At 42.3% G+C, this 69113-nt stretch overlaps 1 protein-coding gene across 4 annotated transcripts; it reads left to right on the top strand.

Moving 5' to 3' along the window:
* Positions 1 to 3712: 3712 nt before the first annotated feature.
* Positions 3713 to 50439, top strand: LOC124990799 (TRPM8 channel-associated factor 1). 4 transcript variants are annotated; one of them, XM_047561196.1, is made up of 10 exons: positions 24300 to 24424; positions 26414 to 26495; positions 30553 to 31186; positions 41413 to 42407; positions 42676 to 42773; positions 43839 to 44052; positions 44350 to 44589; positions 45383 to 45720; positions 47058 to 47308; positions 50060 to 50439. In XM_047561196.1, the coding sequence occupies exons 3-10, from the start codon at positions 30567 to 30569 to the stop codon at positions 50067 to 50069; spliced, it is 2766 nt and encodes a 921-aa protein (XP_047417152.1). In that variant the 5' UTR covers positions 24300 to 24424; positions 26414 to 26495; positions 30553 to 30566; the 3' UTR covers positions 50070 to 50439. The 4 variants fall into 4 exon arrangements, with proteins under 4 accessions (XP_047417151.1, XP_047417153.1, XP_047417150.1 ...); XM_047561195.1 differs by lacking the exons at positions 24300 to 24424; positions 26414 to 26495 and adding an exon at positions 3713 to 3855; XM_047561197.1 differs by lacking the exon at positions 26414 to 26495 and having other exon boundaries at positions 24267 to 24424; positions 47058 to 47334.
* Positions 50440 to 69113: the final 18674 nt, after the last annotated feature.

Consider the following 69113-nt stretch of genomic DNA (forward strand, 5'->3'; position numbering starts at 1 on the left):
ATTACCCTATGTACATGTATGATCACACAAACATGTGACTCTACTTTGTGTATGACCAGAGAAATGAAAAGTCGTACCCCATATGTATACAATGAATCAAAACATAATTTTAAGAAATGGAACAAGGGCCTGCATCCACATGGACGACGGTCTCGGGCTCCCTTCAGAAGAGTCTGTGTGTGTCAGACTCTACATGACCTCCTAACATCACACTGCCTACGCCCCTCATTCACAGTACCCTCTGACCTTTGTAGCACTGGATTCATGATCACGTCCTAAGAGTTCCACTGTACATATTCCCTTGGGTGGACAAAGGGGAATTCCTGTGGTGTGGCAACTTGAATTGGAAAAATAAATGCAGAGTCACAAGCACACCTGATGAACCTTCGGAAACTCCCCGAAAATCAAGTTAAGGATGGGGCATCATGGGGCTCTTGAGCCATTAACATAAAGGTCCCCCTTAATAGGGGCTCACTAGCTTCGATTCTAGGTGGCACAAGAAAAGCAGGTGCTTAGCTGGAGCTCACCAAACATTGTGAATATCAAGACTGTCTCCTGTTGGCAGACTCTGAAGGTCCTTCCTCTCTCACCTCACTATCTCAGCTCCTTTAGAAACCTATTCAGAAGTTCATGGTTTTACTAAGACATAACTTCTTCAGGATGCTTGGCAGGAGGAGCTACATAATTTGTGAGCCTGGTGCCAAATGACCACAGCTGGTGGCCACACACCTATGAAGTTGCTCTCTGCATTGACAAAGTCACTGAAGCAAGGAATGATAAGTCTTAGCCACCTGAGAGGTGGGGAGAGGATGCCAAATGAGCAGCACTGAAAAATTCAGATACATGGCTGAAAAAACTGTCTTGCCCTATTTTGGAGAGTGGGTCCTAGTTTATATTTCCAACACTATAGACAAGACTGCGAACTACCAGTTGCATGCAAATGAAAAGAGATTTGCAGGCCACATAGGCCAAGGCCACACAGGCCAAGTCAACAAGGGCAGGTTCTATTCAGTACCAACTCTCTCTTCTCACCCGTCCTAGCTTCCAATCTAGCCAAGAGGAAGGCATCTGACCGACCTCTGAGTCTCCCTCTCTCCCTCCCCGCCCCTTCCGCCTTCATGGCCTTCATGGCGTGGTAGCATTCCAAGAAGCGCATGTATCTCAGGGCACCGAACCCAGAGCTCCCCATCCCAATCTAACAGGCAGTGACGGGGATCAGAGGGTCAGCTGCAGCTCCTGTACCTCTCTTACTCTTTCCCTTCTGGTGCCTGGGTCCTCTCATTCTCCCGAGAGTCCAATTTCCCTCACCACTACTCTGCCAGCCTCTCCGGCGGGGCAGTGTGCTTGCCTCTCAGAGGTTTTTAGAAGTGAACGAGCTGGCTGCCCACACAAAAGGGGTTTCTGACCACCCTGGTGAGAGGCTCGACCGGTGGCTGGAGTGTGTGTGCAGCTGAACAGGGTGTTGCAGGGGCCTGCGAAGGCAGAAGGTGTTTGGGGACTGTGGGCTGCTTCCAAAGGACCAGAGTTCCTTGCAGCTGAGCTCTCTCTTCCTCCTTCTCTGCCAAGACAGCTGCATTTCTCTCTTGCCTTACCCCTCCTCCTCTCAGATGCTGACAGCCAGCAGGACACATGCCTGAGTGTTCCCCTCCCTTCCCAGACACTCACACGCAGAGCACACCATTTTAAGCTGGTGTTGTTTTTGCTATGCAGTTGGTCACAGAATTTGAGAACTAAAACAACTCTTCCGATCCGCTGTATCAAGAAAGGACCACGGAAATGCAGGCAGTAGAAAGGGTTGGCACAGGTTCAGATGCAACATGACCTTGAAATTCAGGTGCCAGTGCTCTTTCAAAGCAAAATCCTTGCCATCATTAGACAGTCCTCGGGCACCTCCAGTGTGTGTGTGTGTGTGTGTGTGTGTGTGTGTGTGTGTGTGTCGCCGCCCCCCGCCCAACCCCCTCCGCTCCTCTGACGTCACCCACATGCTCTCTTCAGATTGGCTCTGCGCCTGGGAGCAGAGGAGGGGAGAGGGGAGGCCATGCCAGACTCCAAGCTTAGTCGTGACAGCCCCGGAGAGTTAGGGGCGCCCTTTCTCACACATGATCGTTTGTGTTAACAATCCTGAAAAGCGGTGGACTTTTCCGGAGCTAGTAAGTGGCGGTAAGGGGATAAGGCAAGTTTTCTGTTGATAGGGTGTTCTACCCACTGTGCTTTTTTAATTATCTGGGGGACAAAGATGAAAAACACAGAAGAGAGAAGATGAACTGAATGACCCAAGGGAGATGAGCATTAAAAGGGAAGCAGGAATCCAAGCCTGAACGGGATGAATTCGCACCCTCAGTAGGGAGAGGAAGGGTTCGCTGTTGCTGGGGAGAGGGCCAGCAGCTGAGGTGAAGGGACCCCCAAGGCAGGCTCGCTTTGTAGACCGAAGTCACTGGCAGTTGTGTAGTGCAAAGACTCATGGAAAGGATCCTGAAGGATCCATGCATCTCTGTGGTCACAGTGGACATTGACGTCGTTGGCCACCGGTCAGGTACTGCTTTAAGGGCTTTACCTGCATTAACTTATTTAATCCTCATCATGATCCTATGGGGTAGAGATGGTCACCAGTCCCACTGTCACAGATGAGAACAGAGCGAGAAACCAATCAACCCTCTGTGGTAGACACAAAAATGGCCCTGAAAAGGATCAGGTATTAACCCCCAGAACTTGGGAATGTGCAATGTACCTGGCAAAGGAGAGTTGAGTTCACAGATAGAATTAAGATGCCTAAGTGACTGACTGTGGGATGGGAGATTATCCTGGATCATCTGGAGAGGCTCAGTGTAATCACAAGTTTCCTGCTAAGTAACAGAGGGCATCTGAGACTCAGAAGAGGTGTGATCATGGAAGCCAAAGTCCAAGTGATGAGACTGTTGCCAGAGAATTGAAGGCAGAAAGACTCTTGGAAGATGGAGTGGTTGAAGAAAATGAACTCTTCTCCAGAGCCTCCTAAAAGGAATATAGCTCTGCCCACACCTCAGTAATAACCCAGGGAGACCTGTGCTCCATTTCTGACTTACTGCACTATAGGATAATAAATTTATGTTGTATTAAAGTCACTAAACGTGTGATAATTTACTGTAGTAGCCACAGAAACGTGTCTTCTCCCCAGCTTGTAAGTAGGGGAGGGGAAGCTTGGAGTCCGGGGTTTTGTTTTTGTTTCCTTTTAATCTGTTGCACCTTATTAACACCTGACTACTTTGCTAAACATATAAAACAAGGACTGTGCTATTTTAGAACAAACCAGTGGTTGTGAACAGGGAGTCAAAAACTAACTTCTTCACGCTTAGCCCTACCCCTTACGTAAGCACTCGGGGAATATTTTCTTATATGAACGGAGTCGTACTCTTCATTTTACTGCAACTTGAAATTTTAAACTAAAAATCTCTAGCATCCATATATTTAAATCGTAGTAAAAATAGTTGCATATTATTTTATATAAAAATTATCACGGGTTATCGGTTCATAAATAGTCTTAGTGCTCCCAGGGCAGGCGCCTGGGTCTCCAATCCCCACTTTGGGGCCGCATCTTGGGGTAGAAACTGACACAAAGCGGGTCCTCCACAGGGTCTGGGGGTGGGGTTGGGGTGGGCAGCGGGCCTCGCTCCGCCCACCCCGGTGGAGACCAATCAGCTCCCGAGGACGCCCCCCTCCTCCCTCCGCCTTTCAAGCCTGCGACATTCCACGTCCCGCTGCTCTCGTCCACCCTTCCCAACAGAGGAGCTCCTTCCCTTTCGGAACAACCGCTGCCTCCTCCCTGCTGGTCCTTTCTGCCCGAACCCGCTCTGCAGGGACTAAATAGCGGGGCAAAGGGTGAGTGGGGGCAGCGTGGGGTGTGGACCAGGCGAGGCCTGCGGTGATGAAGGCCGCAGCCCGAGGGCGGTGCACCCTTTCGGGGAGAGGGATTGAGGCAGAGGTGTGCATTGGTGTGGGGGCTCCGCGCGTGCCCCAGGGTGGCAGGGATGTCCCACAGAGGGATCCTTCCTTCCTTTCTGTGCCTACTCGGAGTTTTCTCAGAGCTCAAGACCTGTTTCGTGCTAGCCCCATTGTTATTCCCTTCTGCTTGCCAGGAGGCGAAGGACCCCCCCTATTTTCGAGTTATTTGGTTTGTGATCCGCCAGGAGCGATGGAGATTTGTTCAAAGGGCCCTTGGAAGTGATGCTGTCTCGCGCGCGGGAGACGCGATCTTGAATTCCTTTGGGTTAGCTTGTCTCTGCTTAACCCCCAAGGTTAAAGTCCTTTTCTCCCCAGTGCTGCGGGGGCCCCCCGGGCTCTGGGTGTGTTTGTGTTGGGGGAGGGAGGTGAGGGGTGGGTGGTGGCCAGCGTGGGTGCAGGGACTGCGGAAAATGTTAGTCTGGAATGCATTTGGCCTGAAGCAGCAAGTGCTGGATCCTACAGTTCCTAGAAAAACAGCTCCCAGCTGACCACGGAGTTGGCCCGACCTGCAAAGGAGGGAGAAGGCCTTAAGCACAGTATAGGGGGGAAATCGTTGCCAACTGGATAATCATGGAAACTTTCCTGGAAGAAGTAGAACTCTAACTAGACATAAAGAACAGAATGTCTCTGCCTAGCTGACCAGCCCACCATCTGTCCCTCCTTTCATCCTCCAAACTGTTTATTTGTACATCAATTGCTTTTCAATGGTTTGCTTTCGTCTTTTCTTAACTTTGCCTTATAAAATATGTTTGGGCAAAAAGAATACACCACATCTAAAAGCGGTCTGAAGGGTAACAAATGAATCCTGACAATCTTCTAGGCCAAGAGATAGGAGGGCAATGCAGTACATTAGATGCCATATTGGGGGGTTGGGGGAGCTGTCCCCTCCCCCTTCCTTCCCTAAGACATGGCATCTGTCGTGATTTTCGTTTTAACCATTCCCTTGCATTCTTTATAGTTCTGCCACATTTGCGTGTGGGTACCAGAAGCATATACATGTTGGTTTCCCCCACGTTTAGCAGTCATATTAAGGAATATTATCCTGTACATATTCTGAAGTCTGTAAGACTCACCCTTGTTGATGCTTCTTTCATTTCCATTGTTTATGGTTTAATGTGCTCTAATTTGTCCATTCTCCTGCTGGTGGACATTTGGGTTGTTTCTAGTTTGGGAGGCGTGTTAGCTATCTGTAACTAGGTGGCAAATTACCGGACACCAAGCAGTTTAAAGCCAAAAACCCCAAACCAAACCAAACAAACCCTATTATCTCCCTGTTACCTCATGAACTGCGTGGGCTGGAAATCCAGGGTGACTGAGTTGGGAGTCTCTGACTCAAGGTCTCTCACTGGCTGCAGTCAAGGATTCAAGGTGTTGGCCGGGGCCACAGCCCTCTCAAGGATAGGAGTGGGCCTGGGGACCTCCTTCTAGCTGACTCACTGGACTGCAGCAAGGCTTTTGGCCTGACTGACTCTGGCTGTACACATCAGTTCTTTGTCACATGGGCTTCTGTGTAAAGGCTAGCCACTTTGCCGTAAGTAAAGGGGGCTTCCAGACAGAAGAACAAAAAAAAAGATTCTTTTTGTCATTTAACCTCAAAAACAGCATACATAATTTTTGCCATTTTCTATCCATTAGACCTAAATCACTAACTAGGTCCAGCCCACACTCAAAGGGAGGGGATTTGCAAGGGCTGGAAACCTGGAGGCGGGACTGCCAGGGCCATTTCTAAAAGTGCCTATTACAGGGTATACTGACAAATAATATGTCTTCTAACATCCGGGTACACGTTGCAGGAGCTTCTCTAGAGTACACACCTCGGAGGGGAATGGCTGGATTACTACATTTGTGTACATTCAACCTCATCAGGTCATTTCAAAGCTGTTTCGAAAGTGCTGAACCAGTTCACACTCCCTTGAGCTGCTCCACATGCTTGTCTTAACTTGGTCTTGTCAAATTTCACGTTCACCCAATCCGACAGGGAGGGAATAGCATTCCACCCTGATTTCAGTTAGCATTTCCCCATAACTAATGAGACTGGCTATCTTTTTATATGTTGATCAGGTATTGTGCTTTCTGTCAGTGAAATTCCAGTCCCTGTCCTGGATTCCTTTTCATATTGGGATGTGTGTCTTTTTTTTTGGAGTGCTTTCATTATATAATCTGCACACTAATCAATCCTCTGTCGCTATCTATGCTGCAAATTCCTGCTTTCAGTTTGCCTCTGAGGTTTTCTTTCTCTGTATCTCTGTCTCTCTCAATGAAAATGTTTTGAATTTTTATTTCAAGATACCAGTACTCTCTTTGATAATTTATTTTGTTGAAAAATTACTGCTTCTTCAAGATGATAAATTAGTTTTACTATATTTACTTCTAATGGTTTCCATTGGCTTTTATTTGTATTGCAATCAGCAATTAGTCTTAATACACATGGAAACTGATTTTTATGGTTTTTATTTTGTATGGATAATCAATTGTCCCAGCACTGATGCTCCCCATTAATCAAGTTTTCCATATATGCATGGATTTGTTTTAAGTTCTTTACTCTTATTATCTAACTCTGGAACAATACTAAATAATTTTTAAATACTATAGTGTTATAATGAGTCCTGAAATTTTATAGGAAAAGCTCCCCCATCTGTTTATTCTCCTTCTTTAACAGTGTTTTAACTATCCTTGGACCTTTGACCTGCCATATAAATATTTAAATAAACTTGTCATCTTCTCCAAAACAAAAAAGCAAGCAAACAAGCAAGGCTGTTGGAATTCTGATTGATACCGCATTAACTCCGACTTGTTCTTGTTTTGTGCTGCTGTGTTTGAATACCTGAGACTGGGTAACTTATAAGGAATAGAAATTTTTGGCTTAGTTCTAGAGAATGAAAGGTCTAAGATCCAGGGATCTGCCTGGCAAGGGCCTTATTGTCTCATCATCCCATAGTGGAAGGGAAAAGAAAGGGTGACAGAGTAAAAGGTTTCCGAACACCTTCCTTTATAATAAACCAACTCTCACAATAATGGCATTAATTCATTCATTACAATTTCATGGCCCAGTTATCTTTCATTAGGTCCTGATTCTCAACACTTCAGCATTGGTAATTAAATTTCCAACACATGATTTTGGGGTAATGTATTCAAACATCCTGGTACATGAGGCTGTTTATTTAGGTTATCTTTAATATTTTGTGCTATTGTTCCTTGTATTTCTTTTGCTTATTTTTTGTTAAATTTATTTCTAAGTACATTGTATCTTTTACTGCTATCATAAATGTTTTTTTAATTGTTTTCAGTTAAATTCTGTAGCTTATTATTGTTGGCATATACAAATCCAGTTGCCTTCTATATGCTACTATTTGTCAATTAAATTTGATAGAATGAATTCATCTAAATTTACCTGTAGATTCTTTCAGATTGGCTAATTAGTCAATCATATCATCTGAAAATAATGACAATTTTATTTCTACCTTTCTAATTGTTATATCTTTAATTTCTTTTCCTTGTCTTATTGCATTGGCTAGGACTTCCAGAATAATGTTGAATAAAAGAAGGAAAGGACATCTCGTTTTGTCTTTAAAATAATAAAGAGAAACATTTTACTATGTCAACTTTAAACGTTTCATTGTTTTGTAAATAATGTCTTTCCCACAATAAGGAAGTTTATTCTTTTGATGAGCACTTATTTATAAGTGGATGATTCATCAAATGCTTCTTCTGTAGCTATTGAAATTATCATATAATTCTTTCTTTTAAATATATTAATGTAGTAAAGCATAAAGTTTAGGTTATAATATTAAATTCATTTTGTAATTCTAAAATAAAACCTGAGAAAGATATCAATTCTATTTGTATATATATATATATATATACATATATATATATAGGAAATATATCTCATATATATATACATATATATAAACTTTATGTGTGGATATAGCTATAAAGACAAATATTATAGATTTGCATCTACTAATGTGAATTGATATTGGTTTACAGTTATCCCTTTCTACACTATCCTTGTCTGGTTTTGGTATTATCATAAAATAATATGGATTTTTTTCTTTTTGTTACTTTATGGAAGAATTTGTGTAAGATTAGAATTATCTGGTCCTTGAATACTTCTTTGAATCATCAGCAAACTGTACTGGATTTGGAATTTAGAACTTGCTGGTTTAATTTCTAGTTCAGTTATTTAGGTTTTCTTATGGAGTCAGTTTTCATAAATTATATATGTGCATGTATACTCAAACTATATGAATATATGTATTCAAAATTAATGCAATAAATTGTTCATATCTTTTCATCTATTGTTACAAACCCTTTCATTACTAATATTTGTATATTTCCTTTCTCTTTTGTTTTGATTTTGCTGGAATGTGAACTATTTTGTTAGCTCTTCACACACACAAACACACACACACACTAAGAAACACACTCCCTTTCTATCTTTATGCCTTTTTACTCACTAGTTTTTACTTATATTATTACTTCCTCCTGCTTTCTTTGTATTTTTCTATTTATTTATTTAAGTTTTTAAAATTTTATTTAGTTGTACATGACAGTAGAATGCATTTATACATTTTGATAGATCATACATAGATAGTGTGTAATAATGGCTCATTTTCTGATTATACATATTGCAGGATCACATTGCTCATGCAGTCATACATGTACAAGAGGTAATAATGTCTATTTTACTCTACTATCATTGATGTCTTAAATTATATGCTTAGCTCATTAATTCAGAGCTTTTCTTCTTCTTCTTCTTCTTTTTTTTTTTTTTTTTGTAGTTCTGGGGATAGCTTTTCTTCTTATATAAGCTTTTAAATCTGTTTGTCATTGCATTTTTAGCTATATCTCACAAATTTTAATTTTTTTAAACTGAAATTGAACCGAGGAGTGCTCAACCAACTGAGCACTCCTTTTTTAAATTTTGAAATAGAGTCTTGCTAAGTTGCTCAGGGCCTTGCTAAATTGTTGAGGCTGACTTTGAATTTGCAGTCCTCCTGCCTCAGCCTCCCCAGTTGCTGGGATCACAAGCAAGCATACCACATCCAGCTTGATATATTTTTGATTTTGAAATTGTGTTTATAATTAGTATTGTAGTGTCTTGTTTGAGTCATGAATTTATTAGAAATGTGTATTTTAATTTCCAAATTGTCACGAGATTTCTTGTATTCAGAGAATTATGATACCAATTCCTTCGAATTTATTGAAGCTGACCTTTTTGCTTGGTTTTCTTCATTTGCTTGAAAAGAATGTGTATTCTCCAGTTATGTTGTGTTCAATGTGTACCTTTAGAATAAGTGTGTTAGTTATGAACCTAATCTTACATATCCTCACCAAAATTTTATCTGCTTGAATTGTCACTTACAGAAATCATTAAGTTTTTCAAATATGATGATATTTATATCTTATGATATTTGATGATATCTTATTGTAGAGCTATATCTTTTTATTTATATATTGATGTTATTTTATTAATGAATTGTGGTATGTTTAATATGTTACCAAAATGTAAGGATCCTACATTAGGAGTACCTAGTAATGCTTTTTGTTTTATAATCTTAATTTATATTTATACAAACATAAAACCAAGTCTTGATTGTCATTTATATCATTTTTCTGTCTTTCATTCTTTGACATTAAATCATTTCAAATCTTTGCTTTAAATATATATGTAGTAATTTAATTTTAAATTAAATTAAATTAAAATCCTGGATTTAAATATATATACTTATCTATATATTTATAAATAAACATATAATAAATTTGTAACAAATAAATATTTAGTATTCATCTGATAGTTTATAACTTACTGAACAATTTAGTTCATTTATATTTATTGTAATTAATGATACAACTCTATTTCTCACGTTATTCTTTGCTTTTCATTTTCCTTTCCATTTTTGTCTAATTCTTCTCCCCCTTTTCTTTTTCATTTTTTGTTTCCCCATCCTTTTCTTATTATTATTGAAAAATTAGAGGTTTTAAATTTAATGTTTTAGGAGTGTTCTAGTTTTATTACACATTTGACACATTTAAAACATTCTTAGCTAGATTTAATTTTAAGTTAAATAGCACTGGTTATCAGTACATCTCACATGTTTACTATTATTATTATTGAATAAAATCAGTATTCAGATTATCAATAGACTTGTTTAGAGAATTTGCTTTTAATAAAATATTTAAGTACAACTTACATAAAGTTCACTATGTGCACATGTGGTGAGGTCAGGATATCAAATGTTTTCAGGACCTCAGAAGACTCCTTTCCCTATCCCAGTCAATTTTCATTCTCAAAGATAATTCATTGTTCAGAACTCATCAAATATCGGTCTCATCTTGACCTTCACAAATTTGTGTCATACAAAAGTATTCTCTGTGCTCAATTTGATTCATGTAACATCAGGTCTATGAGAATCATCTATTCAGTAGCATATACCATTACTTTATTCTTTTTCTTTACTCAGTAGTAATGTTGTATAAGTACATCATAAACATTTGTCCATTCCTTTGTTGGTGGACATTATTTTTTCCTTTTTTTTTTTTTTTTTGTTTTGGTTATTTAAAAGAAAGCAGATTCAAATATATGTTTTAGTAGGTAAAAACACTCATTTCTTCCCTTTATATTGAACATACATCTGACCAACCTGAATAGATCATTGCAGCTTTGCAAAATGACTATCACAGTTTACCCTCCCATCAGAAATATATGTTAGTTCTAGCAGCTCTAGATCTTTGCTACATTCCATGTTGTCATCACAACTGCTTTTAGCCATACAGAGTGTCTCTAGGTATCTTGTGGTGTTACTGTGTGTGGCTCTGATGACTAATTACATTAAGCATCTTTTCGTTTTGTATTGGCCATTTGAATATCATCTTTTCTGAAAAAGATGCTTGTTCATTCTTCTTATCCGTTTGAGGTAGGCTTTTTCTAATTCATTTTGTGAGATCATTTAATTATATTCTGGATATACATATGCATTATCTGTTGTATTATGAGTTGCACATATCCTCTTCTGATCTGTGGCTTGCCTTTTCACCTGAAAATGATGTCTTCTAATAAAAAGAACTTTTTAAATGTACTTCATTTTAATAATATCTAATTTTTATAGTCAAAACACTTACAGACAGCAATTGAGTTCTATTTAACAAAATTTTTCCTCCCCCTTCATCACAAAAAATTACCCTATGCTTAACTCTTTCATTGTTTTCATTGAGACTTAGAATTCATCTCATATTATTGTGTGTGTGCGTGTGTGTGTGTGTGTGTGTGTGTGTGTGTGTAGGGTATGGCATGAGATATGGGTCAGGGTTCATTTTTTCCACGTAGATGTGTAATCAGTAAAGAATTATGTGTTGGGCTGGGGCTGTAGCTCAGTTGTAGAGTGCTTGCCTAGCATGTGTGAGGCACTGGGTTTGATCCTCAGCACCACATACAAATAAATACATGAAATAAAGACATCATGTCCAACTAAAAATATTTTTAAAAAAAGAACTATGCATTGAACTATGCATTGAAAATACACCATTGATTACGTTACTTTCTTGTAAAACAGGCAGGTGAACACATGTGAGTATGTTTTGGACTCTTCTTTTTATATATCATTGAATTTGAATTTTTATTTGCTAATATGTTGATTAGCGTTTTTGAATCTATGTTATTGAGTGGCATTAGACTCCTATATTTTGTTCTTGAAATGCAGTTACCAGATTTGGTATCAAAGTTATGCTGAGAATTTTTTTTTCTCAAATTATTTTTAATAGTATTACATTTTTCTAAGTGTTCAGGAAAACTTACCACAGAAACCCTTCTAGATCTAAAGTTCTTTTGGGGAAATTTTTTTTTATTTTTGATGTGATTACCTGAATGGATGAAATTATATTTTTTATTTCTTCTTGTGTCATTCTCGATAAATTATGATTTGAAGTCATTTGAAAATTTACCTAGATTCTGTCAGATTTATAATTATTCATATGACTTTGTTATTTTTTATTTTTTTACTATTGTTTTAGTTGTCAACAGCCTTTTTTATTTATTTGTTTGTTTGTTTGTTTATCTATTTATATGTGGTGCTGAGAATTGAGCCCAGGGCCTCAGGCATGCCAGGCAAGCACTGTGCCATTGAGCCACAACCCCAACCCTCACTTTGTTGTTTTAATGTGATTTTTGGACTGTAATAGTGTGACCTGTTTTTTTTTGATCATCTCAATGTATTTTCTTATCCCTTCACTCCTTATTGATCAATCTTACTTTGGCTAATTAAAATCAACTTTTAGTGTTTTGTGAATTTCTCCACCTTTTTTCAATTTGGTTCCTGCCGTGTTTATTATACCCTGCCATCTACCTCCTTTCGCTTTTGTTTTTTTTCCTAATACCTTAAGATACAAGTGTAGATATTTTACTTTCAGCCTTTCCTCTTTTACTAATATATGCATTTAAAGGTATAATTTCTCTATAGCAGTTTATTTTGCTGCCTTCCACAAATTTTGGTACATTGCATTTTAATGATTATAGAGTTAAAAACATTTCCTAATTTCCATTATGATTTCTTCTCTAAGGGTTAAATTAAATTCTTTAATTTCAAAACATGGAAATTTTCTAATTAATTTATTATTACTAATTTCAACTTTAATCCCCATTATTATCAAAGAATATAATAATACATAATATATTCTGTATGCTGAGTTTTTGAGAATTGCTTTATGCCAATATAAAGGGTTTTATTTTTCTGAAAATGTTTTAACATGCACTTAAAATTGTGTATATTCTCACTTGTTGGGAATATATTTGTGCCATATGAGTTAATAAGGTCAAATTTGTTATTTATGATATTCAAATCATGTCTCTCCATAATGATTTTTATGCACTTGTTTTATCCGATTACAAAAAAGATGCACTTAAATCTTCACCTGTTGATTTGGGGCCAGTGACAAGGCCATAGGTAATGGCAGAGAGCACGTGGCAGAAAGAACTGCTTCCCCCAGAACCAGGACAGGAAAGGGTCCCACCATCCTCTGCAAGGGCACAGCCCAGTGACCACAAGACCTTCCCACTGGGCCCCACCTCTTAGTGTCCATAGCCTCCTAACAGCCCGCTCTGAGGAATGAGCATTTAACAAATGCACCTTTCAGTGACATCTAAGATCCAGACTGAAGGAACTTACTCATTCATTTACTTTTTTTTTTAATTACTAAGTATTTTATTCTCTTTGATATTATCATAAATGGGATGTTTTCATAACTTCTTTTTCAGCTTGGCCATTGTTAGTGTATAGAAATTCAATTGATTTTGGGTGCTGGCTTTATAAACAGCTATTTTCTTAAATCCATTACCTATCTCTAACACTATCTTTTGTATGTAAAATCCATAGGGTTTGGACTGGGGCTGTAGCTTAGTGGTAGATCATTTGCCTCCCACGTGCAGAGCACTAGGTTCCATCCTCAATACCACATAAAAATAAATAGATGAAGATATTGTGTCCATCTACAACTAAAAAATACTTTTAAAAAATCCATAGTGTTTTCTACATACTAAGGTCACATCTGCAAACAGATAATTTTAATATTTCACTTTCAGTTCAAGTGCCTTGTGTGTTTCTTCATTGCCAAATTGCTCTGGCTAGAATTTCCAGTACTATGTTGAATAGAGATGACAAAAGCAGGCATCCTTTCCTTGTTCCTGATCTTGGGGGGAAAGTTTTCAACTTTGCACCACTGTGTATAGTGTTACCTGTGGTTTTGTAGTACCTTAACTTTAATATGTTGAGGTACTTTGCTTCTATTCCTAGTTCATTGAGTGTTTTTATTACAAAAGAATATTGATTTTTGTCAAATACTTTGCCTACATCAATTGAGATATGAAATTGAAATAAACCTAATAAACCTAATAAGCTGAATTAGTAACCAAAAATCTCCCAGTAAAGAGAGACCCTGGACTGGAAGCTTCATGGATGAATTCTAACAAACATTACGGAATAACCAACAGCAATCTTTCTCAAATAATTGAAGAGGAGGGAACTCTTCCTAACTCTTCTATAAGACCAGTGTTATTGTGATATCAAAGCCTACTGTAAGAAAAGAAGACTAATTTATCTTCTGAAAATTGACTCAAAAATCTTCAACAAAATACTAGTAAACTGAACTCAGCTGCACGTTAGAAGAATCATACACCATGATCAAATGGAATTTATTCCTGGAATGCAAGGATGGTTCACTATATGAAAGCTGATTGATGTAATAAATCAAATTAAATAGTAAAGAAAAAAAAAGACCATTCATTTACTTTTCAAAAGAGTATTGATTAGTTTTTTGGGTCAAGCTGCCATAACAGAAGTGCCATAGACTGGGTGTCTTAAACAATGGACCTTCATTTCTTGCAGTTCTGGAGGGTGGGAGTTCTAAAATACAGATGCCAGCAATCTTGTGTGGTGAGGTCTGACTTCCTGGCTCACAGACAGCCCCCTTCTCACTGTGTCTTCACATGGCCATGCGAAGGAGCTTTAGTCTCTTTTCTTATGAGGACACTGCTCCAATCATGGGTGCTCCATAGTCATGACCTCATCTTAATGTAACCACCTCACAAAGGTTTCTACTTAGTACCCTTCTCTCAGAGGTTAGGGTTTCAACATAGGAATTTTGGAAGGATGCAAATATGCAGTCCATAACAATTGGGCTAAAGTCTTCCAAGTTGTACATTGTTTTCTCTTTGTTCCATCTGTTATTTTCTTTTTCTTGCTTTCTTTTGAATCAAACACTTTTTGAATTTTCCCTCCTATATTATTGTTGAATTATTAAATTTTCATTACTTTTAATAATTACTATATATATTCAAATCTGTCTTGCTGACTCATTACAGTCAACCTTAATTATTTTTACCTATTCTAAAACAATTCAAAACATTAAAATGTTTTATCTCTATTAACCCTCATCTCATATGTTTTATATCCCACAAGACATTATCTTGGTTGACTTAAACAGTCAATATTCACTTACATTTACACATTTACTCTTTCCAGTATTCTCTATTTCTTTCTAGAGCACTGTGCCCCTATGTGGAGTAATTTTCCTAAATCCTGAAAAATGCCTTTCTTTAGTTCTTACACTGTATTTGCTAGTCACAAGTTCCCTCAGTTTTGTGTATCTTAATTTGTTTTTACTTCGTCTTTATTTTTCAGTGATATTTTGTTGTGCATAGATTTCTTGGTTGAAAGTTTTTGTTTTTAAATCCATCATATTCTTGCTTTCATCAATCCTTGTGAAAAGTCAGCTGTGTTTTGTTTCTTTGAATGGAGAACATCTTTTATCTTTGACTGTTATTCAGGTCTTCTCCATAAATTCAGTTTTCAGCAATTTGACTGTGAGGTGCTTGAGCATAGATTTCTTCATATTGGTTCTGTTTGAAGAATGTTTTTTCAGTGTGTGGTTTTTCATCCCTTTTTGGCAATGTTCAGTCATTCATTGTTAACATATTTCTTCTGTTTCATTTCCACTTTGCCTTTAGGATTCTGATTATGCATTGTCATAATGTCATTTCTCATAACTATGTTCGCTCTACTTTTTTTTTATCTTCTAGCCATCATATTTTCTTCCCTCTTGTGTTATTTTCATACACTTTTTAATGATCTGTCATGTCTGAAATTTTTTTTCTTTGAGCTCCAGTTGGTTTGGTCATCTTGAACCAATAAGAGTCATACTTGCTGTTTGACTTCAGTTACTCTGTAGTATGACTATTTTACCTGTGAATGGGGAAACAGAGCTCCAAACCTCAGTTCTTGTGTCTTGATGAAAGAAAATTTAAAATCAGATGTGAAAATCCAAGCAAGAGAATTTTATTGTACCTGAAAGTAAGGCTTAAGCACGGAACATGAGCTGAGTAGGGAGGTTGTCTCCCAGCAGAAAATGACAGAGGAAACATGAGGCTACTTACAAATCTATTATTGCGTGATGTTTGCCAGGAAAACTGAGGTACACCCTCTTCAGTCTTCACCAATCAGATGTTTAACTCCGCCTTCACATCATGTGGGGGAGTTTTTGACCTTAGTTTGTCCTTTCTGGAACTTTCATGATGAACATCGTATTGGAGGGAGGGGCATCATCTACAAGGCAATTCTAGGTTAATCTGGGTGCTGGGGGTCAATGATGGGGCAAACTTTATCTTAGTTACACCTGTGCTAGGAAAGAAGTTTCCTTTAAGTACACTGAGAAACATAAGGCCATAAATCCTAACTATACAGTGATTCCAGTAGACTCTCTCAGAAGTTATCCCCATTGATCTTTCCTTCTTGGCATAGTTCTTAATTGGCTCTCTTTGTTTCTACCTGTTTATTCTCAGGGTTAGTACACCTGTTGTTTTCCTGCAAGTTAATTAATTATTCATTAAAAGCAATTTAAATAAACCCCATGACCCTGCTATGTTATTGGTTTGCATTCCACTGCCCATTACTGATTCAAAATAAAGAGAATATCAAAAGGCAAAAACCACAGAGAACGTGGAGCTCATGTCCTTTATTTTCTGTCCCTCTAGGATTGTATCTCCTCAAGTCCTCTTCCAAGAACTTCAGCTGTTTACTTATCAGAGTCTTCAGTTGCTTTCTATATTTTTACTAGCTATTGTTACTGTTGTTCCAAAGAGATTCTGTCAATACCACAACTGGAAGTCTCAGTATATTGTCTTATATCTCAGATAATTTTCCTTTTTCTTTTTTTTTTCTTAAATTTTATTGTCTTAGTTATACATACAGTGAAGTTCATTTATGGAATATATCTTATTCTAATTAGGACCCCATCTTGGGGTTGGTCATGATGGTGGGATTCACTTAGTTATTTTCATATGTGTACATAGAAAAATTATGTTAGATTTATTCTATTGTCTTTTCTATTCCTATCCCCCTCCCTTCCTTTCATTTCCCTTTGTCTAATCTACTGAACTTCTCTTTTTTCCTTCCCCACTTTTGTGGTTTAGCTTCCACATATCATTGAAAATATTCAAACGTCTTTGGTTTTGGGGGATTGTCTTGTTTCACTTAGCACAATAGTCTCCAGATCCATTCATTTACAGGCAAATGTCATAAAGTCATTCTTCTTTCTGGCTGAGTATATTCCATTGTGTATATATACCACAATTTCTTTATTCACTCATCTGTTGATGGGCATCTAAGTTGGTTTCATAGTTCAGCTATTGTGAATTGTGCTGCTCTAAACATTGATGTGGCTGTGTCACTGTAGTATTATGATTTTAAATCCTTGGAAGATATGCTGAGGAGTGGGATAACTGGATCAAATGGTGGTTCTACTCGTAGTTTTTTGAGGAATCTCCATACTGCTTTCCAGAAAGGTTGTGCCAATTTGCAGTCCTACCAATAAGGTACAAGCATTCCCTTTTCCCCACAGCCTTGCCAACTTTTATTGTTACTTGGATTCTTGATATTTGCACTCTGACTGAAGTGAGATGGAATCTTATTGTAGTTTTAATTTGCATTCTGCTAGTTGCTAGAGATGTTGAACTTTTTTTTATACTTTGTTGATCATTTGTATTTCTTCTTTTGAGAAGGGTCTGTTCAGTCCCTTTGCCCATTTATTAATTGAGCTATTTGGTTTTTCTGGGTGTTTTGTTTTGTTTTATTTCTGTGTGTGTGTTAAACTTTCTGAGTTATTTGTATATCCTGGAAATTAACTCCCTATCAGGTGCAGGTGGCAAAGATTTTCTTCCATTCTGTAGGCCCTTTCTTCAGACTAATGATTGTTTTTTTTTTTTTTTTTTTTGCTGTGAGGATGCTTTTTACTTCGATGCCATCTCATGTATTGATGTTTATTTCTTTTGCTTTTAGAGTCTTGTTCAGGAAGTCAGTTCCTGCGCCCAAGTGTTGGACCTACCTTTCCTTCTAGTAGGTGCAGGGTTTCTGGTCTAATTCCTAGGTCTTTGATCCACTAAGAATTGCGTTTTATGCAGAGTAATAGGGGTTAACTTTCATTGTATTACATATGGATTTCCAATTTTCCCAGCTCTGTTCATTGAAGAGGCCATCTTTTCTCCAGTGTTCGTTTTTGGTGCCTTTGTCTAGTATGTGGTAATTGTATTTATGTGGGTTTGTGTGAGTGTCTTCTGTTCCATTGATTTTCTTGCCTACTTGTTTCCTTTTTCTTATGTGCATCCTTTATCTGGGAGTGGTGCACACCTGTAATCCCAGCTACTCTGGAAGCTGAGACAGAACTGTAAATTCCAGACTAGCCTGGGCAATTTAGCAAGACCCTTTTTCAACATAAAAATAAAAAAGGCTGGGTATGTAACTCAGTGGTAGAATATCCCTGGGTTCAATCCCCAGTACCCACCCCTCGAAAAAAAATTCTTTAGAATTTTTTTCAATGTGGGTCTTTTGATAATTCTCAGTATTTGTCAGCTTGGAAAATGACATTTCTTAAGAGAGTAATTGAATATCATTTGCAGGACATAGAATTCTATATTGTTTCTTTCCTCACTGTATGTTGAAAATATTTTCTTGCAGTCTTTTTTCTTTTCCTGCTCAGAAACAGGAGTTTAAAATCAGTTATTTATGTAATCTGTTCTCTTTCCCCTTGGAATACTTCTATTTCATTTTTCCCCTTTAATATCCTCTGTCCCTCAGTTTGCTGTGATAAACCTAAATGAGTATTTTTCTTTGTATTTTACTTGTTTGAATTCATTAAGTTTCCTGGGTCAGAGGACTGGAGTCTTTTAGCATCTCTGGAAAATATGTAACAATTATTTTTTCTGATAGTAACTCACATGTAACTTTTCTATTATATCCATTTCTATTATATCCACTAGATCACATCTAGTGTGTGTCAGATCTTCTTACTGTACACTCCATATCTTCTATCCTTATTCACATTTTCCATATTTTTTTATAGATTTTGCCTGAATTGTGAATAATTTCCTCTGTCATAGATCCAGTTCAACAATTTTTCTTCAGTTTTATTTAATCTTCTATTTAATCTCTTAAGTGAATTTTTATTTTAACTATTCTCTTTCAGCTATTATATTTTTCATTTCTAGATCTGTTTGCTGAATTTTTAACATTGTATGGCTATTTTATATTTTATGTCTATTAATTCTAATTCTGCCAGAGTCTGATCTCCCTGTGTGTTATGGTTGTCATTCATGGTACATGGTTATGTGATTTTCGTGCTCTTTTTGTGTGGAAATTTTTTTTCTATACAAATTCTTTGTAAGTGCATTGAAGTTAAGTTTTCCAGAAAAGATCTGCATTTGCTTCTACCAACCAGAAACACTACCATAAGGGGACCACTTCAAATTATATTATTTGTGTGGTGCTTTTCAACTCATAGAAGCAGCAGGAACTCAGATTGCAAATATACGTGGGTAACCAAGTTGCAATTAGTTACTGATTCTCAGGGATTTTACCCCCTTCACTCTCCAGCAGAGTTAAAACGGGCAGGTTGCATTGATTTCTTCTGTGTTGGGCAATTGTTTTTCTTATTTACGGTTACCCTGAAAGAGTACCCCTGTGGGATCTGAGCTTTGCGCAGGGGTGATCTTTTAAATTAAACCATTTATGTGGCATTTGTTTCAATATCAGAGACTGGAAACCTCATGGAGTCACTCCCCATACATTCTTGGGGTTATGCAGAAGCATCATGATGAAAACCAGCTCTTGTGCTTGCTTTGGGGTTTCCTAGTTTTCATTTGTTTTTGGCTTTGCAAATTCCTTGTTTATCATCTCATTATGCATTTATAATATTTTCTATAGGCTGCTTCATCAGTAGTTTGATTCAGGGTATCTAATCAACTAAATTGCTAGAACTTAAATACAATTTGACATTATTAACATATGACATTTGCATGGAAACAGATATCAGCATATCATAAATGTATAGCTTTGTGAAATTTTACAAATTTTTGCAAATTGGACCAATGTTTAAATTCATTGAGAAAACACCAACAATAACCAAAAAACTCCCCTTGGACCAGTCACTAGTTTGCCCAAGGGTAAATATTATTGTGAGTTTTAATTTCAAAGGTTAGTTTTATCTGTTTTTTAGAATTTAGGTAAATATCATCCTTCAGTATATAATCTTCTGTTTCTGGTTTCTTTCCCTCTCTAGCATGTTGGTGAGATTCATGCATCTTGTATATAATGGAATTTGTTCATTCTTATTGCTGTATAGTATTTCATATAAGTATATCAGAATTTATCTAAACATTCTACTGCTGATTCTACCCAGATGATAGAGATCAGGGTAGAGGAACCAAGAACAGCAATATTTAGGTGGCTTCCAGTTGTATACTGTTTGGATTTTACTGTTCTGAAGATTCTAGTACATATCCTTTAACTAATATTTCCATTGAGTAGAGACCTAAGAGTGGTATCACTAAATAGACTTTAATTTCAAAATATACTTGTAACATTTTAAAAAGGCAAAATGTCTAAGGAAAAAAAAATTGCAGAACCATTCCTCAATGTAACAAGTTGAACTAATTCTTTTAAAGAACTAGATAATGTTTCATACTGTGAATTTTTCATGAATTGTTCATGCACTTGTTGCTGAGTACTTACAGAACTTAATATCTCAAAAGCTATTTCAGTGCTTTCAGGATTTCATGGCAGACTACCTTAAGTCTACTCAGAGCAGAAAACTAGAAGAAAACCAAACTGAAGGAGAATATAGAAATCAAAAAGGATATGGGGCTTATAGATTGAGCTAATTATGTGGCATTTGATCAGAGAGAGTAGGTAGACCCTGCTTACATTTTGAGGAGCATTAAGAGATATAGAAAGAAAAGAGCATAAAGGAGAGGAGAATATTTGCAACACAGGAAACTGGTGATTCGATCAGTTTTTTTATGCCAAACTTTTGAGAAATGTTCCTAGGGACTTACTTTCTCCCCCACATTTGCCTTTCTTGTCCATTTGTCTAGTGGGCATTATAGAGCACCTGCTTAGGATCCAGTGAAATGGGGAATTGAAAGAATAAAGCAGAGTGCAGGGCCCGTGCATCCTCTAGCTTGGGGAATTGTAATGAAACCCTTAAGCACTACAGGATGTGTTCTCTCCCCTTTACCCCTGAATCCACCCCTCTCCTGGAAGGTACACTGTGGAAGCTGTTTTGCAGCAAGGGAACAGATCTTCATCACAGTTCTCTGCTACAGCCAGTGTGGTCTGGAGACACCTTCTCCTTAGGTGCTTAGCAAATAGGGACAAGGGCAAACAGAGGGATGGAAGCTGGGGAATGCCAAGGGGCCATACAGGTGTCCTCCAGGCCTTGGGGACCAGCCACAAAGAGGCACAGGTGGCTTTCCCCAGGTCATATTCTTGAGCTCGCCAAGCTAGACTCAGATGAGTTCAAGACAGGACCTAGTCAGGCATAAAGCCAGGCCCTGGCTCCAAGGTCAAATATGAAATCCCACCATTGGTTGAAATGGGTCAGAACTAGGACCTAAGTCCAGGAAACTCCCACATAGGGAGAAATCATATTCAGAGAGAAGCCGACCAACTATTTAAGGACTTTTATCTAGTTTTTTAGTTGATTATTTACTTTATTACAAAATAATACGTGTAACTGTTGAAATGCTAATGAGGTGTGTGATGAAAAAATACTTTGAACTAAATCATCTAAAAGGAATACTTATAGAAATACCTATAAATAATCCATTTATTATCTGAAGTAACTGATTCTAATACTTTGAAATATAATTTAAAATATTAGAATTAATATAATCTAGCATTAAATCTATATAATTTCCATATTTATACAAGTATATAAAGTAATTTTAAAAATGTACAAAAACGCATACTCTTACTTTGTTACTTAATATATAAATATGTAACATTTTATATATAATATAGAAACATAATGGGGAAGAGCACACACCTAACATGCATATATATATATAATATATACATATATACACACATACATATATAAGTGCATATGTATGTATAACACATGTGTATATATATGAATATATACATATATATATATATATATGTATATATTCATATATAAAATTAACCTTTCCTTGGGGAGTTGTGTATTATTTTGCATACAGGTCTCTTTTCACCGGTTTTTGTTTTTTGTTGTTTGGGATTTTGGGTAACAAATTTCCCCGCTGCCCTCCTAGGGCGGCGCCAGAGTCTCCGCAGGGGGTTTGGGATCGCATCTTGAGCGGAGACACACAAAGCAGGACCCTCTTGTCCAAGGGTTGCCGGCCAAGCCCCGCCCCCAGCGAGCGGCTGCCAATCAGCTCTCGGACGGCCCCCTCCTCGCCCCTTCTGCACTGCAGCCCACCTCCCGCCGACAGGCCTCCCACCAGTCTCTCCACCACTAATTTCCAAATCCCCAGGCCGGCTGCCCCGGCTCCTGGACCCATCCCCGACGGAGGACGCCGTCCCTCCTCTCAAATAGCCGGTGTGGAAACTGACGGACGGGCAACAGTGAGTCTTGTCCCAAGATGGTTTCTGGAACTGGAGCTGGCCTGAGCGCACCCGCCGAATCAGGGCTGGCTCTGCACGCAGGTCACCGGGCCCAGGTGGGAGAGAGGCTCCCTGCCGAGTCCACCCGCGGAACTGTGAGGGTGGGCGGGCTCTAGGCCAGGGACCCTGGGGCCCAGGAGGCAGATGTCTTCCAAAGAGGCTTCTTGAGTTCCTCCTCTTTTCTACCACTCTGGCTCTTATTTATTCCGTGCTGGATTTCTTTCCTGCTGGAACCTAACCTCTAAGAGACTAATACATCTGTCCCCTTTTTGGACATCTTTTTCATTTTAAAACTACATTCAGAAAATAATATATAAGATGCCAGCCTTTTGTCACCTTTGCTTCAGCACATTACCCTCCCCTCCCTTCCTAAAATAAGCAATTAAAACCCGTTTTCTGCGCCAGGTCTTCGGCGCCCATCCTCGGAGGTAAATTAGCTTGTATCTTTCCAGTGTACATTTTTGTCCTTTGTTATTTTATGTAATATCTGCACCATTAATCTCAATTTAGTATCTCTTTCGTGAAACTCATTGCGAAGTTTTAACCTGCTCCACTATTAGTCCTGACATTTAGGATCCAGAAGGGACTTAGCATGTCCACAGCCCTTCTCATTTAGCTGAGAAACCTGAAGCCTGGAGAAGCCTGAGGCCGAGGTGGGCTTTAATGGGCAGGATCCTGAATCCAGGTTGCCACTCCTTTCAGACCCTCTACCCAAACCCTGCCACTGAACCCAGCTACCCACATGGCCTCTAATTGATATCCTTAGGAATCCGTTTAGAGAAGGGGCATTGAAGAGAAATAGGGAAAGGAAGTATGAACCAAAACCAGTTAGGATAAAAAGCTATGCATCTCCTACAACATGAAATATTGAATCTTAGGACGGCTTGGATATTTATTTTATTTAACAGGCATCATACAGCCTTGCTGTAGGCCAGGCCTGGTCTATGAACAAATAACCTACTGAATTTAAGCCCTAAATCAAATCTGTAATACAGTATTAGTTTACCCCCATTTTACAGAGAATCAAACTGAGGCACAATGGAATTAGGTAAATTGTTCAGTCATGCAGCTGGTAACCCTGATTTTTGAATCCAGTCCATCTTGTGACAGTCTAGGTTTCTAACCATTATACTACCCCACATTCCACTTGCGAGAGCTGACACCTATCACAGAGGTTAAGTTACCGCACAAAGCTGGGATAAGCAATTCAAAGAAGGAAGAGCAACTGTCCACTGATTTATCAGAGAGGAAAGACCTGTACATTAATACGTCTTAGCCACCCATAGTTTGACAAACGGATTTTGACGATAGGTATTTTCGATGGGTTACAAAAGTAACGCATGTAACAATGCAATCAATGCAAAGTTATACAAAGAGTTGCCTCTCCTATTTCTCAGGTTAACCGTTATTAACAGGTAGACCTGTATCCTTCCCCACCATAATACGAATATATACATGGCTTTCTTTTTACCCTCATAAAAACGTAAACGTGTTTAACAATTTGTAGTTGTATTTCTCCTTGTCCGATACTGACGGTGCATCCCCAACACTAGAGATTTAAGCTCTTCATAAGAATTGTAGTCCACAGAACGTAGGCCCCATCATTTGTCCAGCCTTTTCCTGATAAATAGACATAAACTAGAGAAGTTTATGTCTTTAATAAAAACCTCCTCGCTCCTAGGAGGGAACCGCTAGGCGTCCCTCATCTGCCGCAGTGCCGAGCCGCCAGGCCAGGCGACACAAAGAAGCGCTGTCCCCTGCCAAGCGCCGCCCCCTGGGGCTCCCCCTCCAGCCCGGGAGGAAGTGGGGAGGAGGAGACTCGTCGGGAGCCTCTCCTCCCTCCCGCCCCGCTCTCCTCCTGGCTCGGGCTCCCGGCTCCCGGATCGGACGCGCGGTCAGTGCTCCGCAGGGAAGCCCCCTCCCCGCCAGGCCCTGCCCCCTCCCAGCCGCTCGGGTGGAAATTGCAGGGTGACCTGGTGAGTGGGCCCATCGGACAGCCTCGCGGGACGGGGAAGGGCTAGGTCGGTGGCCTCCGCCCGGCTGATGGAGGCGGCCGCGGCCGCAAGACCAGGGGCCGCGCTGGGGTAGCTGGCTGGCCTGCAGTGGCGGTCGCGCGGGGGCCTGGCTGTGCCCGGCCGGGACGGAGGCCCCGGCGCCGTGGGTCTCTTTCCCTAGGCGGCTCTCGCTGCTCTCGGGCTCTGCACCCGTGCCGCAGTGCCCCTCTCCGGGGTCTGACACTGCTGTTCGTGCGTGCCCGCTTTGTGCGGGCGACTTCCAGACGGCCTGGCACCTAGGGGGGCGCTACCGGATGAGGATCCGGAGCCCGGGGCGGAGGCAGGGCTTGCTCAGGACCTCACAGGTGGCTGGTGCCCAGCATCCCTTCTGCCCTACTGCCCTTTGACCTTTGCAAACGGGGTCTCTGGGGCCGAGATCCTGCCCCCACTTGAAATGTCCTCTGGAGAGTGGTGTCCGGGAGGGTGGGGCAGAGGACTGGGCGGTGGAGAGCGTCCCCCTCCTGCGCAGGCCTCGGTGCCCAGCCTGGAGGATTCTCTGCCCACCCACCGCAGAGGTTTTCGGCCGCTCCCCTCCTCCCGCTGGCCGCCCCCCGCCCCCGCCCCAGTCCCCCTCTGCTCCACTTCTGACGTCACCCACATGCTCTGTGCAGCCTGGCTCTGGGCCTGGGAGCTAAGGAGGGGAGAGGGGAGCCGGCAGCTGACTCCAAGCCTAGTACTGACAGTCTCCGGGAGATCGGAGGACCTTTCGCACACATTGTTCATTTGAAAGAAATCGTGTGAGGCAAGCAGACCAGGACCTAGGAGAAGACAGCACCTGCAGAGAGAGACAGAGACCCGCGAGAGGGGAGGGCGAGAGCGCAGGAGCGCGCATGCGAGGCGCGGGGAGGGAGGAGAGAGAGAAAGGGGGCTTCTCACTGGGGGCAAGGGCTCCTCGATTATGTCCCTCTCCTGAAGTCCCCCAGTGGAAGCGAGCAAATCTGAGTGAGAGAAAAACAGAGCCCCAGGGGGACTCGGGAATTGATAAAGACTGTGATAAGGGAAATGGAAAAAGCAAAGTTTTGAACCTTTACGACTATGGTAATGGGGGAGGATTGACTGGGGGAGGCCTACTAGAGAAGTTTCCAAGATATTAGCAAAAGTCTGGGGGCTTTTGTGTGTTTTTGCTTTTTATTTATTTTATTTTTTTATTTTTACAGACAGCATTTTGATTTTACGCAAATGGGGTACAACTTTTCGTTTCTGTGGTTGTACACGATGTAGATTCACACCGTTCGTGTAATCATACATGTACACAGGGTAATGATGCTCTCAGTCCACCATCTTTCACACCCCCGCTCCCTCCCCCCTCTCATTTCCCTCTACCTAATGTAAAGTTCCTCCATTTTACGTAGCATGGTAAGTATATGCGAATTTACCTAATTTTTTAAAGTTTTAATTATTATTTGAATTTCTCTATCTCTCCATGAGCATTAGCATATTGTTTTATATGCATGAATTAAACAAAATTTTACGTTAAAGTTAAATAAGATTTAGCGCAGATTGTCTAGAATGGAATGCCAAATAAATGACTGGTTAGCTCTGATTCTGGTTAAGTAGAAGTTCATGACATTGAAAAAGATATAAGGCTTATGAGGATTAAGAATCTAAGGCTCATGGAAGAAAATGGTATGAAGAAGATAAAAATCAAGGATCAACATAAAGGATCAAATGTGTGTGCTATTAATGAGTTTTGAAGTTCAAGCTGTTTGCTGAAGAAGTGGTCCTGCCATTGTCCTCACCTTCAAATCCATGGTTCAGTCACCCATCCACAGAACACCTATTCATTCTCCTGGAGAATTCAAAGAACAAAGTGTATTTTATGACCTCAGACACTTACTGTAAATCTCAGAATCTGAAATCAGCTGTAGAAAAGGGTGTGACCCCATCTCCCCTTCCTTACATCTCTCACAGGAAGATCCTGTTAGCATCCCGTGGGATACTTTATGGAAGGAGTAGAAGCTCTGCTCTCGCCCTGAGTTACAGGTTTGCCTGGGTATGTTTTGCTTTGGAGGCGACTTCAGTTGTAGCAAGCTAGAAGAGGCCAAAATGGACCCAGAGGAGAGAAAGCAGAAGCTAGGTCATTCCCTTAGGGAATTCACCAAGTGTGAAGAACAAACAGGAATTCAGGCTCAAAGACAGAGTATTTGGTTCAAAAACCGAATGTTTTATTCACTGATACCTGGTTAAAGTAAGAACAGAACTGGCTACAGAGTTCAAAGAACCCTCAGAGCAGAGGAAACCAGAGATATGGGTGAGCAGATGGATAACCAGACAGGAGGTGAAAGAAGACTTTTAGGGCCAGTGAGACAGGGTCAGTTGATCAATCTACCCAATCTTTTACATACTTAGTCATTTAATATATGTTTACTTGCTCGGTTGTTCTTATATTACCTCAGTGTACTTTTTAATTGTAATAATAATACGTACAGTGTTTCAAAAAGTCCAAGCTTGTGTAAAGATGAAAAAACGATTCACTTCTTCCTTGTCAAGGTTAGCATGTTGAAATGTGGCCTCCATAAATTTTCTCTGACACTTAACAAATGCTCCTATATTTCTGGTTCTTCATTTTTCTATTTACATTTGTGGTTTTGTGTGGCAGTAGCATCCTTGTGGATTTATCTTCAATGCTCTCAGTTTCTGTAAAACTTTCTGGAAGAGGAATCTCCAGAAAGAACAGGTTCACCTTTGAATACAAGTTGCCATTGTCAGTTGCTTTCAAGATTGCAGATGTTCGTGGAAATTGCTCAGATAGTGATATTGTCCCCAGAGCCCTTCCACCATTACACAGCCCTTGTCATCTTCACCTCCTTTCCTCTGTCTCCTCCTCTCTCTCCTAGTTCTTTTATTTATTTGTTTTTTGAAAATCTCATGATAATATGCATTATATTGGTCATTGCCTGATTAGCAACATTGAGCATTTCTTCTTAGAATTGCTCATTTAAATTTTCTCCTCTATGCACACGTTCACTTAGAAGGGTAGTGTTTCTGTAGATAGAAAGATGTAGAAGAGGGAAGGGAAAAGGATAGAGAATGGAAAGAGAATCTGAAATGGAAGCAGGCCCTGTCCAGGGGCACCAGACAGGCTGGAAGCTGCAGGGAGCAGGGAACAGTAGATAAAGCTGGAAAACTTAAGGAGTTGCCAGCCACAGCGGCCTCCCAGACCAGGAGGAGGGAGTCAGATTTTCTCCTGTGGACACCAACGAAGGTCTGGGTTTTTTTTTTTTTTTTTTTTTTTTTTCCCCTTTAGGTCAATGATATGATTAGAGAGGTTTTAAGTAAAAGTAGGAACAGATCCTAGTGAAGTAGAAGCTGAATTGGTTTCATCCAGACATGAATTGATGAAGCCTGAACTAGGCTAATGGTGGCATGATTAGAAAGGCCGGTGATAGGATTGCGTCCAGTTAGATATGAGGACAGGAAGAAGGGACATTCTGTGACTCTGTGGTTTACTCTCCTGGTCATTTGTGGACCCAAGAGGGGCAGAGAAGGAGAAAACTTCTTATTAACCCTGTGTTGGCTCGTCGTATTTTCCCAGTAGCTCTCTGAGATAGGAAGGTAGTTGATGCTTGTGTTTAAGGGCTAGAAGCATCAACCTTCTGCATTGTACTTTAGAAGAGCCATTTTTGAGAGGAAATAATAAATGTAAGACTTCTTTAGTGTTAGAGACCAGTGATAAATGACTTGTGTGCATTTGGTCTGGAACTTGAACTTACGAGTCACCTTGAGATGAAGGCCTTTTTATTCATGGCTGTGGAAGGCACATGCCCAGGCCAAGGACTTGTCAAGGGCCCATCAAGATGCTTGAGAAATGAACATAAGAATCGTTGCACTAATGTTAGCATTAGTCTTAATACTAACTGAAAAATAGGAAAACTATAAAGTCAGAATCAATAAATACTCAATTCATTGTTCATAAAAACTAACATTAGTTTAGATTTATTTTTTTCACTTTGCAAAAATCCCCTATTGTGATTCATATACTTAAATGATCTACTCTTAACCAAATAGTCCAAGTCTATACATAAATTTGTAAGTGCTTATACAATTATGGGAAAGGGTGTTTAACGTGTGTCTTTCCTTTAATCCTCGGGGAAACTTCATGTGATCGATGGGGTGATTCCTACATAACAGATACAGAACTGTGTCTGAGAGGCGTTGCTGGAGTCTCGTAGTCAGCAATCCTGAAACATAGATCCAGACAGCCTTCACTCCTGAGCTTGTCATTGTTTTGCATGACCTCGAGGGCTGGTGTTATGGTTTAAATGCGTCCTTCTTGTCTTCTAAATTGCCAGTGCAGCTGTGCTGAGAGGCAGGGCCTTCAAGAGGTGATTAGGTCATGCGGCTCTGTCCTCAGGAGTCGATCAATGCCATTATCAAGGTGGTGGATTATCAAGTCACAGGAGTGGGTCCCTGATAAAACCATGACCTCGATCCCCTCCCTCACTCTTTTTCACATGTGTTCTCTGCCTTCCGCCTTCCAACATGGGATGACACAGAATAAAGGTCCTTTCCAGGTGTGGGCACCTCAGTCTTGCACCACCCAACCTCTATAATTCTAAGAAATACATCTTTGTTCTTCATAAATTTTCAGCCTCAGGTATTCTGTTATAGTAGCCCAAAATGGACCAAGAAGGGGGCATATTCTCCGCATAAGAAACATAAAAAGAGAAGTAAGGGCCAAAGATGATGGTGGTAATAATAATAATAATAATAATAATTAAAATTAAAATTAAAAAAAAACTTAAGAACTCACATATACCAAGAGGAAATAAGGAAAGGAGAAAAAGTAAGTGGTCTCAGGGCTTGAAGATTAAAAAAAAAAAAAAGGCTACTTGGGCCACATTTAAGGTAGTGAGAGCCTCATGAATAGGAAGAGCAGCTACGTGTGCTGCCACCGTGTTCAGTGAGGACCAGAAGCCCCAGGTGTCCTGATTATGGAGGCGTCTGGTTTTGGAGGACAGTTTCAGTCCAGTGCATGCAGCAGAGGTCAGACTTTGGATCATCCTAGAGGCAGAGCTCATAGTGAAGAAGCGGAGGACACTGAGTTCACATCCACAGACATACTTCCATCCCTCAGCTGTGTCCCAGTACAAGTTAAAATCGGCCATCGTTTCAGAACGTGTTGTTCCTGGCTGTCTGGGACTTCCACCGAAGCCACAAAGGGCTTCTGCTTCCCTCTGATGCAGCCTGAGACTTTGCCCAAAGAACAACTTTCTCTAAGAGCCCAGAAGGTTCATACTTCAGTTGTAACTTGACTGAGCTGAGAGTAATAAAATCAGGGTGGGGGCCAAGAAAGTGGAAGGGGCATCCAGGGACAGCATGTGGCACCAGAGTAGTGTCCCCAGAGACTGCCATATCAAATGACCACAAATAATCTGGCTTAAAGTAACAGGACTTTATTCACTCACACTTACAAGTTCAGAATGCAGGGGACAGCGTGTGGGTTCCTTCTGGAGGTTCAGAGGCAGAATCTATCATGCCGCTCTTTTAGCATCTGGGTTTTGCGGGCTTGGTATTCCTTGTCTTATAGACACGTCACTGTACCCTCTGCCTCCGTCTTCTCATAGCATCTTCCCCTGTTAGTCTGCATCAGTCTGTGTCCAAATTGCCTCTGTATAATATCAGTCAAATCAGACAATCCCCACCCAAATCCAGTATGACGTCATCTCAATGTGATTCCATTTGCAGAAAGCCTTTTTCCAGATAAGTCACATTCATGGGTACTAAGGACTAGGACCTCAAAATACCTCGTTGAGGAACACAATTCCACCTTCATTCCCTACCTCCCGCTCTCTGTTGTTCCCTTCCGTGGTGGAAAAGCCTCGGACTCTCCAACTCTGATTCTTAAGGCTCTAAAGAGGACAGGGTGCAGTGGGGTCCCCTGGACGGCAGACACTAAGAGCTTGAGTCGTTGGGTGGTATCGGACTCATCCTCATAGTTGGGAGAGTTGCCCCAGTTAGTAGAAGAGTGAACACTCTGCTTGTGCTCCATTTCTTTTGCTGGTTTACCCATTCTTCACCAAGCTGAGCCTTTGCTTTCTTCTCTGCAGAAACCCATAGCACCATGGCGACTCCCTCTGCTGCCTTTGAGGCCCTTATGAATGGAGTCACGAGCTGGGATCTCCCAGAAGATGCCATCCCGTGTGAACTGCTGCTTATTGGAGAGGCCTCGTTTCCCGTGATGGTGAATGACATGGGCCAGGTCCTCATTGCTGCCTCCTCTTACGGTCGAGGCCGCCTGGTGGTTCTATCCCACGAGGACTACTTGGTGGAAGCCCAGCTCACTCCCTTTCTCCTCAATGCTGTGGGGTGGCTTTGTTCCTCCCCTGGGGCTCCCATTGGTGTGCACCCATCCCTGGCACCTTTGGTCAAAATCCTCGAGGGCTCTGGAGTAGAGGCAAAAATTGAGCCAGAGGTGAATGACTCCCTGGGAGTTTACTGCGTCGATGCCTACAACGAAACCTTGACTGAGAAGCTGGTCCAGTTTATGAAACGAGGAGGGGGCTTGCTCATCGGAGGCCAAGCCTGGGATTGGGCCAACCAGGGCGATGATGAAAGGGTCCTGTTCACATTCCCTGGGAACCTGGTGACCAGCGTGGCCGGTGTGTACTTCACCGACAACAAAGGGGACACAAGTTTCTTTAAAGTCTCCAAGAAGATGCCCAAGATCCCGGTCTTAGTTAGGTGAGTACCTTACCCCCGTACGGAGTTAGCCTCAGTTTAAGAAGCAGACATGGTTCCTATCTTCAGGTTGCTTCCAGCCCAACAGAAGAAAATGTGTCACTTAGATGTGGATCCACCACATCTCCACGTCCACCACCAACAGCTCAGTTTTTTAAATATTCCTTCTCATGAGAGAGACAAGGTCCTCAATGCTCCAGACCACTTAGATGTTTGATGGGAGAAACTCTGTATTGGCTGTTATATCCCCCAGTGTCCAGCTTAGTAAATTTATGGAGGACTCCAGGGACTGGCAAGCTTAACCCAGGAAGGCTCATGAGAGAAGGCGTACATCAGAAGGATGGAAATGGGAAGTCAAATGTGCTTAGGGTGGAAACAGGAAGTGGGGATTCAGAAGTTAAGACAGCAAAAAATGATGGTACCATATGCTAAGCCTTGAATTTAGGAGAGGAATTTTACCTCTGGGGGCACCAGGTAATTGCAGGTGAGGGTGCAGAGGCAGCTGCACTGGAAGTTCTTGAGAACACTGCCTGGCCTGTTTTGCTCACAGATGGTACTAAACATCTTACAGATTCGTTGGTGCTCACACACATTTGTTGGATGTAAAATTAGGTGAATGAATGAGAATGATCAAAAGCTGCAGTCATCCCAGGTGTAGAAAAAGTACACTGGGCAACACCTATAGTCTACTAAAATTCTCAGCATCCTCAGAACAAAGCACGTGGATATTTTTTACAATAGTCTTTTTTAACTTCCAGTTAACAAGGAAATTTGAGAGTTTTAAAAATCAAGCATCTTCTTGAAATTGTCTCAAAGATAAACATAAGTATGATTCCCTAAGTAATTTGAAAACAATATCTAAGCAGGTATTAATGAGTCTATTAAGAATCTGCACACCCTTGGAGGGCATTGCTAGTTAGAAGTTAGATATTTAGAGAACAAATTAGTAAAACCAAAAGTTGTTAGTTGAAAACAATCAGTAAAAGTGATTAAACTCTAGATTGTCTTAACATGACAAAGAGAAAAAACAAATTATGAATTTCAGGAATGGAGAGTAGAACATTAATAAAGCTTGTGCAGACATTAAAAGGATAATAAGGATTTACTACAACTTTATGCCAATAAATTTGACAACTAAGATGAAATGGACAGATTTCCTGACAGACACAAATTACCAAAATTGGCACAAGAGAAAACATAAAATGCACAAGTTGAATTGTAAATATCCCAACACTAAATGTAGTGTGGCATCCTAGACTGGATTCTAGAAGGCATTAGTGGAAAAACAGGTGAAATTTATACAAACTCTGGAGTTTAGTTAGTAGTATTTGACCAGCTTTAGCTTCTTAGTTTTAACAGCATACCATGGTCACAAAATAGGAACATTAGGGAAAACTGTGTCAAAGGTATATAGAAACACTCTTGTACAATATTTGCAATTTTTCAGTTTTTTTAAATTTCAAAAGAAGAATTTTATTTAAAATGAGAAACAATATGAAGAAAACTTCAGGCCCTGATAGCTTTACAAGTTATTTTATCAAATATTCAAGAAACAAATAATAGCAATCCTACATACAATTCTTCAAAAAAAAAAAATAGAAGAGGAAGAAAATTTTCCAAACTTGATTTATAAACTAGCATTTCTATGATACTGAAACCAGAGAAAAAAATTTTAAGAAAAAGAAAAACACTTTAGAACAATATCCCCCTTGAACATGGATGCGAGTTCTTAGTAATACCATAGATAGAATATAACAGTATATGAAAAGGATAATACATCATAACCAAGTACATACATGGCTGGTTTAATATTCAAACATAAAATTAATTTACCATATCAATAGGAAAAATGAGAAAAAACTTTTCAGTAGATGTATCAAAAATTGACAAAATTTAATATAGAATCATAACAAAATTTCAACAAACTAGGAAAAAAAGGCACTTCCATCTGTTAAGAGGCCTCTAGGTAAAGGCATTCTTAATGGTGAAATACTACATTCTTTCCCCCTAGAAATGGAAAAAAGCAAGGAAAAATACCTGCTCTTAACCCTAATATTCAGCATTGCACTAAAAGTAGTAGCCAGTGCAATAAGGCAAGAAAAAGAAGGTATAGAGATTGGACAATAAGAAATAAGTGTGTTTGTGTGTGTGTGTGTGTGTGTGTGTGTGTTTTGTTTATTTCACACTGCAATAGTTCCCCCTTATCTATGAGGCTTACATACCAAGATTCCTAGTGGATTCCTAAAACCAGATAGTTCTGAATTGTACTTATACTATGCTTTTTCCTATACATACCTTTAATTTATAGGCACAGTAAGAGAATAACAATTAATAAAATAAGGCAATTATACAATACATAGGAAAAAATTAATGTGAATGATGTATCTCTCACATTATCTTATTGTAATGTATTCATCTTTCTTCTTGTGATGATGTGGGATAATACAATGCCTATGCGATGAGATGAAGTGTAGTGAGGGACAAAGGCACTGGTACGTAGTATTACTATGTAAGTGTCATTTGAACACAAGCACAGAGGTACAGCAGCCGTCAATCTGATAGCCAAGATGGCTACTAAGAGACCAATGGTGGGTGTAGCAGAAATACACTGGACAAAGATGATTCATAACCCACCAAGGAGCAGGATGGTTTGAGATTTTATTGTGCGATTCCAAATGGTGCACAACTTAACTAGAGTTTTCCATTTAATATTTCTGGACTGCAGTTAACTCCAGGTAATTGGAACTGCCAAAAGTGAAACCATGGACGGGGTGGGGGATACTGTAGATTTCCTAGAATGCAGAGTGAAGAGAAGAGAAAAATTTCTCCTGTGCTGTTAGAGAACAAATTCCAGCAGTGCCACACACCTGTAATCCCAGCAATTCAGGAGCCTCAGGCAGGAAGATGACAAGTTTGAGACCAGCCTGAGCAACTTAGACCCTGATCAAAATGAAAAAATTAAAAATGTCTGGGGGTGTAACTCAGTGTTAGTGACCCTGGGTTCTCTTTACAGTACTGCCAAAGGGGAGAAAAAAAGGAAAGGAAAGGAAAAAAAAAAAAATTAAAAGGAGATGCAAAGCAAAAACTATTTTAGGCATTTGCTTTGTAAATGAAGAAAAAAAGATGATCTATACTACCTAATTTCAAAACGTCTATCAAGTTGAAGTAATCAAAACACTGTGGTATTGGCATAAGAATAAGAAACAGGCTGGATGGTTCAGAGATAAACTCTCAAATTTATGATCTTTTTTTTTTTTTGATGAAGTAAAAGTGTACTTGGATGAAGTAACCAAGGTAATTCAATGAGGAAAGGATAGTCTTTTTCAACTTATTTTTCTGAAAAAACTGGATAGTGTTATGGGTGACAAAATGAATTCTGACCATTCATTACCCCTTCTCCATACAAAACAAATACTTAGAAATAGATCTAGACCTGAATGCAAAAACAAAAATTCAAAAACTTCCTAAACGAGAGCATAAAAGAAAATATCTGCCACAGTAGGGTAGGCAAAGGTTGACCACGTACATAAGACACAAAAAGTACATGGCCACAAAAGTAATATGTCTGACAGTGGACTTGCATGCACTGTACATAGAGAACTCTTACATCTGGTATTAATAAGACAGCCAGTTAAAGAAAAAAGAAAAATAAAGTAACTTCCTTCACAAAAGCTGCTGGATGGGAAGCCAAAGCCAGTGGAATGCTTCTCAACAACATCGGTCATTAGGAAAATGTAAATTAAAATCACAGAGAAATATGACACACCCTCTAACATTAAAAAATATAGTTAAAATTAAAGACTCACTCTATCGAGTGTTGACAAGAATGTGGAGCAACTGACATTTTTATATATTGCCAGTGGGGACATAAAATGACACAGTGACTTTGGAAAATGACTTAACAGGGTCTACAAAGTTACTGTGCATTTAGCATGCAACTCAGCCATCTCATCCCTGAATCCATGAGAGATCAAAATACGTCCACACAAAAACTTGTACGTTAACATCATGGCAGCAAGTCCCAAATGGGAGGCTACCTAAATTTCCATCAGCAAAATGTGGAACATCCACATAAGAACAAGATACGCAGCAGTAAAGGGGTGACTGACTGGTAGACTCAACAATCTGGATGATTCTCAAAAACTGTTTCTCAGAGAAAGAAGCTGAGCTCAAAAGAGTACATATTTATGATCACATGTACGTGAAAGCCCAGTCTAATCCATATGTATAGAAAGCACATCAGGCTGGATTGAGCATCATAAGGCAAGTGGTAGACTTTTGGGGTGATGGAAATTTGTGTGTGCGTGTGTGGGTTCAAAGTTGTGTTTAAATATTGATGAACATTCAGATCATCTCCATTTCTTGGCTTTTGTGAAAAAATGACCAGTGCAGTGAGCTGTAGACTGCAGCTCTCTACAAGTTGCCGATTCCATTTCCTTTTGGCATATGCCCAGCAGAGGGATTGCTGGGTCCTGTGCTAGTTCCATTTTTAAATTTTCAAGGAGCCCCCAAGTACCAATTTGCATTCGCACCAACAGCATTCACAAGTTGCTCTTAGTCCTTACGGGACAACACTTATTATCTCTTGACTTTTGGGCGACAGCCCCTCTAGCAAGTGCAAGGTAATATCTCATTGTGGTTTTGATTTCCATTTCCTTGATGATCAGTGATGTTGAGCATCTTTGCAGAAATGTGTTGACTGTTTGTTTTTTTGGTATTTACATATATCTGACGAAAAATGCCCGTTCAGGTGCTTTGCCCATGTTTCAGTGGGTTTATTTTCCTTTTGCTACTGAATTGTGTGGCTTCATTAGATGTGCTGGACATTAACCCCCTTGCAGATACGTGGTCTGCACATATTTTCTCCACATTCACGGGTGACTTTTCACTTTGTTGATTGTTTCTTTGACTGTGTGGAAACATGTTAATTGGATGTACCGTCATTTGTTTATTTTTGGCTTTTACTGCCTGAGCTTTTGGTGTAATATCTAAAAAGTCATTGCTAAGGCCAGCATCAAACAGCTTTCCCCCTGTTTTGTTTTAGGAATTTCAGGGTAGGTCTGTTTCGAGTTGATTTTTGTGTGTTCTATGTACAGTTCTTCCTTTTTTCTTCCTTTCTCTTTTTTTGTTGTTTGGTTGGTTGGTGGTGGTTGGTTGTTTGAGATGGGGTCTCACTATGTTGCCTAGACTGGTCTCAAATCCCTGGGCTTAAGTGATCCTTCCACTGAAGCCTCCAGAGTAGCTACATGTACCGTGGTGTCCAGCTGCTTTTTTCTATTAATATATCGTCGTCGTCATTCTCAACAGCACACTGAGGTTTTCCTCATTTTTTACGATGGTGACATCGTATTGAACTCAGTGAAAATACCGTAGTTCATTCGGCCAGTCTCTCAGAAGTGGGCATTTACGTTGTCTTCAACATTTTGCTGTTATGAATAGTATTGAAATTAATAACTCTGCATATGTTGTCGTAGGAACTGGACTTTTGGAGTCGTTATTTTAGTGGTAGAATAAACGTATGTATACTTCTGTTAGAAATTTCCAGTCTTCTCCCATCAAGTTGGTGCCGTTGGCATCCCCAGCCATGGGAGGGCACGCCTGTACCTCCCCAGATGCCCAGAAGCACCGTTGTCTGGCTTGGTGTCTTTTGCTAACTTTGATGGCCAGGAAAGAGTATTCCAGTACAGTTTTAATTTGAATTATTCTTTTTTTAAAATATATTTTTAAGTGGTAGATGGACACAATGCCTTCATTTTATTTATTTTTAATGTGGTGCTAAGGATCGAACCCAGGGCCTCCCATGGGCTAGGCAAGCATTCAATCACTGAGCTACATTGTAATGAGTAATTTTATCAAATATTTTTCTGAAGGTTTAGAGGCCATTTATTATTTGTTATTTGTGAACTGCTTTGTTCCTGTGTTTTGGTCATTTTTCTTGTTGGGTTCTTGGTATCCTTTCCAATTTATGACTTTTTTGCATACTAAGAATATTATCCCTGTATTTATGATTTGTTTACATTTAATTTTTTGAATGTACGTCATATTTTTGCCAAAAATGTTTATCTACAACTAGTCGATTCCATCAGTCTTTTAATGATGACATCTGATTTTGAGTCATGGTTGGCAAGCTTCCCCCACATCCATGTTATTTTTAAAATTACCTGTTTTCTTCTAGTACTTGTATGGCTTTATTTTTAAAATTCACATCTCTCTCTGATGCATTTGGAGTTTTTTCCTGTGTATTGTGTGAAGTGTGGGTTCAGTTTATCTCTTTCCAATTGCCTGACCAGTTGTCCCAACACATTTATAAAAACATTAATCTTTTACCCAATAATGTAAGACACCCCTTTATTATATACTAATATACATATTTACCTTGTGGCTTTTGATTTTTAAATAAACTTATATTTTTCTACCTGATTCGAGATCAATTAATTTAATTTTATCCTTCTAGATAAGAACTTCTATTTGTCCCACTCTCCTATTCATGTCTGGTTTTGGTGAAAACATCTGGTTGGTTTCAACTGGTATTTTTTACTACTTTTACTTGACTTTTTAAAAATGTGCTCTGTTTTTAACATCTATCTCTACTAACTTACCATGGTTGTTCAGTGCCATAGGACTTGATCAGCAATTTAAAAAAAATTTTTTTTGTTACTTTTTCTTTCTTTTTCCTTCCCCTGGCCCCCTCCCCACCCCTCAGTTCCCTCTATGCAATCCAATGTTCCTCCATTCTTCCCTTACCCCTCCCAACCCCATTATGTATCATCATCCACTTATCAGAGAAAACATCGGCCTTTGATTTTTGGGGATTGACTTATTTCACTTAGCATGATATTCTCCAACTCCATCCAGTTACCTGCAAATGCCATAATTCTAACCTTCTTAATGGCTGAATAATATTCCATTGTGTATATATATCACAGTTTCTTTATCCATTCATCTGTTGAAGGCCATCTAGGTTGGTTCCACAATCTAGCTATTGTGAATTGAGCTGCTATAACATTGATGTGGCTGTGTCACTGTAATATGCTCATTTTAAGTCCTTTGGGTATAAACCAAGGAGTGGGATAGCTGGGTCAAATGGTGAGTCCATTCCAAGTTTTCTAGGGAATCTCCATAAGCAGTTTTTAGCATTAGTTATGAATCATACTTCATTCTTGCCCACTGAAGCTTTTTGTAGCCAATTTATTCCTCCTTTGTACTCATTTCTGTCTTTCTGGACTTACAACTTAACCTCGAATCATGTTTTTGGTAGTTTCCTGTGTGGTAATTTTAGTATCCTCATGTGTTCAGAAGTCTTATGTAGCTGAAATCTTTATTCCTTTGTAGGCCATTTGTCCTCACTCTTTGGGATCTATTAAGATTTTCTCTTCACATTTGGGGTTCGTAAGTTTCCTGTAACTAGCTGGATGCTGTGCTTCCCTTTGCTTCTCCTGCTTTGCGATCTGACAGTGACTCTGTTCTCCAGATTCCAGTCTGTTTGCAATCTAAGGAGATGTTCCTCATTTTATGCTCTCTTGTTTCTCTCTGTCCTTTCACTTTGGAACTCCAGCTAGCTAGATGCTGGATCTTCTGATCTAGACCTCCTGCCTGTTAACTCTTTTCTGATAATCATCTTTTTTTTTTAACATAACTGTACAGTACATTTTGAAACACTATACATACATAGAATAAGTATAACTTGTTCCTGTTAGGATCCCATTATTGTAGTTGTACATGATGTGGATTTACAGTGGTCACACATTTATATATGAAGATAGGAAAGTTATGTCTGATTCATTCCACTTCTTTCCTATTACAAGCCCCCCTCCCTTCCCTTCATTCCCATTTGGCTAGTCCAATGAACTTCTAATCTTCCCCTCCCTTTTGGTGATTTAGCATCGACATATCAGAGAGAACATTCTGCCTTTGGTTTTGGGGGAGTGGCTTATTTCACTTAGTATGATATTCTCCATTTCCATACATTTACCAGCAAATTCCATAATTCCATTCTTTATGGCTGAGTAGTATTCCATTGTGTATATATGCCACATTTCCTTTCTGATAATCATCTTTTTGACCTAGAGAGCTGCTCTCCAAAGACACACTTTGCTCAACTTCCTACTGTACTTATTCTCAGTAGTTAACCAGGCCAAGACTTACTTTTCTTCCCCTGTGTTCAAACTGAGATTATCTATTTGGCAATTCATTTTTATTGTAATTAATAACTTTTTATACCAGCCTGTTACTTTTTTAATAACATTTTTTTTCTTAAAATTTACCACTGATAGACCACACATCTTTAGAGCTTCCCTTTTCTGGATCACTGCTATTTCCACGGAAGTTGATTTTCTCTGTCTTTAGTTTGGTGCTCCTCTTTCATGCTTTCAGTTATCAACGAGTATTCAGAGATTATTTCCTATTTAAATTCTGAATAGAAAGTGAAATTCTAGACTGATCATTGTTGCTTTCTGCAGTGCATTTCTCAGCGCACATGATAGTCCTGGTCCTCTCACTTTCCGGATCTTCTCTTGCACACACATGCAGCTCCAGATCCTTCTGTTCCCAGGATCTCTAAGCCGTCACTTCCATTCACTTCATATTCTCTATCAATACCCCCCTGTCCTACTTTGCAGTATGAATTTTTATTTTAATAACTTTTGTTTCATTTCAGAAGAGGGTGAGAAAGAGAAAAACCCAACTGAAACTTTTTTAAATTATGGAATTATTAGTTAACATCTCCTATATATAAGCATGACTATTGGGATCGAACTCAGATAGTGACCTTATCTAGATGAAATTCTAGAGACTTGGGGTCTGAGTGTCAGCTTTGCATCTTACCTTTCTCATCTTGTCAGGATAGCTGGTGGAGCAATTCTCATGCTGATACATTAATTTAGACCACAGTAACCCACCTTTTCACTGACTGCATTTATTAAAAAAATGAATTGCATGAAATTTATAAATAGAAGTCCTCATAAGATTAAAACATTTTTCATTTAATTTTGCATACATACTTAAAGTACTAAAAGTTTAAAAACATTTTTTAATAATTATCAAATTAGGGATAGGCTGTCTAGGTGATGCTTGAGAAAAATACATGTCTCCAAAAATACATGTCTCCAGAATATTCTACTTGGCCTAGCTAATGACTTCTACTGTCTTTAGGCAGGTGATTATGGGAAGCAAGATTATAAGCATAAGGATATTTGGTGAGCCTGGAATCAGAGCAAGAAGAACTAGTTGATGATTTTAGTGGTTAGTGCTTCCGGGAGAGGGAGCCTCATCTCTAAATCGTGAGGTGATGCTTTATCTTCTGGAAAGGATCTGCTGTGAGGACCACGGTTTTCCCGTCCGTTACTTAGAGTTCTGCCAGCCGCAGAGCATACAGCATCAACAGTGTGAATATGTTATCCACTGTCCTCCATTTTTTTGGTGTTTCCTCAAAGCTGCCTTCTGACCACACAACTGGCATAGCCTTACCTAAGAAAATGGTAGAACCAACTCTGGAATCTTAAACTTACAGAGGTCACCCTACCCTCAATAATCCCACTAGGTGTCCCGTGCTCCATCTCCCAATTATGGGTGTCCTGAGCTCCTGTAAAGATGGGTTACCCATTGAAAGTAAACCATGGTGCTAAGCAAAACCCCATAGCATGTGTGACAGCCATTGGGCAGGCAGTGGTGGGCTGGGGTTCCAGATGTGGGCAGGCAAGTCCTCTTGGGTCAGGTAGCAGCGGCTCACAAGAGTTAAGGCCAGTCAACTGTCCTGCCCCACCATTTGACAGAGTAATGATTCTTCACTAGTGCCCCTAGTTTGGCTTTCTGGGGAAAATTAGTTGCATAAAATTTGTAAAGAAGACTCCTTATAAGAATAGAACCATGATTTGCCATTAGTTTTTATATGACATGTAAAGTGCTGAAATAAACTTGAACTTCAGTCTAGAATATTTAAGGTCTAGTATTGAGTAAGCCACGCAGGACTTCCTTTGCAATGTTCCTATGGAGAAATTGTGCTCTAAAAATGTGCAGAGCAGAATTCATGCCGAGTCTTTCTGTCCTCCTTCTAACACATCTCCACACCCCGGGAGGTCGGCTGTGCCCACTCTGTTCTCCTGACTCTCCTGCAAGATGTGAACTATGGACATAGCACAGGCAACGGGTCTCTAGCCCTGCTGTGCTCACGTGCTGCCCAGAGGCCTTGTGCAGAGCCCTCCTCTAATCCAGAGTGCCTGTGTCCTTTGCAGTTGTGAAGATGACCTCTCCGAGGACAGAGACGAGCTCCTGCATGGGATTTCAGAGCTGGACATCAGCAACTCGGATTGCTTCCCCTCCCAGCTGCTAGTGCACGGGGCCTTAGCCTTTCCCCTGGGGTTAGATTCCTACCACGGCTGTGTGATAGCAGCTGCCCGCTATGGCCGGGGTCGGGTGGTTGTCACTGGCCATAAGGTGTTGTTCACGGTAGGGAAACTGGGCCCCTTTCTGCTCAATGCGGTCCGCTGGCTGGATGGGGGCCGCAGGGGCAAGATCGTGGTGCAGACGGAGCTGAGAACGCTGAGCGGCCTGCTCGCGGTGGGCGGCATAGACACCAGCATTGAACCCAATCTGACCAGCGATGCGAGTGTCTATTGCTTCGAGCCCGTGAGTGAAGTGGGGGTCAAGGAGCTGCAGGAGTTTGTAGCGGAGGGCGGGGGTCTGTTCGTCGGAGCCCAGGCCTGGTGGTGGGCCTTCAAGAACCCAGGAGTGTCCCCTTTGGCTCGATTCCCGGGAAACCTCCTCCTCAACCCCTTTGGCATCAGCATCACAAGCCAAAGCCTCAACCCAGGGCCCTTCCGTACCCCAAAAGCGGGGATAAGGACCTATCACTTCCGCTCCACCCTGGCTGAGTTCCAGGTTATAATGGGCAGAAAGAGAGGGAATGTGGAGAAGGGCTGGCTGGCAAAGCTGGGCCCGGATGGTGCAGCCTTCCTCCAGATCCCCGCCGAAGAGATCCCTGCCTACATGTCCGTGCACCGGCTGCTGAGGAAGCTGCTCAGCCGCTACCGGCTCCCCGTAGCCACCCGGGAGAACCCCGTTATCAATGACTGCTGCAGGGGAGCCATGCTCTCCCTGGCCACTGGTCTGGCCCACTCTGGAAGCGACCTCTCTCTGCTGGTCCCAGAAATCGAAGACATGTACAGCAGCCCCTACCTGCGCCCGTCTGAGTCGCCCATCACCGTGGAGGTCAACTGCACCAATCCAGGTATGAAGGGCACTTGGGAGCGCGGTGTCTTGGGACGGGATCTGCATGTGACTGCAGCACCTGATTTTGGGGGTCTGACCTCTGCAGCCGACTGCCTCTATCCTCTGACATTTACTTTGGGGCTGAGGCCTGGGGGGCCGTTTGGAAGAGATCAGTCAGGGTAGCGCAGGACGGAAAGGGTGTGCAGAGCTTCTGAAGTGTCTGTGGAGTGCCAGGTTGGGTGGAGTCACGGAGGAGGGATAAAGACGCCCTTCTGCGTTTTTGTCAGGCACCCGATACTGCTGGATGAGCACCGGGCTCTACATACCTGGAAGGCAAATCATAGAAGTCTCGTTGCCGGAATCTGCTGCCTCCGCAGATCTGAAGGTGAGGCCACGCCCTGCTCACCCCATAACAGTGACCAAGTCTCTTGCCTTCCCTGCTGGCATTATATTTGGTCCTCATAAAACCCTACCCGCATACAGGGCACGTATTTATGCCCACATTATAAAGATAAGCCAACTGCATTGCACACGATATATAGACTGAAACATAGCTCAGGACTCAAAACTAGCCAACTTCTGACTCTGAAGCGTTGCCCTTGTGACTTATGTCAGAGAGGAGGAATGAGAGGCATCAAATGGAAGTTAATCTGCCTCTCCACAGGGGTTGACTAAATCTCAGTGCACTTTCTGTGTCCCTGTATTCCTCCATTGTAGAACAAGCTCTCGGACCCTGGCTTCTTCCCGGTGACACCAAAGATGGTTCCTCGATTGCCCAGGTCCACACTCTGCTTTTCCTCTTCCATATGCAGATACCTCTTTTGTGAAATAAATTTGTCCTCCTGCTCTATCTCCCCCGATGGTCAGTGGATAGTGGAGCCTGGTCTGCCCCTCTCTATCCTGCAACCTGTGTCACATAAACCAGGGGAAATAATTTCAAGGGCTGGAGTCATTTCCACTTCCCAGGAAAGGGGTCCTTGGAGAGAGGGGTGGGATTGAACCAACCCTGCACTGCATCAGCTGGATCCCAGAGCTCATACCAGGCCACTTTCCGACCTGAAAAACATAGGGTCCCTTCACTGTCTCGCCAGTGCCAGGGCCGCCACTACAGAATCTGCAGCCTAGGACCCTCTTACACAGACACCAGGGGACCATTTGTGGAGTCAGCGCTCCTTGGAATTTACCTTACTGGTCACTCCTGCTGCTCCTTACATGAGTGCTCTGCGCAACCCACTGTACAGCTGTTGGAATCCCTTGCAAGAACAATTCACCCATAATTAGTCCACGTGACCTGAGGAGTGCTGCAATTTCATGGGGCCATCTGACACAACTCATCCACGGTCCATGGGGACGTGGCCCAGTGACCCTGCCTGAGCCCCCACCTCCTGGACTCTCCTTCCACCTCACACGCCCTGTCATGACTCTGTTGGGGGGAATTTCTCTGCTCCAGATACAAATTGGCTGCCACACGGATGACCTGACCAGGGCCAGCAAGCTGTTCCGAGGCCCCTTGGTCATTAACCGGTGCTGCTTGGACAAACCCACGAAGTCAATCACCTGCCTCTGGGGGGGTCTCCTCTATATCATCGTGCCTCAGAGCAGCAAACTGGGTTCTGTGCCCATCACCGTTAAGGGGGCCGTGCACGCCCCCTACTACAAGCTGGGTGAGTGGAAGTGCGGGGTGCATCCTGAGGGAAGGGGAGGAGCTGGGGTGAGGAAGGGCTTGGGTACTGTCTGGTGGAGGAGGAGAGACACAGCCTGGGGGAAGGAGGGCGGCCTCCTTAGACCCCGCATTGAGGTCAGGAGATAAAGCTCATGCCACATTCATGGGGACTTGATGGGAAACAGAAGACGGACGTGGTTGCTCATGACCTTGGCGTTCCCCTCCTGGGGTCTGAGTTGTATGTCTTAACTTAAGGTATTGGGAAAGCATGTTCCAAGCCCCGCTGACTCTCTTCTAGGGGAGACGACCCAAGAGGAGTGGAAGAGGCGTATCCAGGAGAATCCAGGTCCCTGGGGAGAGCTGGCCACCGACAACATCATCCTGACGGTGCCCACTGCAAACCTGCGTGCTCTGGAGAACCCTGAGCCGCTGCTCCGCCTCTGGGATGAGGTGATGCAGGCGGTGGCACGACTGGGAGCTGAGCCCTTCCCCTTGCGTCTGCCTCAGAGGATCGTCGCTGACGTGCAGATCTCCGTCGGTGGGTGCCCTGAGCAGCCAACCCCAAACGCCTTTCTTTCCACAGCAGGCAGCCAGGAGGGTCCAAACGCTTTGTTAGCAAGACACGTAGATGTGCTCCTTGCTATTTAAATAGATAGGGAAAAGGTTATGTAAGAAATAAATAGCCATGTCCGTCAGCATGTCAAGAGATGTCATCAAAGCTATCAAGGGATGCTACCTAATCCTTCACAGGTGTCCAAATGGAGACATCAGTGAGCGGGTGGAGACAGCAGACTGCCTTGACCTAGCTGAGTCACTGAGAAGACACTGAATGAAGAGCCCCGAAAATGGATGGGGCTCAAAGAACCCTAGAAACTTTTCTAGACCCTCATTTTCTTGAGTTGCATAAATAACCAGTGTGAAGTCGTGTCCAGGTGGGCAGCCCCGTATCCAACAATGAGAGGAGGAACCACTTGCAGAAAGTTCTGAATTTTGAGAAAAACAAATAAATAATGGCACAAGTTCACATGAATAAGAAACGCTCATAAAAACAGAGAACTGCATCAGGGGCATGAATGGCTCTCCGCAACCTGCAGCCCCTCCCGTGGCCCTGCTGCAAGTCAGAGAGCGGTTGAGAGCGTCCTTAGGAAGCAGGGCGGGAGAAGGAAGGCCCGGAGGGAGGATCCTGGGCGTGGATTGCCCCGCCCCACCCAAGCCTTCCGGTGCAGGAAGTCGCCTGGGCTACTCAGGGTTATTGAGGAGAAATGGTTTAGAGAAGTGTCGCGAGCTGGGCGGGAGGACCCTGACCCTCCCTCTCCCTCCGGTGTCCCCAGGCTGGATGCACGCCGGGTACCCCATCATGTGCCACCTGGAGTCGGTGCAGGAGCTCATCAACGAGAAGCTCATCAGAACCAAGGGCCTGTGGGGCCCGGTGCACGAGCTGGGCCGCAACCAGCAGCGGCAGGAGTGGGAGTTCCCGCCGCACACCACCGAGGCCACCTGCAACCTCTGGTGCGTTTACGTGCACGAAACGGTCCTGGGCATTCCGCGGGGCCGCGCCAACATCGCCCTGTGGCCCCCAGTGCGGGAGAAGCGAGTCCGGATCTACCTGGGCAAGGGGCCCAATGTGAAAAACTGGAACGCGTGGACTGCGCTGGAGACCTACTTACAGGTACCCAGCAGGGCGTGGCGAGGGGAGGGAGCCGCACGGTGGGGACCGATAGGGCCAAGGGCCACATGATCCTCTAGCCACCCGGGAGACCCCACTACTGTCTGCCGCCCACACTCGGCCATGGGAGACTCGGACAAGGCCAAGTGTAGAGCCCTGTGGGATGAGGCCTCTCGGTCCTCACTTTGCAGGACCCTGGAGTGGACTTAGTAGCCTCAGCTGCACCCCAGGGAGGTGAGAAATCTTAAAACCCGTGGGGACGACACGGTGCTATAAAATATACTCTCACGGGCCCTAAAGCCAGACATACCTACGATTGAAGCCAAGCTTCCCACCGAAAAGTTAGCACCAAACCCCCCTGACATGCACCACTCCTGGCCAGGGCTGTCTTCCCTCATCTGAGCACATCTCCGCCTCCCCAAGACCCGGCTGTGCCTCAGACCCCGCCTCACGGAGGCAATCCAAGCCTCCTCGAGGCCCTGGGCTTTGCCTCTGGATTTCTGCGGGAAGCCCCGGCTCCCTGCCTTCAGAGCCTAGGTCAGTTTCTGGCTCCCGCGCAGAGGCCAGGCTCGCTCTATTCTGGTTCTTCCACCTGCTCAAGTTCCTCTCTGCTCGTTCTCACTGCCAGGGGAATGGTGTGAAATATCGGGGAAGCTCAGTTTTCACCTTGTTGTTAGGGACCCAGCACGTTCCTGGTTAGGGACCGCCTAATGCCTCTGTACCCAAAACTCTGAAGTCCCGGCCAGCATGGCCTCCAGGCAGTGGCCTTGGGGCGGCTGCCTGTTTCTAAGACTGTGACCTATTAGTGCTGGCTAACCAGACTATCCATGGTCTTCTGCTTCTACCTGAGTCATTCCCCTGCCCCCAAAAGCCGTTTCAGTAGCCTTGTGAGCTGACAGACCTGTGATCAATGAGGGCTGCAGCATAGGGGTGAGTTTCCCACCTGCTGGAGTTTGACTTGCTAACTATGAAAGCTAACGAGGATGGGGCCGCTTCAGTCGGTTTTAAGGTCCCGTGTAGCATCCCATCATTACTTCCGTGATCTTGTGAGTTAGATGAATAATGGTATTGGTAGAAGATACCAATTTTAATTATTGCAGTGATCACCCCAACTGTGACCCACCATCGGCTTTGTGGCAAGCACAAGCCCCAAGGGCCTTCTTAAGGCCAGAAAGTGGGAGAACAGCTGTGAGACCTGCGTGCAGAACAGGAGAGCAGGCCAAGGGTAGGAACGGAGCTTCTGCTCAGGGAGGTGAACACACTAGGCTCACTGGTGGTGTTTGCTGGGCCCTCTTGTTGTAGGTAGGACGTCTCACCTGGTTCTGTCTTTCTCTTTCTAGCTCCAGGAAGCCTTTGGCTGGGAGCCATTCATCCGTCTCTTCACAGAGTACAGGAACCAGACCAACTTGCCCACAGACAATGTCGACAAAATGAATCTGTGGGTCAAGATGTTCTCCCACCAAGTGCAGAAGAACCTGGCTCCGTTCTTTGAGGCCTGGGCCTGGCCCATCCAGAAGGAAGTGGCTACCAGCCTGGCCTATCTGCCTGAATGGAAGGAAAATATTATGAAATTATACCTCCTCACACAGATGTAAGGAGTGCCCATCGAGGTGGCAGGTAGAGAGGTTTGGGGAGGTAGGCAGAGGTGGGGATTCAGTCCTCACCTCTGTCTGCCAGGGTCTGGCCCTGTCCTCTTAGCTCACTGCCTGTGTCTTACTACTGACTTCTGTCTCTAGGAAGTGGGTTAAGAACACAGCAAAAAGTGAAGTCAGCATCTCTCGGGAACAAAGCCTCTGTCCATGGTCCCGCTCCTCGGCCCTCAGGCGTCAGGTTCCCTTGTGACTGGGATCAGCCCAGTCCTGAGAGCTTGGGCACCAGTTTCTAGACCTGCCCTTGGTATATGGCCATAGCCCATAGATGGTGACGCTTACTTTGACATCCTGAGGACTCTCTCTGGGCTTTTATTTTTGACTAGTTGTTCTAAAAGCCTGGTGATAGAAGGTTAGCGCACCAATCTACCACAACAGCTAGATAGCGCTCGGATGACTCGTGTATTTTGTGTCTTGCATCGTTTTCAAAGCACTTTAAAAGCAGTCTGGTACAGCAGGAAGAGCCCAGAACTAGGGTTTGCTCTTGGGAAAGTCATTTGATGCTGCACTCTGATTTTCTTGTGTATGCAATGGGGATAAAAATCCCTGTCTCGCAGGGTTGTCATGAAGACTCAGAGTGATAATTTTGAAGCTTTGTAATCTCTATAATGCATGCCATTTAAGGGATCGGTGTGCAGAATAATGAGTTCACTGCTTCCCACTCTCTTCCCATAGCTTAGTGATTAGGATCATCATTCCAATTAGTAAACTCCTTGGGTCCAAATCCTGGATCTTCCATCTGTTGGTCCTGGCAAGTTCCTGCACTTCTCTGTGACTCAGTTTTCTCATCATAAAAATGGGATCCATTTCACAGAATTATTGTAAGGATTCAACTTTCACCTAGCTCTAAAAGTCATTAGAATAGTACCTGGCAGCTAGTAGTTTTAAAGAGAACATTAGCTGCCATTGTTATTATCTGATTATCTCAGAATTATTTTAGAAGTAGACTTCAGTGTAGATGGAGTTTATTAGATACAGTCATAATTTTAAACAGATGCATAAAATATAAAAATTATATGTATTAATGATATATCCTGCATAGTTTCAGAATATGTATTTATTGTGCATTTAAATGAGGTTAAACATATCCGTTGCCTCAAATGTCTATCATTCCTTCATGGTGAAAACATTCAAAATCCTTTCCTCTGGCTTTTTAAGGTATTCAGTATATAATTATTACCTATCATATCTCATCCCATGTTTTATACACCAGCCTCTGAAAGGATTGTGGTACATTGTTTTGTGAACCCAGGGAAGGACTCGGAATTCACATTGGGGGCCTTTCAAAACTACTTACAGTTTGGTCTCTTTACTCAGTTCTATGTTTCAGGAATAGAAAGGAATCAAAGGAATAAAAAAAGGAATTCATTTCCATTTTTGGTTAAATCAAGAGTGAACGTCTTGAAAGAAAAACAAAGCAAAACAATTTCATGATGGTGTCTGTCCTTAGCCAACAAATAGTAGACATCAGCTTCCTGATGGAATTCACGTGCCCCAGTAACACAGACTCAGTCACTCTTGAGTTACCCACCAAACTGCCTACAGAACTTCACTTTGGAACAAGATAACTAGATCGAGCTCATCCAACTTATTTAAATATCATATGCTCATAGTCTCCTGTTTTCTTCTAATTTGTCCAGAACTCTTCATTTCTTTATAACTTTTCAGTCTCCAAGGCCGGTGTGCACATCCAGACAGTTTTCCTTTAGCTCAAGTTTATTTTCTTGTACCCTAATTGGTAAATGAGTGACCATGTAGAAAATAAGATTTGAAATGCACACTGTTTTCCTCTGGATTTCGGCATCATTCCACTTCTCCCTCCTAGAATTACTTCCCCTTATTCCACAAATATCTACTGTCCAGGTCCTTTAAACATAGATGCTGAATATTCATTCTACATTTAAAATAACTGTTGTCAATTGTGGGTTGTTGAGTGTGGCAGGTCCTGTACTAATTCTTTTCTATAGATTTGTTTCACTTAATCTTCACCATAATTTTATGAAATGGAAAGTATTCTCACTCCCATCTTATGAATGAAAGGACTGAATTTCACAGAGATTCAGTAAATTCTCTAAAGCTGTATTGCTAACAAGTAGATCTGGGATTTGAACCCAGGCATTCTGATTACAGAATGGGGGTTTATAACTACAGTGCTGAATGGCCAGATAAGTGAGTAAATTAAGAAACCAACCAGCCAGCAGAGGAAGCTTTCTGTCCCTGCTTGCTAGCGCTTTGGCTCCTTATCAGAACAGAAGTTCCTTTGTTGAACCCCAATGCCAGCACACAGGAAGGACTTAAGGTACCCTCCTGAGGTGCTTCCCAGGCAGTGCTGGGGTGAGTGCTGTGGACCAAGCAACTCTTTCAGCTTCCAGGTTTTTAAAGTTCCAGTCCTTGTCCCCAGGGTTCCACGAGAGCAGTCTCTAGTTCATTGGATTTGAAATGGTGGGCTATTTTGATAAAGTACCTGACTCCCGGAGTCCCACATATTGCATATTCTCAGAGAGGAAATTAGATGCTCCATCTTTTAGGATGAAATTGTATCTGTCCTCGCCCCTTTTAATTTAGCTGTAAAGCCCGGGGATCTTTTAAAAATACAAAGTTATCCATGTTACTCCCCTGTCTGAAGCCTCCAGTGGGACTCCAGCTTAAGATGATGGACTGAACATGTCAGTTTACCTCCCCTCCCTCCCCAGGCCCCACTGAAATTGAAGCCAAGAGACAGGAAGAGAATCGGCACATCTCGGCAAAGACAAAGGCAATTTGGTGATACATGAAGACGATCTCAACACCTTTCTGGAAGAGGAGAAATGGAAGCAGCTTGGTCAGAGTGAAGGTACCTTTCAGACAGAATAGAAGCTGATCTGAGCAACATGACCCCAAAGAGACTCAGCATCAAAGGAGTCCATCAACTAAAGAACCGTACCTGTTGTGTAATAGCCCCATCCTCCCCGCCCCCTGTGCGCAGAGCACGGCAGCCTGCTGTCGGTGCCAGTTAAAGATTCCGCGTTGTTGTTGTTGTTGTCATTGTCGTTTGTATAAAGAAATTGAATAAACTTCCTGAGGAGAGGTAAGAGTTGGTGCTCCAAATAAAATTACCCTTTTTGTGGAAAGAAGTGCCCCCCCCCAGCCTATCAGCTAATTCTCTTCCGAGAGTCGAGACCCCTACTCAAGAGCCCAGGGCTTCCATGCAGAGAAGAGGCTTGCAGAGCTGTCCACGTGACAGCAGAGGAAACCCACGCCAGTGCCCATCAGAGTCAGTAGTTAACACTGATTGTCAAATGTGAGCTTTGAGCTAGGAATTCCCAGACATAGAGAGCAGGAGGCCAGAGCAGGGAGGAAGTGTGAGAAGAATAACCACGAAGAATTAGGGGTGTTGAACATGCCGTGGACTCTGGAGGAAACAAAGGTAGGGCGGAAAGAATAACTGAAAATTCTAACAATCCCTTCAGAGAGATTTGAGGTGTACTAGTAAACTGGTAATGGAATACTAGGAAGAAAAGCTCTGAGGATAGCAAGAGCCCCGGCAAAACAAAATCGGACTCAAAAGTACTCAGTGAACAGGCTGGAACATGAGGTTGAGAGTCTCCCCAGATGTAGAGTAAAAAGGAGAAAATATGAAGGAAGGAAGCAGACCTAGACAATCAATAGTAACTACTAGGCAGTCCCAGAAAGGAGAATGTAGAAATAAAAAGAAGAGCAGAAAGAACAGGTTGAGGAACCCCAGTGCTACCTATACCTAGACAACCTTCTGAAATTTTGGAATATTAAGAAACATGTCCAAGGAGAAAAAAAATTTAGTTCAACTAAAAAAAAAAAAAAAAAAAAAAACAGGATGAGAAATAAGCAGATCTTTCATCAGCAACCCTGAATGTAAGAAGTCAAGGGAGCAATGTCTTCACAGAGCTTCTGGAAAACTTTGGTTTTGAGAATTCCAAAGAAGGCAGGCTGTCAAGAGTAACATCAAAATAGAAGACAGGTTCTGGCATTTAAGTTTTCAAAGTCTACCTTCTTTACCCCTATTGAGGAAGTACCTTGAGGAAGTTTCTGGCCAGAAAAATGATGAAACCCAGAAAAGAGAATGAAATAGGATCCAGAAAACAATGGACCTCCCCCAAGATGTCCCACTCTAGAGTGATGGTCATCTGGAAGGACATCTCTCTAGAGGGATGGTTGTCCAGCAGACCCTTTTTAGAGGAGAGTACAGTGTCTTGGGCTCTAGAAAGGATGTGCATTCAGAGCCATAGATAGTATCATTAAGAAGCTCGAATGTTTGAGAAGCAACATAGTCTTCAGTCGACAAAAGAGAAAGATGAATAAAAAAAATGTCAAAAAATTCAGGTCCACTCATGAAGCAAAATAAAATGGGGCATGATTTTGGTTACTTGGAGTGTAAGAAGACTTGGGTTGACATTGGCAGTAGGTATGCTTCCAGTGATCCATGATGTTAAGGATGTGGGTGAAAAGACAGCCTGGCTTCTCCTTAGCTCTCAGTAAAAAGTATTTTTGAACCCAAATCATGTAGATGCCATTCATTGTTCTTTGGTGTTCTGATCAACTGATTGGCAAAGTAAAAAAGGGTTAAGTTTTATATTCAGAACTAAAGTTAAATATAATGCTGACAAGTTGAGGAAAAAGAAACCAGAAGGAGGTCGAGAATTAGCTGAGGTAAGAGAAGTAGAAGGATGTTTAGGGCTTAGACATGTTCAGAGTGGGGATGAAAAGATAAGGTATTCAGTTATTAGAAGAAGAAGTAGACAATTAGTGCATTGATCACAGCTACAAATTACACCAACCGAAGTATTAAAAACAACATTATCTATCAAATATTTGGAGAAGGGTGGGCCAAGGAATAGTACAGATAGTGTAAGCTAAATCCTTATCTTTTGTAACGGGGAATTATCAAAGATTGTCTAAAGTTAAAAAGTCAAGAAATTATTGTTCAAACATATTATTTAAAGTAGAAAGTTAGTTACCAGAAGATCCAAAAATATTGTTAAAAGCCTCTAGGGAACTGGACTAGGGTTTAAAGGGGTGGGGTGGGAAACCGTGATTTTCATTTTAAGTCCTTCTGTACTATTTAATTTTTTACCTTGTGCATGTATTACTTTGAAATATTTTTAATAAACTCAAATAAAAATCCTTCAGTGACTTCACATTGGCTTAAGATACAATCGATCAAACCAAACTCCTTAAGAGGGCTTGAAAGGCCCTGGAGTATGTGGATCCACCCTGTGCCTTCAGGCTGTCACCACATGTCCCGGTTACTCTGCACCTCTCGCCACACGGATGTATGTGACAGTTCAAGCACACTCCATCTTCCCTTGTTTCTACAGGTGGTTTACAAAAAACAAGCCTTCTGCTGGTCTCAGCATGTTTGGTGATCATGCTTGCTGTCCAGCAGGTTTGCGATATGCATTGAATGAAAGAATGCTCCGGAGGGCATGGATGAGGATTGCCAACTAGTGTTCTTTTCAAGGCCTGTGATGTCTGCCCCTATTCTGGGAAATGCTTCAAGAAGAATCACACACAGCACTGGATGCTTTTCTGCACGCCTCTTCATTTGACAGCTTTCACAAATGTTAGTCCTACTTGAGCCCATCTGGTGGTGTCAAAGGATTTCTGTCCATCTGCCAACCCCTTTCTATGCCCTTCACCACTTTTCCCATACATCATCATCTGTTTCAGCAATTTTCCTCCTGGACTTGAGGGAATCAGGCTGCCAAGTATCTTGTGCCCTACTGTCCCTACTGCTTTAGTAGCTGTTCTATCTGAAAATAAATAATTGCAAAGAGGCCTTTTCTTACCTGAGTTAGCATCTCTTCTTTATATTCTGTGTATCAGAATCTAGAACACAGATTTACCCTCACAACTAAGAATCATTCCCAGATTGTTATTAGCACAGAAATAACCAAAATTATTCTATGTCTTCCATCTCACCATTAAATCTGCATTCCTGTGAAAGAAAATTGAGATATATCGTTGGCTTATCTTCTCCTGTTGTCTAACTCCCAGAGTCAACTGGAGGTCTCTGTGGGCCTCGAAGTCGATCTTCAACAAGGGCATTTGTGAGAAACCTTCCTCTCCATTCTCCGAAGGATCAACCTCTAATATACTTAGTGGAGAAACCCAAGATCACAACATCACCCACATGTTCCCAACAGGTCACAGGTAATAAGAGATGGCCCTAGATGTTGACTCTTCTTGCTGACAAAGGTCACATACCCTCTCCAGTCTTTCAAGACTACATCCTTCCTATATTCTCTACTCCTTGCAAAACCTTTGGATTCCTATTGGCTTCCATTTTGAAAAGGGTTTCTTTCTTTGATCTCCCACATCATCAGGATCAATCTTCCAAGTATGATAAAGAATGGGTCGTGGGTGATCCTCAACTTCCCAGAGAGATTTCTTCCAACCACAGATATATACAAATAAAACCCCATATCTAAATTGAGAGAACTACAGAGATGCTACTTATGCCTTTGGGTTCTTGCACAGTTCAGTGCAATATAGGAGAAGCATTTCTTTGACAAGAGAGCTTGCGCAGTTTGAGTAACTATCAGTATCCTGTCTCAGGTTGGGTCATTGGTTTAACTGCTCATTCAATATAGAAATATATTGAATAAATGAATGGGTAAGTAAATAAGACAAGAACAAAAAAGCCATGTTTTGGCCAGCAATGATAGTGTCAGGAACTAAGGTTAATATTAACATGAATGTGTGTACCTGAGGGCTATTAAAAAGCTAAACCTATTCACAGAAACTTAAATACATATATATTATTATATATATTATTATTACATATTATTTAAGAAATATGGACATGTAGGCACTAAAAATCTCTACAAGAACTACCTAAATTTTGATGTAATAATCATTTTCACAAACTGCCCCAATTTTTTATTATTGTTTGAAGTCTGAGATTGTGCCCAAAGGGTGGGAGGGAAGAGAGTGAAATGATCAAAGACACGATACACAAATAATCTATCATGGGGTCCAGAGGAGGCCCCAGCACAAGGAAAGAAGACCCCTCCCCTTCCTGAATGGAACCCGTAGTTCTGGCCCCAGAGCACACAGCAGGCTGAACCTACGCCTGGGCCTGCTGTCTGTAGGGTGTGTGCTTTCAACAGGAGCCAAGAACCTGGAGCGAGGTCCTAACTTCCTTCACTCTTCAATAAGGTAAACAGAGGTTTTAGTGGCAATCCCAGCTCTTTTTTTTAAACAGAGAGTTTATTCTTTTATTGCAGCTGTCTGTGTAGCCCTAGCGACAAAGAATCATAAAAGAAATAATGATAAGCCTTAATTAAGGCCTTTATCATTTATTCACAAGACAAATGACATAAAGAGATTGTGTTTATGGGTTGCTCTCAATACCTGGAGCAGACCTAAATCCTGGGTCCTCCTGGAAACCACAATGAACTATAAAAATATAAGCAGCTAACTGACATCTGTAGTGTTAGAATGACCTTTAGCATAAAGCCTATTGGATCCTCAGTACTGGGGTCAGGGGCTTTTAATGTGTGGGGAGAATACTCTCAGGTATTGCAGAACCACCATCCAGAACCTGCAAAAACACACCTATAGTTGGACAAGTTGGATCTATTACTCATTTCAGGCAGGAAAAATGTACCCATGCGAATGTGGGCATCTCAGTTAAGGGGTGCTAAACAGAACCTACTATAGTTTGCTTTGGCTATATAATTTGGGGGAGGGTCTCAGGAAGCAAGGCTTTGTTCTGGATTGGATACTGTCAAGAAGCAGGGACAATTTTATGGTTGAGATCTCAATACATCTTATCCACAAGGAAGGCTAATGAAAGTGACCATGATTTTATAATTTGTGTGTTTGTGCTAGGGATTGAACCCAGGTCCTTGCACATGCTAGCAATTGCTTGCAACCAATTTATTTTTTAAAAAGTAGCAGCTACTGGCTTTAGAAAAGAGAGGAATATGTTTGTGAACTGCACAGTGAACTTGCACTTTATGTCTCACTTTATGATCCCAGAGTGACTACTCTGATTTGATGTTCTATGAATTTATTTTTTTTATTTTTACAGACTGCATTTTGATTCATTGTACACAGATGGGGTACAATTTTTCGTTTCCATGGTTGTGCAGGAGGTAGATTCACACAATTCATGTAATCATACATGTACACGGGGTAATGAAGTCTATCTCATTCCACCATCTCTCATACCCCTGCTCCCTCCTCCCTCTCATTTCCCTCTACTTAATCTAAATTTCCTCCATTCTTCTCTTACCCCCCTGAAATTGTTTATGTATAACAGGAGAACATGGCCTACCTGTGAATGCCAAACAAATTTTTGTGCATTAGGCACTGCTTCTTTTATGTCTCCTTACAAAAGATTGGAGGAAGAGACTTGCCTCCTCTTAGAGTGATTCACATCTTCTTTTCTGATGGAGCACAAGGGACATACTGAAAAACCACACCTACATCCAAAGACCTGCAGTGGGTACTCTGGAGAAGGATGTCCATTTGGCAGAAGACTTGGGGTAAACTGAAATGAAATTGAGACTCTAAGTTAACACTTACACTTATCAGAGACATCCCCATTCCTTAAACACAGATTCCTTCAGCCATTCCAGCGAGGAACAGGAAGCAGTTAGTAGGGCAGCCGTCTGCTATGACCTAGGAGGGAAAGCTACATCTTTACTATTCTTGTGAGTTCACTTGCTAACTGCTGTAGATAGACCACACGGAAGGAATTGAAATTTAAAATGAAAAAGAAAGATTCCTTTCCATTGGAGTACAATGTTTTGGTTAAAGGAATAGCAGAAAACATTTTCATGTGGTGCTAAACCTACCTCCATTAAATTCATAATCTCTATGTAATGGGAAACTAATCTAGTAAAGGTCTATAGCTTCACCAAGACTCATATCTTTTAGCAAAAACTAGATGGAACCACTAAAGAAATTGTATTCCCAAGTCAAATTAAAATGCTTCTTGTCTTACCTGCCCTCTTTTAGGAAACACGTACAGAAATGTTTCTTAAACGTTCATAAAGTCATTATACATCTTTGGCTTCTGTAACACGCATATCCCACATTGGAACATCCTCTTCCAATCTAGCAACTAGGACACCTATAAGTCTGCTTGATACATATTTATTTCACACCCACTACAAGCTACTCACAGTGTAAGATCTAGAAATACAAGGTAAACAAAGGTCTTGTCCTATGGTGCTTATGTTCCAGTTTGAACATAAAAATGCACAAGTAGGATTGGTAAGAGTTGTGAAGAAAAATTAGGTCAGGATGGGGAAGAGTGTGTTCGGGGTGAAGGGCTGCAGACTGGGCACATCTGCTGATTTATGTCATGAGATCCTGGAAGGCCTCTCTGGTAAGCCGACAGTTGAGCGCCTTCTTGACCATCCAAGTAAAGGTGTAATGTATAAAGCCACCCGCCTCTTCCGTTAGAGGAATTTCCGGCCTCCCCATCACCTGTCAATCTGCACTCTGCCTGCCTCTTTCCTTACAGGAATTTCCGGCTTACGCTGCCGCCATTTTTCTGCTTCCCACATAACGTCTTAACGTGATCAATAGCTTTTGGTTCATCAGTCAGCTTACAAGTATTCTCCTCCGCTACTGGTTCCTTCCAGCCCGAGAGATTCCAATATCTGCGAGAAGCCACACACCATATTTCTCTTTTTTCCTTTCTTTTCGCCCTGAGTGGACGTGCTAATTGTCCACATAAATAAAGTCTCTTGTGTGAGACCTCGTGTCTGTGGAGCATTTTTCCTGGGAGCTATTGGCGAGCCGCAACTGAGACAAGCGAGTGAGCGGCAGTTCGGCGGGAGCGCGCAGCGGCGGCTAGAATCGCCGCCGCAGATCCCAAGCTGAGCTGCATTTTTCCCCTTACATCTGGTGCCGAAACCCGGGATGGGTCTTTCCACTGACTAAGCAAGTGGACCCCATCCAAATGCCCCAGCGCCTGTGGATAGAGGCTCACCTTCCATGTACCTGGACGCTCAGTTTTCTACATGCAACACCGGACTCCAAATTGGTGAGTTCCCCTTAGGCAGGTCCCCTGACCACTTAAACACATCTCGGCTGATCTGAGAAGCGGTCATTGAATATCCGGGGCTCTCAAGACTGATGAGGTGTGGGGGTGCCTCCAACCACAACTTTCAAAGTTACGGTTGGTCCCTATAGTTGGTCCTATTTGCCGAGTGGATTCCTGATTATATGGTGCTGAGATTCTTTCTCAGGGTTTGAGGCTCATCTTATATTTTTTCGTCTTGCTTGAAATCCTGGCCAGGTCCTCAAACTCTCTCAGTTAATGCCCGGTAGACACTGGTACTGTGTGACGACCAGCCCTGTGTACTACCTTGTCATTACCTAACACGTGGTCGTGGGACGCCATTAATCACTGACTTGGGCATTTCTCAGTCTTCACCATGGGATCTAGGACTTCCACCCCGGCAAATTCGCCCCTGAGATGTTTATTAAACAATCTCAAACACCTTCCCCTGTTCCCTGAATTAGAGCTAAACTGTCCTTTAGATAGTAAGTCAGAATGGTCTATTTATGACACCCTAAATTCTAACTTTATACTAGGTATAATTAAGTACATATGTGAGCGACCTGGTGAATGGAAGAGACCTTTCCCTTTCGTGTTTTTCCTTTCTTTTGTGCTAAACCTAATCTCTGCTCTCCTCAAAAACCTGAACACATTCTCTTGGCTTCTCCTCCCCCTTTTAACCCTTCTTTCTCTTCTGAGTTTGATCCAGCTGATGAATCATCTCCTTACAGGCCTCCTACTGCAGAAGCCCCTGTTCATTCCTCTCCTTTGCCTCATTCTGTTTCTCCTTCTGCTCCTCCATTCAGCCCACCAAGTCCCCCCACCACGCGGTCCCGTGCACACATTCTAGCTCCTTTACCGGAGGTGACTGGCGCGGAGGGAGTAATCAGAGTCCACGTCCCTTTTTCACTGTCTGATCTGTCCCAAATAGAGAAGTGGCTAGACTCCTTCACCACCAACCCTGCAACCTTCATTAAGGAATTTCAGTACCTCACCCAGTCTTATAACCTTACCTGGCATGACATTTACATGATCATGTCCAACACCCTAACCCCTGAGGAGCACAGGAGAGTTTGGGAACAGGCATGCAATTATGCAGATGAGATTCATCAATCCACCCCAACCCACCCCATTGGGGCTGAAGCAGTACCAGATAGGGAGCCCCTATGGAACTATAATACCGAGGCTGGATGTCTACAGCGGGATAGGTTTCAAACCTGCGTCCTTGCAGGTCTACAAAAGACTGCTATTAACCCATTAACTATGATAAACTTCAGGAAGTAATACAGGACAGAGATGAAAACCCGTCAGCATTTCTAAGCCACCTTACAGAGGCCATGCTCAGGTACACTAACCAGGATCCTGAAACCCTGGAGGGATGGCAGCTACTTATGACTTATTACTATTCCCAAAGTTACCCTGACATAAAGGCTAAATTGAGGCGGTTGGATAGGGGCCCCTTACCCCACAGCCAGAGGTTCTAGCAGTGGCATTCAAGGTTTATAACAGAAGGGAAGAAAAAAAAAAAAATTAAAATACCAAATGCTGGCCAAAGTCTTTCAGCCAGTGAGACCTGCCCAACTGTCCACCGCTAGGGGCGCCCAAGCTCCCAGAAGACCTCCAAGCTCATGCCTCAAGTGCAGGCAAGAGGGCCACTGGGCACGAGCCTGCCCCAACCCCCGGCAGCCCCCAAGTCCTTGTCCAAAATGCCACCAACTGGGACATTGGGCAATGGATTGCCCTGGTGCTCAGAGAAGTGCCAGGTCATCCTTGGGCCCTCCCTCCGGTGACTTGCTGGGATTGGCAATGGATGAATGAAGGGGTCCGGGACTTCTGCATCCGACAACCATCACGACTCAGGAGCCCCGGGTGACCCTTACGGTGGCAGCAGGCAGATCCCTTTCCTTATAGACACTGGATCCACCTTCTCAGTGCTGCGGGAGTTTTGGGGACCCACTTCCCCTGCCAAATCCTCTATTGTTGGGGTACAGGTAGAGGGAAAACCATATAACCCCTTACAAACCCCTCCAATAAGCTGCCATGTAGGACAAATTGGCTTTACTCATTCCTTTTTAATAATTCCTTCATGTCCATTCCCCTTCTGGGAAGGGACAGCCTAACCAAATTGGGTGCCTCTATTTCCTTCTCACCCACCATGTGCCTCAGCCAAGACTCCTCTGCTATTCCTCTCCTTATGACTCTACAGGAATATACAGCTCAAACAGCGTTCTCATATCCCCTTCCTCCCTCCCTGGTTGACCCCAAGGTCTGGGACACTCATACACCCTCTGTAGCCAAATGCTCACCTGTACTCATTCATCTAAAGGACCCAACATCCTACCCAGCCCAGGCCCAATATCCCCTTCCGGGAAGGAGCCTTATAGGACTTCAACCAATCATCCAGGATTTAAGGCAGAAAGGCTTCCTGCGCCCTGCCAACTCACCTTATAACACTCCCATCCTGGCTTTTAGGAAGCCTAATGGATCTTACCATCTAGTGCAAGACCTCCACATCATTAACTCAGCAGTGGTCCCCATCTTTCCCATTGTGTCCAATCCTTACACCCTGCTTTCCTCTAACCTGGACAGTTCTCCCACAGGGATTCCAAGACAGACCTCATCTCTGGTCAAATGCTAACCCCTCTCCAGCTCCTAACCCACTGGTTTCTCCTAACCAGTACTCAGCCACTCCTGTGGGACCCCTTCATCTCAGACTGAAGATCATGAAGCCCTCTACCTTTTCTCCCATTCCAGAAATTGGGAACCATACAACTGAAACACCAGACAACCACGCCCAACCATGAGGACTGGATTCCTGTTTATAATTTTCCTAACCACTGAATTTTTTTCCAATAGAATGCCAGCGGAAAAGGGGAGCCCCCTGTCTTTTTACTTCCATGTCAACTAATCAGCTTGTATTACAGAAAATATCAGGATCTTACAGAAATCGGAGCCCGGCTACAGGTGTGCCCCCAGAGGAACTATCAAGTCCCCAACTGTTCCTGCCACAATGATATCTTTCCCCTGAATCAGCTCTATGTCCACACTCAGCAGGAAGTAATTACAGAAGACTGACCTTCATCCATGTACCCAAAAAAACATTTTTTTATAAAAAAAGAAATGGGGGACTGTAATGTATAAAGCCACCCGCCTCTCCCATTACAGGAATTTCTGGCCTCCCCATCACCTGTCAATCTGCACTCTGCCTGCCTCTTACATTACAGGAATTTCCGACTTACGCTGCCGCCATTTTTCTGCTTCCCACATTATGTCTTAACATGCTAGATGGCTATTGGTTCATCAGTCAGCTTGCAAGTATTCTCCTCCGCTACTGGTTCCTTCCAGCCCGAGAGATTCCAATATCTGGGAGAAGTCACACACCATATTTCTCTTTTTTCCTTTCTTTTCCCCCTGAGCGGACGTGCTAATCGTCCGCATAAATAAAGTCTCTTGCGTGAGACCTCGTGTCTGTGGAGCATTTTTCCTGGGAGCTATTGGCAAGCCGCAACTGAGACAAGCGAGTGAGCAGCAGTTCGGCGGGAGTGCGCAGCCGTGGCTAGAATCGCCACTGCAGATCCCAAGCTGAGCTGCATTTTTCCGCTTACAAAAGGAAGATACAAATGTATGGGGCATGGTGAAGAAATGCCAAAGCAGACATTTATGAGTTTCCTCCCTCCAGAACGAGCTACTTTCCCAGATGTACCTCTTGATCACAGATTTCTGGCTTGTCCTTATGACAGAAATTGGTTATGTTTTGAGTCATAAGTGTTCTGCAGCAGCGCTGGGGTCAAAGGTTTGGCCCCTGGGATGGCACTGTTGACAGGTGGTGGGGGCTGGTAGGAGGAAACTAGGTCACAAAGGGTGACAAAAGGGATATTGGAGCCCCAGAGGCTGGACCTTCCTCTCTCTTCCCCTTTCCCTCTCTCCCCCTCTTTGCTTCCTGGCCCATGTGGAACTTTGCTCCACAACAGGTTCCCCACCATGATGTTTTGACTCCCTGAGGCCCAAAAACAATGGAGCCGGCTGACCTTGGACTAAAACCTCTGACACTGTGAGCCAAAATAAATATTTCCTCCTTTTAAACTGATTATCTCAAACGTTTTTTCGCAGTGACGGAGATGACTAACACACTGACCTAGTGGAAAGTCACAGCTCCTGAGGACTGAAACTTCAAACTTCAAGTCATATTTCACAGTAAACTTTGCACCCTCTCCCCTCCAAAATTTCTCTAGGACTAAGGAGCAAGAGGGGCTCATTTTAATGTTGCTGTGTCCTCTACCAAGGGATGGAACAAAAACATGAGTCTATACTTTTACATATGAACTTCTGGTTCCTTATCAATGGCCTGATGGATCCAGTAATGATACCGCCGTTTACCGGTGACGAGTTCTGCTCCTTCTAATGTTGAAGATTGAACACTAGAGAAGCAGCCAAGGCAAGCATATTAAGCAGGTTTTATTTAAAGGTAATAATACAGACTTCTCCCGGCAGAAAAAAGGGGGCCATGGCTGATGTTCTGAAGTCCCAAAAAGTGAGCACACCCTACATCTTTTATAGGTTAAGGTCTTTTTCGTTCTCCAGTTCTCTCCCCCTTATCTCTCCTTCCTGCCTACGTGACTAGGCCTGGTTTTGCATTAAGTGAGAAGCCAGGGGCAGGGGGAGGGCCAAGGTGATTCAGGCAGGTAAGGGCCCAGGGGGGATTAATTAGCAGCTCCATGCTTGCAGTACTTGATAAAGGCAGGTAAATTTGGTAATCAGTGGGCTCAGGAGATCCTTGACATTCCATTCTTCCAGGAACAATCTCCAACTTCCAGAGGCAGATGGCTTCATGGCTTCATTTCCTCGATTTGACCCCATCCCCTATTTCTACACTAACTACCTGTCCTTAATTCTGGCTTCAGTAACAAGTAGAGTTTGGAACCAAATTCATGAGGAGAAAACTTACCTGGAACAACCGCATTAAATTTGCACAGCAATAAAAGTTTTAGTCTTATTATTAAGTCCACTGGGACAGATATTTAGAGTACTGGGAAACTAAGACTAAGTTATTCTATTTCTCATTCCATATCCACCTCTCAGCCCACTGACATGAATTATACTCGTTTGTCCTCAGTTAAAATTAGAGACACTTTGGATCACGAGTCTCAAAGTATAAGTGAAAAACCTTGAGAAGTAACGGCCTTAATGTCACAGGAACTTTGGAATACATCAATCATTGTTTATATTTGCAGAAAGAAAAACAAAGCAACAATAGGTGCTGGTTCTATAGGTCTAGGAACTCTGACTTACTCTTCCCTTGAAGGAGTTTTCTTATGGGATTTGACCATCTCAAACCCTCAATTCCCACACCTTATCCTCTCTGGCATCTTGATATCTGCAACCCATGTGGGATTGTGCATGAGGACATACACGTCACACTGGTGAAGGTACATTTTGGGTCTTTTGTACAATTTGGGTCTGACATTTCAGAACCTGAGAAGGAACCTCCATGCTCGGTGTTGTGTTGACATAGTTTTCCTGGCTGCCGAACAGTTGAAAGCTTCAGAATAAAACCAGTCTGACCTGAGTGGGAGAAAGAATTTGGAAATATCAGATCTACCTCCTGGAATATGTCTGACTTCCACATATGCGTTTTATACAACTGTGATACATCATATCAAAATGTGGGCCCAGGTTAACTTCACAAGCACACCAAAGGAAAATATGAAAGCCTTGGTGACTCTGAATTAGGTTTAACCACCTGCTAAGAGAAGGAACAAACTCCAATTTCTTTGCTTTCAATGAAGTAGCAGACAGGAACTTGCCTTTGGAGATAGATTGTGCTATAACTTAAATAAAAGTATCATGGATGTACTAAAGAACAAAACATGTAATGGTGAGTGTTTCATGAGTACTCTCAAGTTAATAACTCTGCTCTCTACTTCCACTACAACACAATTTTAATAAATTCACTTGAACGTTTTAATGTTAGGAGTTATAATTATAACAGTACTTGTGTTATTCTGGGTCCTCCAAGAGGCAGACACCCAGAGAGGATCAGATGTGCAAGAGATTTATTAAGGGAAATGCCTGTGCAGGAACATTGAGGAGGAGCCAACGGAGGCTGGGCCTGCAGCACAGGCTTAACCCTTGGAAGAGACAAGACAAGTAAACTGCCTACAACGCAGTGCAGGTCTCAGAAGGTCCCTTCAAGGTCACTGGGGAGTCCTTGAGCCAAATTACCCATTAGAAGAGTCCCAGGTCTCCAGGGATTGGGTCTGCCTTATGATCCCTGTCACTCTAAATCACTGGAGAAGCCCCTGGGCAGCACGGCCTTGGCGCCAAGGATTCCAGAACACACCAACTGGGGCCGTCTGGCACTTCCATACCCTGCAGTTGGAAACCTGAGATCAGCCGTTTCATGGCTACCATGGCACTTATTCTCAAAACAGCTGAAGACAGCTGCTCTGGATCATCCTAAAGAGCGACTTAGTAAACTTTCCCAGTGACCCAGAACAGTGAATGTACAGAGGTGGATTCATCCATCTCCATTCCTAAATTAGAGTGTGTCTGATCCTTTCCAGATTCTTCAGGCTATCAAAGGTAAGAATATTCAGGACTACATTAAGCTGAACTCATGACTAAAAATAATTGAAGAGGGAGGCCAAAGACTATTAATTCTAGCCCACAATTAGAAAGCACATGCATGAAGTAACCCTTGCATTTGCTTTAGTGATAAATGGGAATTACTGCAGGGATTGGCTTTTATTTGACAAAAGTAGACCAATGTGCACCTAGTGACAATAACAATTCTGATTTTTACCTCTTGTGTATGCTGTGCAATTAAGTATGATGTTGTTTATATTTATTTATTTTATGTAATCTAGAAAGAGCCAGTTCTTGTGGTTTGGGTGTGAAGTGTTCCCTAAAAAGCTCATGTTAGATGATTCAAGAATGTCCAGAGGTGAAACAATCCAACTGTGAGAACTATAACCTCATCCATGGATTTATCCATTTGGATAGATTACTGGGTGGTAACTGTAGGCAGGTGGGTCATGGCTGGAGGACGGGGATTGTGCTTCATCACTGACTCTTTGTTGGCTCTCTCCTCTGCCTCACCTAAAGTCCAGAACAAGAAAGTCAACTGACAATGGACTGAGACATCCAGAGCTATGAGCCCCAAGTAGTTTTCCTTCTCTAAGTTATTTTGATCAGAGACAAGGTGACTAACACACAGGCAGTACAAATGGCATCAACTAGACTGCTCGACTCCAGCTCTCCCGTATCTGCCCCAGGAACTGGAAATGGCTTCATTTCCCCCTCAACCTCTCGAGGAAGACGTAGATCATTTGAACAAAATTGGGACTTGGTGAGATAGGACGATAGGGGTGAGGTAGGAAATAGATGTGGCAGGGACAACCACAGAGTTTGCTACGAAGTGTTTCTTAAATACCTCCAGACAGTAGAAGACAATCCAAACTCTGACACGACAGCCAAAGTCTCTGAAAACCTAGCTCAAATGTTTCCTAGAGTGAGGATTGTTCAAGTTCCTATTAACAGATATGAGCAAATTTCAGTGATAAAGAACATTTTGTCCTTTTCAAAGGAAGCTTTTCAGTCTTGTCTCCAGGCTTTGCAATAAGATGTGGCCCCATCTTGTGATGCCCTCCCCGACACTGAATCTGTGGCCGGCTTTGATGCTCAGATAAACAGATCTGATATTATAGTTGTTTGCAAGGCAGCTCTCCTCTCCGGGTTATGGACTTATCTTTAGAGTTCTCTAGATTTATCAACTGTAGTACCATTTCTGTCTGCCAGAGTGCCTCAAAGACTGTGTGTCCATGAGAACATGTTGACTTCTGTTGAATAGATGGTTTTCTCCTAGGTAAAAGGAAGGGCCTCGGGCTCGGCACCGTCACATGAGCTAAGCCTCTTAAGCCAGAGCCATGCCAGTCACCACTTCGCATCTCCTAATTTGCAGTGGACCTTCACTCTGCTCCTCTGTTGCTGTGGTTCTGCTCCTCAGGCATCTTGGGCCCCCACGTGACAGTGCCTGGGTGATATCAGGCCTGCTTCTGTGCTCTGACCCTGCAAAAGCACCTTTTTTCTAAGGTGAAAGGTGTGCAAGGGCCTCTCTTCTTTTAGAGCAATGTTAAAACACCCTCAAGAGTCTTAAGAACACACGTGGCACGTGACCACCCAGAGTGGGCTTGACTAGGTAGAGACTGGTTAGAAGTTAGGAGCGCCACACACAAGACAGGCTGAGCTCAGCTCCCGACACGGAGCGTTCCTCAGCCACTGCTTCCCTCCCACCTCAGTTCCCAAGGTTCAGTTCTCTCCTGGCATGAAGCCTAAGAACTCAATTTCTTCACTTCACCTCAGGTTCCTGCTCCAGAACATTCTGAAATTCGGACAGGTCTTGCCCACGTTGTCTGTTGTGTAAGTTTCTCCTTGCTCGTTCTTTCTGAAAGTTGAATACATTTGGTTCTTTGACAAACAGATTTCCAGTAATACACCAGTTATTTACTCACTGATTTGACCAAAATCTTTGGGGTACTCACTACATTTACATATTTATTAAGAAACTAAAGCCCACTACATGCCAGAAATCAAAATAGGCAATGAGGACTCGACCCAGAGTGGGAAATGCCAGCAGACTCCTCACTCCCAGCTCTACAGCTTGATGAGAGAAAGCATGTCGATCGGACCATCATACAGATTGCTGTACGATGGCAAGAGGATGAGAACTAAAAAGCAGAGGTACTTAGTGTGGGCAGGAGATGGCTCTGGTGTACTCTGGAGGCAGGGACAAGTCTCTTCCACGGAAGTGATGACTGAGCTCGAAAGAAAGAACAGATTTCTAGAAGGAAGTTCACTTTGATGGGAGTGAATGTGATACAGTCCATACACTTATTAGACAATCCATGGGGGTGGAGTCCTGGGAGACAAGGGGTACCACAGTGTCACCAAGGACTGGAGGCCTGAGCAGGAGCCATCACGTGGAGGACGTGTTCCCAGGTCAGGATGCCAAGAGGCATGGTTTTATGCATGTAGCCAACATGATCAGCACTGAATTTTGGAACGAACACCAACTGCAGTGTCCAGACTACATTAAAATGATAGGAAGGGGCACAGGAGTTCAGATAGTGGCTCGTTTTAGTAGGAGAGATGCTGGTGGTTTGGCAGGGTACACAGGTGTGCAGATGGGGAGAATGGATGAGGGGCTTTGCAGAAGTAGTTAGCTGAACTTGGTGATTGTAGTTTCATGCTAAGAACTGACTGGGGAATGGACAGCCAGCCAGAGAGAGGACAGGACACGGGACTGCCCACGGGTGTGGACTGACTACGCTAGAGCCTTCAGTGTGATGCTTCTTGAAAAAAATTTGGTTCTTTAACTGTGGTATTATTGACTTCTAAAAGGTAATCGGGAAACATTTTCAGACATTTTTATGACTCTTCAATAACCAAAATTGTACATGATCATTTATTCCCAGAAACATATTTGTGTCTGATTTCGCTCTTTCTTTTTATGACAGCAATAGTATAATTAAGAACTACACAAGATGAAAAGAAAAAAGGCTCGCCTAGATTTTCAAACATCCCCGAATCACTTACCAGAGATAACCATGGTTACCGAGTACTTCTGGATGCTCAAGCTGTCTCCATGTAACATGCACCCACAAACACACACACACTCACACACATACACACACACACACTCACACATACACACACAAACACACACACACACTCACACATACACACACTCACACACATACACATGCACACACATACACACACATATTTGAGTATAAGATCTTTATGTTCAAAAGATATTATGCCAACATACAGTAAACATTATACTTGTAAACATTTCCATATTAATACTTAGAGGTCAACTTAATTTTTAAGTTAAGACGGGTTCCGATGCATAGTATATCTTAATTTAACCCTTAACTTGTTGATAGATTGAATTTAGTAATTTGAGTTGTTTTTCTATTTCAAATAATTTTGCATTGAACATTTTTTGATCCATAATTCTATGTAGAATAAATTTCTAAAAGTAAGATTGTGGGTCAGAGAGAAAACAGAAGACCGTATAGATGGCTACATAGAGCTATAGGTAGATTTGCATTTGATAAACACCCCAGTTTATCTTCTGTAAAGCTTAAGTTATTTTTAAAAATCCTGTCCATTTATTTATATTTTAGGGTAAAAATATATTTGGGTGTCTCACTTTCAGAATAAGGCCATATTTTCCTTTTATTTATTGCCACACTGAATTAGTAAATAGTGCCTAAAAACAAACAAACAAACAACAACAAAAAAACTACCATTGACGATGACTCCAGGCGGGAACGGTGTCCCTGAAGGAAGTCGCTGCAGGGCTCCTGGCCGTGCCCAGGATTTATTTATATTTTATCCCTGGTGAAAGGAGTTCTCTAGCTTCCGGGCTGTCTGTCCAGAGCTGCTTTCCTCTGCCACAATCTCCTGCCATGATGTTTTGCCTCAGCTTGGGCCAGAGCAATGGACTCAGCCAACCATGGACTGAACCTCCAAGGCAATGAGCCAAAATAAACTTTTCTCAATTGTTCTTGTCCAGTATATTGCTCATGGCCACACAAAGCGGACTAAAACAGTGAATGCAGGAAGGCATGGCCTGTGTATGTATGTACAGATGCAAGAAAGAGCGTTTAGCCAAAGCATATTGTTAGTACAGAAACCCCATCTGAAGGACATAAAAATTGAAAATACAAAAAAGGCAGATAAATGAGCAGTAAGATCCTGACAAGGGAGCTATAAATTTACATAGAGAAGGGACTAGAGATCCTTGTGAAGATACTAGTTTTGACATGCTGCGGGGAACGAAGAGACTATGATTGAGGACTCTGTGGGGATATTTGTGGGGAGATGACTGTTTTTAATTTTTTTTTTTTTTTTTTTTTTTTTTTTTGTACCAGGGATTGAACCCAGGGGCGCTTAACCACTAGCCACATCCCCAGTCCTTTTAATGTATTTTATTTAGAGACAGGGTCTCCCTGAGTGGCTTGGGGCCTTGCTAAGTGGCCAAGGCTGGCTTTGAACTCGTGATCTCCCGAGCTGCTGAAATTACAGGCGTGCGCCACTGCGGCCGGCTTTTAATAAGGGAGACAACCAAGTTCTTATTTTAAGAACAAAACAAAACTTTATAAACAGCACATAAGTCCCAAAGGGGAGCTAGAGAAAACGAGATGCAAAGTCTGTTGTCCATAATCATTATCGATTCATACCTTCCTCCCTGTAGGTTCGCCCTCCCCCTCTAAAAACAAAATCAAACAAAGCACAGTAAAAACAAAAAGTGCACCCGCTATGCACAGTTGTGAGAAAGCAGATTCGCAAATCTCCCAGTACCCTTCCTTCTTTACTTTCAACTTCCGACCCCTCGTAAGTAGAAATTCAAGCAGCAGACACTCCACGGCTTCAGAGTAGTTCTCCAACCACAGTTGTGTCTGTTTCGGTGACGTCACAGTCTTGTTTCCTTCCTAGCAACAGTATCACTGAGCAAGATTTCTGCGTAAACTTGCAGATCAAAACCTCAGTTCTGGTTCCCGGGGGTCGAGTTTCCTGGGTTGCACTGTGTGGGGCTGACCACCAGAGGGCAGTGCTCGCCACAGGCGCCTCGGGCGGGGAGGACGTAGCTCTCCCGCGCAGCACCCCACGTTCCGGGAAAGGAGTCGGGTTCCATTCTG

Source organism: Sciurus carolinensis, chromosome 8 (assembly GCF_902686445.1).
Source record: "Sciurus carolinensis chromosome 8, mSciCar1.2, whole genome shotgun sequence".
In the NCBI taxonomy this organism is placed as follows: Eukaryota; Metazoa; Chordata; class Mammalia; order Rodentia; family Sciuridae; genus Sciurus; species Sciurus carolinensis.

Bases quoted from the DNA above. Each gene is read 5' to 3' on its own strand.
- LOC124990799 (XM_047561195.1), top strand. From the start codon at position 30,567: ATGGCGACTCCCTCTGCTGCCTTTGAGGCCCTTATGAATGGAGTCACG. The intron at 31,187-41,412 runs GTGAGTACCTTA...TGTCCTTTGCAG, and splicing joins AAGATCCCGGTCTTAGTTAG to TTGTGAAGATGACCTCTCCG. The intron at 42,774-43,838 runs GTGAGGCCACGC...TCTCTGCTCCAG, and splicing joins CTGCCTCCGCAGATCTGAAG to ATACAAATTGGCTGCCACAC.